Source organism: Tasmannia lanceolata, unplaced genomic scaffold, assembly GCF_043159265.1.
Source record: "Tasmannia lanceolata isolate RefF3 unplaced genomic scaffold, GAP_Taslan_0.1 ptg000015l, whole genome shotgun sequence".
Taxonomy (NCBI): domain Eukaryota; kingdom Viridiplantae; phylum Streptophyta; class Magnoliopsida; order Canellales; family Winteraceae; genus Tasmannia; species Tasmannia lanceolata.
This window is the reverse complement of record NW_027518692.1, coordinates 12390056-12448839: the sequence shown is the minus strand read 5'-3', so window position 1 is coordinate 12448839 and position 58784 is coordinate 12390056. Positions and strand designations below refer to the sequence as shown.

Below are 58784 nucleotides of genomic sequence, written 5' to 3'. Positions count from 1 at the left end.
AAGATGAGCAACCATTTGTTTTGGCCGAAAGTAAAAGATTTGAAAAATATGTTCAAAAAGCTCTAAATCTCGCTTTTAAAAAAGTGACTAGAAATATTGTACAATCATATTCGTTTAAATTATTTATTTAACATAAAGAACAATTGATTTCAAGTTTTAAGAATTTTAATGAAAAAATTATACTTACTTCTGATATTTGGATCAGTAAACAAAATATAGGCTATATTTGTGTAACAGCACATTATATTAATTCGAACTGGATCTTAGAAAAAAAATACTTAGTTTTAATGAAGTAGAATTCCCGCATAATAGTCATTCTATATCAAAATCTATATTATCTACTGTTCACTATTTTAAAATTCAAAAGAAAATTTTTTTCTATTAGCTTTGATAATGCTAGTAATAATATTGCATCAATAGGGTTATTAAAATCTCAATTAAAACCTATTTTAGATGGACAACTATTTTATATTAGATGTGCATGCCATATTTTAAATTTAACTGTACAAGATGGTTTATCGAAAATTGCACCACAGATAGAGACTATTAAAGATTGTCTTCAGTTTGTTCAGTCTTCAGGGCATAGAAGACAAGAATTTAAAGCTTTGTGTAAAATTTGGGAAACAACTACAAAAAATCCCCTTAAATATTAAAACTAGGTGGAATTCAACTGAAATACAGGTGTGACAATCCAAGAGGGGGGTGAATTGGTCAATTAGAAATTTTAGGCTTAATTAAAGGAGATTAAAAATTAATCCATTTAATTAAGCACTAATTAGTTTAACCCTTGTTCAAATAGGTATATCAATAAACTCTAGGGATTAAACTTTCTAATCATGCACATTTAGCTAACCCTTGTTCAAATAGATATTATAATGTGATTTAAGGTTTAGATATTTATCTTAAGTGCATTCACTAACCCTTGTTCAATTAAAGCATAAACATAAGTAAGGTTAGAGATTACCAATCACCACACGTGAGAGAGAGAGAGAGAGAGAGAAAAGAGCAAGCATCCACAAGGCACAAGATTTATAGTGGTTCGGTCACAACTTGACCTACTCCACTCTTCCAAGTTTACCTCCTTGGGATCTCTACTAAAATGATGAAGCTGTACACCCGACTCATTCATCTCCAAAGGGAACAAATCCTTAGTTTTCCATTCTCAAGGGCCAAAGCGAAGCCCTTCTCACGAAGCCTTGACAAGGGAGTCAAACCCATGCACATGATTCACCTTTCTTCACGGGCCGAATCGGAGATCCTTTTTTTCACCTTTCTTTATGGGCCGAAGAGGAGACCCTCACATGAAGAACAAATAAAGAGAAAAACTCTCTTGCCTCTTAATAGGCGGATTATAACATTAATAGCTCACATTCACTCCAAGAATATACAAATGTAGAGCCCTATGGAGTGCCTCTTGATAACATGTAGAAATGAAAGATCAAACAGGTTTTTGCTTTTGAAATAAAACTTGAAGCTCGAAGAGAAATGGGATTTGATCTTTCTCAAATGTTCAAAAGCTGATAGAGATAGGTTTTAATCATCTATATATAGTATATTTGAAAATATGACCGTTTGGGGTAAAACTGTAAATAAATGGCTTGAAAAAGTCAAGCAGAAAATGCCCCAACGGCTAGTTTGCTCGACCGCGGCTGTCGACCGGGCTACAACGGTTGCCTGCCCCTATTGGGCGCCCTATTCTATTTTCAAATTTCTTATCGTCGCGGTCGACGGGCCCAATGGCGGTCGCCCGGCGAGGACTAACTGTTTACTCAAAAATTTGGCTCATAAACCTATCCCGGTCGACCAACCCAAGGCGGTTGCCCACCCTAGACCAAATTGGATTGTTCTGTTTGAAACAGAAGCGCATCCGCGGTCGCCCGGCTTAACCCGGTCGACCGGTCCGATAAAATTCGAGATGGCCTGGATTTCCAGGTTCCATCCCGCGGTCACCCGGCACAGCCCGGTCGACCGGTCCTGAGTGAAATTTCATTTTAACTTTAAAATCCAGGGGTTTTTGGGCAATGGTCTTTGGGCTTAAGTCCAAGGTTTTCAAACACATTTCTAGGTGTGTTGATGGTTTTCAAGGATGTAAAATGTTAAGTATAAAAACCATTTGAAAACCTTTTGAAAGTGCATTTAAACATAAAATCAAGAGGACTCCAAATACATTCTAAAAATAAGAACCTTGAGTCTTCATGGAATGTCTTGGCTCCTTTGCACTTTCTTGGACTTCTTCGGCTTGTGAGTGAACTGCTTGACCTTGTTTGGCTCTTGTGACTTGTCCTCCGATCTTTAATGTATGTTGAGGTACATGAGGTGTCACCATGGCATATTCAACTCCAAGCTCCTTCTTGACACTTGCTTAGGAACTTGGAGGATCTTCATGTTGAACTTCTTTACTTGAGCATCTTCAGATGAGGATGACTCCAATGTCGGTGCAAGCTCTTGGTTCCTTTTATCTTTGATCCACAAGTCATGTGTTGTGAAGAGTTGTGTAATGGTGATTATGACATGAAAATCCTGTATTCAACACAACATCTCAAAGCAACATATCAGTCCATAAATGCTAATCAATTTAGTTTGCTAGCATCAAAACAAAAAGGTAAGATTAATGATTAACCCATGGGAACCCTTGGGATTACATTCTCCCCTTTTTTGATGATGGCAAACAAATTGATTAGGGAGGTAAGAGATATTAAACAAATATATGAATGAGCTTTAAATACAATAAACAATTTAAGCAATGCTCCCCCTCACTATATGCACAAGTGTAATATATGAATATAAAGCATATGGTGCATATACAATATGGACTACCTAATCAATTCTCAAAAACTCTCCTCCTTTTGGCAATAACGAAAAGGTAGGGATATGCAAGTGAAAGTACAAGTGGGGTGTCAAGATGAAGAATAACTCATAAAAGTTATTCAAAGTGTCGATAAAGCTCATAGAATGCTTATTAGAATATAAAATAAAGTAAAATGCATGATAAGCAGATTTTTTTTTGTTTCAAAAGATATGTAAGTTAAGCACAGTTATGGTGGCAATAGACTATGTGAGCATATCACAATGGTCTATATAAACATGAGTGTAACAATTTTGCTCTCCGCCTTTATTTGTCATTGGCCCTAGGTGAAACCTATGTGATAGGGCATGACCAGGCAGAATGGTTTAAAAGGTGAGTGATTTAAACACGTGGGCTTTATTATGTAGGGGATCTCTTGACAACAAGCAGACAAGTCTCTTCCTGTGCATGAACATGCTCAGACCTATAATATAACTTTTGAGTTCCAGTTGCTTGTCCTTTGAGGATTTGTATATTTGGAAGTGAAAGCTCCCCCTGACTATGTGCATCTAATTTAAATGTAATAGTTCAAGACACATAGAACCCATGATTTAATTAATCACCTTTAACCATTCGGATTGCTCTACACTTTGAATATGAATGGATGATTATTAAACCGAGGATATGAGTTTAAGAAGATGGTCTAATAAACATATGGATACAAAAATAAAATAGTGAATACCATATCCATGGCGATTAAAAGATCATGTATAAATATATGAGAACCATAAAGCTCAATATACATGATCAAAATGGAAGATTGATACCATATTTCTTTTATCACTTCAAGAAATGATAAAAGTGGTATTTGAAAATCCCTCAAAAGAAGTAAAACTGAACTTCTTTTATTCTATCCGGCACTCTTCTACTGATGAATGTTTAGAAGAGCTTAGATCAATGTTTGACCATTTCTTCCATATAAGGGAGCATCTTTAAAAGTTCTTTCCAGATTGAGAGATTGGGTACTTATTTCAATTCTTCTCTTTCATCAAAAGGTCATCCTTGAGAAAATGATCATGAAGTACACATGCCAGCCTTTAGACATAGTCTTCAATTTCTTTAGTCTCTGTTCATCCTTTACTGTGGAAGAATGTAGAGATGGACAAAGGAAAATTGAGTACATCTACCATCTTATTACATCTAGCAGGATAGAATGAGACAAGTACCATAGACAAACTGCGAAGGACATATGATCTGAGTGGGGTCCTCCGAAGCTAAAATTTTGGAAGAGATGATGGGATATGACAAACTCAAAAATATTTTTAAATCATCCCTCTTCCAAGAGATTGTCATTAGCCTTTGATAATTCTTATAATGCAAGGCCTGACAATACACAATGGCCTAGATATGAATGTAAAAGCATAGCCATTGGAACTTATCATGATAAAATATTTTCATTCAAAAGTACGTGATAAGAGATTACTTCATAGGAGATAGGATGATCATCTCAATCACTATTCTATGAAGAGGAGTTCTAGAAATTTTTCAAACTCTAGAACAAGATACTTATCATTGGCAGAGATAGAAACATATAAGTCTATCCAAGATAAGTATAATGCCTGAGAAGATATGGCATTGAGGCACAGGCAAAGGGATCCTGTCAAAAGATGAGAGATGATCTCAAATTTAAATAATATGACAAGACCCAACTACAACACACATGGAACAATGTGGCTCCACATGAGTGTACTTATCATATCTGATGCACATCACACATCATATAATAAGGTGGATGGAAAGACATTGAGCATGTATAACTCTCCCTTTGAAAGTGACTCATACAATGTATGAATCCAAAGGGTTGTCCAACCACATAGACACCAAGGGATTTAAAGGTTAATGATTTTCAAACCACCCTTGGGCCACTAAAGCATGATTGTTATAGGTAGTCATATGATACCAAAAGAGGTGACAACCTAGCAAACCATGCTCCCCCTAAATATGTGCAAATAATATATATGTATATATAACATACAAGGCATATATGGCTTATTATGGTTAAGATGCTGGCTAAAAGACAAAGTAATTAGATGTTTTAATTAAAGATGAGTGTACACTCTCCATTTTATAAGGTAAGAGGACTAAGAGTACTAATTGAGTGATTTTTAAATTTAAGTTTACCATCTTTACCATTTACCCAGTAGCATACAAGGGGAAAAACTATAGAATATATATATATATATGTATAATATCAATTAAGCACAATTCTATAGAACTTAGACATTATAAGAGGAGTCAATAGAATCCCATGTCTAAGAGAGACATCCATGGCTCATTCAATGAGAGCGTTCATGGATAGTCTACCATGTTTGGACACACGAATTATAGTCCAAACATCTATGCCTATATCCACAAACCACCATATAAAAATAGGGCATTTAAGCACAAAGTGCAAAAGGCCCATGAAAAACCAAGATGTGTAGGAAACAAGTGTTCCCAACACAATGTGTTACATGATAACCATAATAATGAGAAACTGCCCAACAATGGTACTAGATTCCTATGACATTTTTAATTTTACTCAATTGAGTTTCATACAATGAATCTAGACCCATTTTCAATTCTCTACACAGACAAAGATATCCATGCAGGACTGTAGAGAATAAACCAAGGACTTCTAGAGAATGTCAAGTGATGAACACCTTGGAGACATGCATTCCAAAAAAAACTACTATGACTAGATAATTTTATCTTAGTCATAAGAGAATATTCATTTTAAGCATTTTTGGAATACATCAATTTAACCCATCAAGATTTCTTATGCATTTAATGATCATCATTAAGCACATAAGAATGGGTTAAAAGGACAACTAGGTGCATAGTAATAAACCTACTTACTCACCTAGGGCAGATGAGATGTCTAAGAAAGAATTAGAGTGGATTTCCATAGAGATGACTTTTAACACTCAATTTTGCTAGAAATGATATTCTTCCAAAGTTGAATATATAGAGATCTGGCAAATGTCAAAATTGTCCTAGATAGAGTTCAAGAACGAAGTGAATGAACTTGAAAGATCAATTTGAACTCAAGGGCAAAAGGGATGGTTAATTTTCATGGAAGCACACATATGGTTCTCACATTTGAATTTTCTATTGTGGATTTGCTATGTGGATGCTAAGTGCACAAGTGATGTGATTTGCACCTAGATAAGCTTTTCTAAAAGATATTCAATAAGCACAAAAATAAAAAAAAGATATGATCATTTAAGCTCAAATGAATATAGATACATCGCAAGGTAAAAGCATCACACATATGAGATCTATATTCATGGATAAAAGAATATGACAATTAAGCTCAAGAAAACTGGATACAAAATGTATTCAATGAATTTAAAGTATCTAGCATGAATGTGAATTATATAACAGTTAAACATAGCATCTAAACTAACTCATTCACTAATTAGATTAGAGTGATTCTTTTGGAACCCAAATCCCTTTGGTTCCATCCAAGTTTGTTTGTGGGAGTGTACCTCTTCTTGTCCAAACAAACTTGTTAGATTTTACAATTCCAAGCTTACACTCAGAATTGTGATGCTCAACTCTACCACAATAATTATGATTAGTAGATGACGAGCAATTAGAATCATAAGACTTAGAAGTGTGTTTATCTTTTTCTTCTTGAAGTCTTTGATCCTCATTAGAGAGTTTTTCATTTAATTGTTCTTGATTTTCACAAACATGTTTATATTTTTCAACAAGTTCAATGTTTGTGATTTCAAGGCTTTTAATTTCTTTCTCAAACGCATTACATCCTTCAAATAAGTCAACATTTTTATTTATAAAAAATATACTCAATTGACTTAATTTTTCATTTCTTTTAAAACATTCATTTATTTCCAATTTCAAATTTTTAATTTGAATTTTCAAATCAGAAATTAAATGTTTGAAAGAAACTTCTTGCAAAAGATTTTTCTGAGATCTTTTTTTTTCTAGAAATTTTATCATTTGAAAATAGACAAACATTTTTCTCAAAAGTGTTTTCTAATGAAGTCAAAATATCTTTTGCATTGATGCAATTTGAAATATTGTTAAAAATGTTTGGAGTTAAACCACAACACAATAAAATCATAGCCCTTGAGTTCAAGGAAAAACAATTTCATATCACCTTCAGTGCATTTCCTTGAAAAAGAATTTTCCTCTTTAATGACATCTAAAATGTCATGATCTATGGATTTGAGATAGGCTAACATTTGTGCTTTCCAAGCTCCATAATTCTTTCCATCAAAGAATTGAGGAATTAGGGTAGATCGGCCTTTCTCAAAATCCATAGGGATTATCACAGATCTTTTCTCTTGTAGATTTTTAAGATTTAAAAATCTCTTTAAGAGCCTAAGCTCTGATACCAAATGAAATATAGGTGTGACAATCCAAGAGAGGGGGTGAATTAGTCAATTAGAAATTTTAGGCTTAATTAAAGGAGATTAAAAATTAATTCATTTAATTAAGCACTAATTAGTTTAACCCTTGTTCAAATAAGTATATCAATAAACTCTAGGGATTAAACTTTCTCATCATGCACATTTAGCTAACCGTTGTTTAAATAGATATTATAATGAGATTTAGGGTTTAGACATTTATCTTAAGTGCATTCACTAACCCTTGTACAAGTAAAGCATAAACATAAGTAAGGTTAGAAATTACCAATCACCACACGTGCGAGACAGAGAGAAAGAAGAGCAAGCATCCACAAGGCACAAGATTTATAGTGGTTCGGTCACAACTTGACCTACTCCATTCTTCCAAGTTTACCTCCTTGGGATCTCCACTAAAATGATGAAGCCGTACACCTGACTCCTTCATCTCCAAAGGGAACAAACCCTTGCTTTTCCATTCTCAAGGGCCAAGCGAAGCCCTTCGCACGAAGCCTTGACAATGGAGTCAAAATCTTGCACATGATTCACCTTTCTTCACGGGCCGAATCGGAGACCCTTTTCTTCACCTTTCTTTACGGGCCGACGAAAAGACCCTCACATGAAGAAAAAATAAAGAGAAAAACTCTCTTGCCTCTTAATAGGCGGATTACAAAATTGATAGCTCACATTCACTCTAAGAATATACAAATGTAAAGCAATATGGAGTGCCTTTTGATAACATGTAGAAATGGAAGATCAAACAGGTTTTTGTTTTTGAAATAAAACTTGAAGCTCAAAGAGAAATGGAATTTGATCTTTCTCAAATGTTCAAAAGCTGATAGAGATAGGTTTTAATCATGTATATATAGTGTATTTGAAAATATGACTGTTTGGGGTAAAATTGTAAATAAATGGCTTGAAAAGTCAAGTAGAAAATGCCCCAACGGCTCATTTGCTCGACCGCGGCGGTCGACCGGGCTACAGCGGTCGCCTGCCCATACCGGGCACCCTATTCTATTTTCAAATTTCTTACCGTCGCAGTCGACGGGCCCAATGGCGGTCACCCGGCGAGGGCTAACTGTTTGCTCAAAAATTTGGCTCATAAGCCTATCCCGGTCGACCGACCCACGGCGGTCGCCCGCCCTAGACCAAATTGGATTGTTCTGTTTGAAACAGAAGCGCATCCGCGGTCGACCGGCTTAATCCGGTCGACCGGCCCGATAAAATTCGAGATGGCCTGGATTTCCAGGTTCCATCCCGCGGTCACCCGGCACAGCCCGGTCGACCGGTCCTGAGTGAAATTCCATTTTAACTGTAAAATCCAGGGGCTTTTGGGCAATGGTCTTTGGGCTTAAGTCCAAGGTTTTCAAACACATTTTTGGGTGTGTTGATGGTTTTCAAGGATGTAAAATGTTAAGTATAAAAACCATTTGAAAACCTTTTGAAAGTGCATTTAAACATAAAATCAAGAGGACTCCAAATACATTCTAAAAATAAGAACCTTGAGTCTTCTGGGAATGTCTTGGCTCCTTTGCACTTTCTTGGACTTCTTCGGCTTGTGAGTGAAATGCTTGACCTTGTTTGGCTCTTGTGACTTGTCCTCCAATCTTCAATGTATGTTGAGGTACATGAGGTGTCATCATGGCATGTTCAACTCCAAGCTCCTTCTTGACACTTGCTTAGGAACTTGTGAGATCTTCATGTTGAGCTTCTTTACTTGAGCATCTTCAGATGAGGATGACTCTAATGTAGGTGCAAGCTCTTGGTTCATTTGATCCTTGATCCACAAGTCATGTGTTCTGAAGAGTTGTGTAATGGCGATTATGATATGAAAATCCTGTATTTAACACAACACCTCAAAGCAACACATCAGTAAATAAATGCTAATCAATTTAGTTTGCTAGCATCAAAACAAGAAGGTAAGATGAATGATTAACCCATGGGAACCCTTGGGCTTACATCAACTTATAAAATGCTAAAAGCATCATTTGAGTTCAAAACTATAATTACAACATTTTGCCAAGAACATATGCCTCCACCTTGCAATTATACTCTATCTCTAGAATATTGGAACAATTATGAAATTATTGCAGATTTAATAGAAGTATTTTTAAATGCAACTAATCTTCTTTCCGTGTTTACTATCCAACTTCACAATTAATTTTGGGTCAAATATATAAAATTACTATTTGTTTTAAAAATAATAGATTGAGATTGGGATATGGAAGTCTACTTCATAGAATGGAGGATAAATTTTAAAAATATTTTCAAGAAATTCCTCTTCTATATTATTTAAGTACAATAATGGACCACAGATTTAAGCTACAAGGTTTATTGGCCCTTTTAGATGCATGCAATGAAAACTTGGGTATTGGATCTGGGCATAATATAGATGAGATTACAAAATTATTACATTCTATGTATGCATTGTATGAGACAAAATATGGACATAGTAGACCGTGTTCTGTACAAAACTACCAACCTAAAAATAACCTGCTTTGGTCACTAATAAATCAAAAAAGACCAAAATATAGTGCTAGTACATCTTCTGATGAGTTATCATTATATTTGGGAAATGATTATTCAAGCTACCTTAATCCTGATGAATGAGAGACTTTTGATGTTTTGACATGGTAGAAAGAACATGAAAAAAGTTATCCAATACTATCCGCCATGGCACGTGATCTACTAACCCCCCCGGTGTCCACAGTAGCATTGGAGTCTGCTTTTAGTGCAGGTAATAGGGTCTTAGATAACAGACGGAGCAAAATGTCACCAAAAACATTAGAAGTATGTGTGTACCTCAATGACTGGTTGGATGCAGATGATAGAGCCCAAGACAGAAGGAAGATGACTCAACCAACTCACCTGAAGACATATGAAGATTTTGAATTTTTAAGTTGTAATTTCTAACTTGTACTTCCCATTGTAATTGTAATTAGTTTTTTCTTTTTTTCGTGTATGTTAGTGGGTTAGAGGCAAGGTTCTATGTCCTCCTCTAATAATTTTCTATATTAATAAGATTTGAAGGTGCCGCCCGGGTTCCTGGATAAATATTCCAGGCACAATTGATCTTTGTTTTTAAATTACTATTGTAAATTTAAGTGATATCTGAATGTTAGGGAATAATGCTAGGGAAGTATCCAATAGAAGCCTAATAAAATAATCCTGGGGAGGTATCCAATGCTAGGGAACCAAGCAAAAAATGACAAATTTTATTCAAAAAATGATAATTTTTTTTCCAACAGGCTCTTTCACCGAATTTTGTGGATCCTCACGGAATTTCGTGAAAGAGCCTGTTGGAAAAAAAAATTCACGGAACTCCGTGGATCTTCACGAAGTTCCGTGAATGCACTTGTTTGAAAAAAAAAACTGTTACGTGGCCGAAACGTGCCAGCACGGCACGAGTGGGCCACGGGCCGTGCTGTGTCTAAGCCCAGCCTTTGGCGTGCCGGCACGGCCCGTGGCCAAATCGTGCCGTGCCGTGCCTAGCCCGCAGGCCGTGTGGGTCGGGAATTTTCATGCCGTGCCGTGCCGTTTGCCACCTTGACCCCACCCTCTCTTTTAACGTGATTTGACATCAAAAAGCATTAAAGTTGCCCACTATTCACGTTATAAGAGAGGCAACTGCGTACTGGAGAAGGGGTGAAAATATCATCTCCCTTTTTTTAAGGATTTTTTCTATGTTCCATCCACTTTGGATTTTTGATATTCCCAAAACTCTCTCTCTCTATCTCTCTCTCTCTCTCTCTCTCTCTCTCTCTCTCTCTCTCTCTCTCTCTCTCCACAGCCACATTTTGATAATAGGCACTGAATAACTTGTTCTATATGATTTAACCAACTGCCAAAGGCTGCTAACAGCCTTTTGGGAATTGTAAGATATGGTTAAAGTATATAGGACAATGTTAGGTAGTGCGTATTATCAAAAATTGTTGTGGTGATATCATTTCCCCTTCATTTGTTATAAATGTTTGGATGGAGTGATTTTTCACGTCATAGCATCTAAAACTTGGTTGCCCTTGGACGACGAATACAAGCAATGGCAGCATCATTTGGGTGGGCCCAAGTCAAGCTTCTATCACACTTCTAACTGTCGGAGTTTCTGCAAATCTTTAGTTAGAACATGATTTTAAATTTCAGTTTCGGTTATAATTTTTGTCTTCACCAAAACCAACCAAAATTTTAGAATAATTCTATAAAACATTCAATTTCTTGAAATTTCTGAAAATTTGAAATTCCGGCCTCAATTTGGTAAAACCCGAATTTTCTGATTTCACCAAATTTCGGATTTTGGTTCCGAACTTAACCGAAATTCGGAATTTTGGTCTTCGGCCGAAATTTAAAACCATGGTTAGAAGAGAATATAATGCGTGTCTACATGTATTCGACACTTGTACAACCCCGATATGATCTCAACCAATCACTTGGCAAGCAATGAGCTAAATATCAGTATGGACAAGTGATCCTAGCAGTCCAAACGATAAACATTTGGCTATCTATGTGTAGAGACCTCCATTTGGTTACGCTTTAAAAAGCAAAAGGTTTGTTTGGTTTGTGTCAGTCATCTGCATTTAGTATTCTTGCATTTTAGGCTGAATTTCACCTCATTTTAGGAATTTTGAAGTTAATTCGCAATCCTAAAGGTCTCTAGGGGGTGCCATTGATCTCCGGAAGATGAAAATTCAAGTTTCCAATCAAATAAGAAAACCAGCTATTTTTGGGTTTCTCAGGGTTTCCCTCATTTTTGCCTTTTTTTGCACCTTGGGGGTATTTTGGTCATTTTCAGTGTGTTTCATTTGATCCCCGGGGTATGTCTAAGAAGCTATGCATTATTCCATGAATTTTGAAAAACCTGCTATTTTTAGAATTTCTCAGGGTTTTTCTTATTTTACATCGATTTTTTGCACTATAGGGGTATTTTGGTCATTTCTAATGTGTCCCATTTGACCCCCAAGTTGTGTACGAGAAATCTTGAGTGATTTCATGAATTTTGAAAAACCTGCTAAGTTTAGAATTTCTCAGGGGTTTCACTTGATTTGGAAATCTTGAGTGTCGAGGGCATTTTCAGTGAATGCCAAATGATCCTGTCTGATCTTGTCCACCAAGAGAAGCGAAATTAAAAAGTTGCTATTTTTAAGGTTTTCCTTGAAAAGTTTCTATTTTTAACTTTCCTCTTTAGGGGTAATCCAATTTGAAAATATTTTTAGTCGTCTTTAGGTGTGTCTATCAAATGGAGGCATTTTGGTCCGCAAAATTATTTTTTCTAAAAATGGTGGTCGGTCATGAGTTGAGGGGTGCACCATGAATGTCAAATGGGTTGGGTTCATTCATAAAAAGTTAGATTTAATGAGATTTTATTGAATTTTTGTTTAAAAAAAGTCGAAAAAATACTTCAAAAAGGCCTATGGACATGAGCCCATATGAGACACCCATGTGGACTCACTAATGTGGGTTGGCCCACATAGTTGGGCATCCCACATGGATGAGGTGGGATGGTGATGTCATATTTGATGTGTTTTGAAAAAAGAAGAAGAAAAGAATGAAGAGTTATAATTAGAAAGGGCTAGTATAGTCAAGTTAGTAAAACAGTCATAACTTTTTATCTACTCATCCAAAAAAATTTACAATTATACTTGTTTCGAACGACTCGAAGAGATCTACAACTTTCTAGTTTATGAAGTTTCTTGATTCTGCCCCTAAATAGGTCAAACACGAGCTCCAACGTTGGGCAGTCCTTTTTGGACGGGAATATTTCATATATATGTTATTTCTATTGTGTGAAAGCTTCTAGAAGAGTCTTAAAAGATCTACCTTATGTAAAATACTATGCCTTGCTTTGCAAGTAATCACAATTAGAATTCAAGTTGATTTGGAAATTAAAAGGAAGGAAAGATAAGGAAGAGAAATAAGAAACTAGCTAATGTGAGACTCCTCATAAAGAAAACTACCTATTCTTTGCAAACCCTAGCCTTTTCTATGAAGCAAATCAATTTAACCTTGGGAAAGAGCTGGAAAATTCATTCAACACTCTCCCCCCTTCAATAAAATTCATCCCACTTCTTTTTGGGCCACAATTCATCACTTTCAAGTGTCCTCCATTAAAGCACACTTGGATATCTTCTTCTCCTCTTCAATAAATATCGATTTGGGCTATATTCTTTAGTCTTCGAATTTTCTAAAGCATATAACGGGCTGGACAAAGCGTATATCTTGGATTACCAGCCATAGAGACAAGGATTCGCGATCAACGGTAGGTTTTCTTCCTTTTTGTTATCTAAGAATTAAAAAAGCATGTTTAGGGTTATCTTTTCTTCGTTTTCTTCATATTTTTTTGTAGAGAATCTCATGAGAAGTTATCTTGGATGATCTAATATGATTTTTGATGGGTCAATTTGCTTTATTACCTATTTTTGTGAAAGAAGAGCCATGTTATATGTGAAAATTGGGTATTTAACCAATTAAGGTTTTAACTGGCTTTTGAATCGTTTTACAAGGCAAATGTTTCGAAACTAAGGATTTTTCACAAAGTTATATTTTTTAAGTTCTAATTGGGTTAAAAGAACACAAAAAATCTAAATTTTTTAGTATAATTCATTTATTTTGATTACTCTAAAATTCGTTCAAAAAATACTCGAAAATGGGAAATATGATGAATAAAAATTCGTTCATCTATCAAAACAATTCAAAATTGGACGAAATTTTGTTCTCAGAATTATTTTAATATTTAAACATCATATAAAAGTTTTGAAAAGATTTTGAGTTTATTTATTATTTTTAAATAAAATCACTGATTTTCACATATATAAAGGAGATACCACCAAATAAACTCTTCAAAATCTGAAATTTCGTAGTAAGATGAATTGGCCCAGAAAAATCTTATTGTGAATTTATCCAGATTTTTGTCCATGTTTTAATATTTTTATTAATTTTTAATTGATTTGATCAGAACATAAATAAATCTGTTACAAATAGTAAAATTCAGAACTAATTTGTAAAATTTGTACTATGATTTTCTACTATTATGAGCATGTTCTAGTTTGGTTTGATTTGGAATTCGTTTACTATGTATTGCTTTGTAATGTCACTAATCTGTCCTAAAACTGGTAAAATCAATTAAAATCGAATTTTAATCTCTAAAATCGTGAAAATTCTAGATGAACATAATTTTACAGAACATATCATATTCCAAAGTTTCTAAAATAGATAACTTAGTTTGCTATGAGTTGCTTTGTAAAATCATCTACCTAGCCTGAAACTGGTAAAATCAATTAAAAATTGAAATTAATTTAAAGTGTCATAAAAATTTCCAGAAAACTATAATTTTTCATCATGTATTAAATCCTTAATCTACCGAAACAGAAACCTTAGGAATCATTGATCTCCTTTGTAAATTTGCCATATAAGGATAGTTTAGATGCCAAGGTGGCATTCATAATCGTATTCTAATTGCGATCAATTATTGACAATTTGAGCATTTAAATTATAGTATGTTGTTGGCTCCGAGGTTGTAGTCCACTGAAATCCTGAGAAACAAGCCAGGCAATAATATACTATAACTTATATGCTAAATTGTGCAAGGGTGGAAAGCCAGATTCCCTTCCATGGATGCAACCCAATGATGAAACTTGTCAGCCTTAGAGCCATTGGTATTCCTTAGATTTTAGGAGTTAGAAACGTTTAAGAGCTTAAAATCATTAACTTCACAATCTGGGTTAATCAAACCCATGTTTTTTGAACCGTTGGATAACGGTATCACCTCGTAGGAACCCTTAGAGCTGATTAGAAACACTTATGTCACGTCATGTTCTAGGTTTAGGGTGTTCTAGAGTTAGAAATCCAGCCTCATCACGGCTGTTTGCTATGGATACCAACCGTGCCATAGATCTAGTTACACCAGTTAACCCATCTCCCAGGACAAGCCTAGTTAACCTATGATGTAGGTTCACCTGCATTAGTTTAGAGAACGTTTTGCACTTAGATAAGACCATATAGCATCTTAGATGAAGTCCTAGAATAATAAAATCTATTCAACTTGAACTAAAAATATCTCTTATACTGTTGAAACAGTCAATTCAGTCTAGATCGGTGTCCTAGATATCTTAGGCATGTAGCTTAGTTTAGGTCACCGAACTACGTTGACTCTGATCTCAGCGAGGCTTGGGTACGTCGACAGCTTGGATGTTTGGATGACATTTTCCGCACGAGTCGGCCCCACACACAATCAGTGGGGTTTTCAGCGTAGTTTTTTATTTCTTCTCTCATTTAAAACCCTAAATTAAATTAATTAAATCACTTAGGATTTTTTTCCAAATTAGAATTTTAGGAGAACTTTCACATAGATTGAATCTCAACAAATCAACAAAATCAAGATATACATTTAGGAATTACATTGAAATTAGATTTTAGGATGCATGTCACATAGTTCGCACATCAAAAGGGTTTAAATGAGCCATTTAAAAGAAATTCAAGAGAGTTAACTTTTGGAATTGAAGACCGGATTACCGGACAAGAATGATGCATGTGGTGGTAATTCCCCATACCTTCCATTCTCGTAATCAGGTAACGAATCTAGACTTTTGGGACCGCAAATCATTGCAGTGTCACTTATCGGTCCTAGGTCCCTTACCTAGGTGGCGACTCTGGTCATGCTCTTTTGAGTAAAATTCGGATTGCTTTAGTGATCCCAAGTTCACAAAAAGATTAATTAAATCAATAATAAAAAGCACACGCAATTCGCGTGGGTACGAGAGACCAAGAGAGGGAGGCGGATCGCGCCCCCTCTCTCGCGAGATCGGGTTCCACACTATGTTGAACGTTTTCCTTTCTTTGGATTTCTAAAGATGGAGTTTCTTTTTTGGATTGGAATTCTAGAACATTGTTCTATGTTCTAGAGTTGCCAAATAAGGTTGTGACTTTGCATTCAAGCAACCTTTCATCATATATTAGCAATCCTTAAGTTTAGTAATGTTTGGAAGTGAAAATTATGACTTGTATTAGTTGCTAAATTTACACCTAAGATGCCAAACGAATTTGGTTAAGCTTAGAAAGTTCTATGGGAGCTCTCTTAGCCTATAAATATAAACTCTTGGTCCCTCTTCCTCTTACCATGAAAAGTGTTCTTCTCTTTGATGAGAAAATACATAAAGAGAGGTTTCCCATTAGGCTAATGGTAGGGATAAGGAAGCGAAGAACAAGGGGCATTTCCAGGCTATTGCCGTGCTCGAAAAAGCTATAGAGGATCGTTGGATTACACACCAAGAAGAAGCGGCCATAGCACAAGGTATTTCATACCCATCTCATTAATATTGAATTTTTCTTTTTTTTTTCAATGCCAAAGATCCGATGGGATCATTCAAGTAATGTTTTGAATAACATTTGGTATTAGAGCACTGGTTATATGCTTTGAAAATCAAGAAAATCAAGAAAATTGGGTAATTTTTTGCTAAAAGTAGGGTTACCGGAAAATTCATTGCAGCAGGAAACCGGAGAATTTTTCCGGCGACCCAATGGTACTGATGTGGCCCCATACGTCTGATGATCCTTCCCTCAAATTTTTATGTTGAATGGGCGATTAGATTAAAAGTTATAAGTACTTAAAGTTGGATGGCAATTTCTGTAATTTGTGCAAAAAGTTGCAGGTTTAAACTAAGAAGACGAGCAGAAGGGAGGTGATTTATGCCGAGACGAGCACATCTCGTAGAAGGGGGTGATTTATTCCGAGACGAGCGTGTCTCGTTCACAGCAGAAGAGGGTGATTTATCCCGAGACGAGCACGTCTCGTTCACAGCAGAAGGGGGGTGATTTATCCTGAGACAAGCACGTCTCTCAAAAGAGTGGTGATTTATCCCGAGACGAGCTCTTCTCGTTCACACCAGCAGGGGGTGAATATATCCTAAACCAGTTTTCTAAAAACTTTTCAAGTGGCCAGCTCAACCTTCTTCCGTCAAACTCTTAGTGAACCGAAACTTGTTCCGGGACCCTCTAGGTCCCCTCTATCTTTTGGTAAAAGTTTCAGAGGTCCAACCTCTCTGCTGGTATGAAATCTGAACTTCTTGGCATATCTGGGTTCCCCTACTATAAGTTTTTTGGACCCAGTTTTCAAAAAAAAAATTACAAGATAGGATTGTTTCCTAAGGTTTTCCGGTGTTCCGGATCCATTGGAGTAGGTTTCGAAGCCATCCAAGGAACAAATCTTATAGCTCATGTGTAAATGTGCTTGTGGGCCTCCCTTTGTGAGCTGTTTTTGGACCCTTTAAAGTTCTAGTTTTCGTTTTCTCACAACTGATACTTGTTTTGTACTGTTTAGATGCATTAATTACACAAATAGTTTTTGTGGTATGCATGTTTAGTTTACTTTTAATGCACCCAAACACATATTGTGGATTCTTTGTATGCCTCTACTTGATCTTTCAACCCTTATAATTCCTTGTTCTTGAGATTATGAGGTATATTATTAATTGGGTACATGCTAGTTTTATCATTGGGCATGAATCTAATTTGAAGATGTGCTTGTAGGCTCCTTTTAATATCCCACTATATTTTATGTGTACTTTTGCCTTTAGATTTAGTTGGAATTACTTAAGAAATATTTGTGCATGATTCGCCTAGGACCTTTGGATCATGCAACAAAGTTTTCAAAGGATTCCTACTGTTTTTGAAGCACAAATTAAGAGCCTAATATATGTTAACATACACTAAGGGAATGAAATCTTATGAGTTGCATTAATTGCCGTGGTTGAACACCATTATTGCACTTGTATCTATTTGGTTTCCCTTGTACACCTAACTACGTTTTCTACATGCTCATTATTCACATAAAGTTTGTGTGCCTATGTATAAAGGTTTCTTTGGATTCATGCAACAAAGTTTCCAAAAGGATCCTTGTTGGTCGTGAGGCACAAATTGAGAAACTTACATATGTATGCACACTGTGAGAGTTTGCAATCTTGGAAATTGCGTAAGGACTTTGATCGGCCCAACGAAAGGTCATTGCTCCCACGTAATTTTGTGTATGTGATTGCAAAATTTTCTAATTGTAGCCAATATGCATGTGATTGAGATGTTGTATTTTTTAAGATAAATACTTTGTTGGATCTTATCTTTTATGGCCAACTTTAATGATGTAATCTCCTTATATTATTATCTGAGTGCATATTACAATCTGTTTTATGAGATCATGTTCAATTGGCTATCATCCAAGCGTGAAAAGGATTAACCCAACCAAGAATGCTCCTTCGGGTTGTTTGGGTAGTATGAGGATGTTGAAAATGAATAATCGGGCTTGGAATTCTATTATGCACAACGGTGATGGAATTCCGAGTGCTAGGCTGTTCATTTTCACTTGTCTCGTAGTGAAAATCCACTATGTGTCGTGGTTCGGCCCAACAGAAGGGCCACGATGACACGACGGGTGTCTCGTCAGGATCATATAAGGATATTTTGGGTGATCTAACAAATCATGAGTAACATGATAATTATAAACTCTAAATAATGTGTTGAAAGTTGTGAGCTTGTTTGAAAATTTTAGGTCCATGACATTGAACCTTAAAGGTGTCTGCTTTGGATACCTGATTGTATTAAAGTACCTTGGTAGGATGAAACTTTAGTGAGTGATATAACGGATCGATAAAGTTGTAAGCTACATGGATAGACTACACGTTACTGAAAGACAAGCCCACTGAATTCACATATGAAGAAAACTTGTGAATAGTGGGAGTGCACTAATTGTATTAATCTAAGAACTCCATCTTGACTGCAATCCGAGATATTTATTCTGACTCGGAATGCAAAGGAGGTTGTGAATATAGCCAATGGACTTTTTAAATAGTTGTTCAATACACTCATGAGTACCCTTAAGATAAGATTGGATAACCCTAAAGTAAGTTGACCAAAGAGGTCTCTACGAGCATAGTTTTGAAGTCTTGGAGTTTACACTCCCGATAATTCTCACTCTGAGGTCATTTCAAATGCAACATATCGAGTCCGACAAATATAGTAACCCAACATGGTCAATTGGTTAGAGATTAAGACTCGGTATTTAGTGTCGCCCTTGTGGTAGAGGGATGACACATCAAGTAATAATACCTTAAGTTTGTAATGGCTGGAAAGATGTAATAGGACCCTATTTTTCCTAAGTACTCTTAGAAACAAATTGATAAATAGATTCAGATTTCACTATCGATATTTAAGTTTCATATGAGGACTCTTATGAGTAGATTCTAAGTAAAGAAAAATTGGATCAATACATTTGGGAATGATAATAAAGTACGGATTGTGGCCATTATTATTTTTTGTTAATTTCTAATATGAGTTTCATTAGTTTCAGAAACTTTATTTCAGGAAACTTGATTCTTTCAGTTTTGAATCATAGTTCGGAAGCATGTCAGGTTTTTTCTAACTCTTCATTCACATTCACTATGTAAGTGGTTCTTTTTCAAAAGCAATCCATAAAGATTCGGATTGGTTTCTTCGGATTGGTATCTTCTTATGATCAGAGAATAAGATCAGTAGTAGCTATTTAAGTGGTTATCGTAAGATATTGAAGGGTTTTTCTGTTTTCTTTTCCTACATATAGTACATGTATCTTAGAGACTAGATGCGCCGAGATTGGAATAATGGTGACCTTAGTGGGAGTGTCATGATCACATCTCTTCCCATCCAGTCATAATGGGTGATCAGTTGGCTTAGTGGCTTGACGCCATGAAGGAAGAGCTGCCCTCAATAGAAATGAACCAAATTTGGAAACTCCGTGAGTTGCCAAATGGAGTCATGCTAGTTGGCTATAGGTGGATCTTGTAAGATCATTTTTTTACTTCAAGGATGACATTGAGATGCATAACGTAAGACTGATTTCAAAAGACCGCACTCAAAAGGGTGGATACAATATATAGAGAGACTTTCTCTCCAGTTTCAAAGAAAGACACTTTATGTATAATCATGGCTTTTGTGGCTATTTTTATTCTAGAGTAGCACCATATGTCTCGCTAGTAATACTTAAAGTTTCACATATTAATAATAGGATTTTGGTTCAATAAAGATGTCATGGATAGATGAATATATCTTAGGAAAGTGGGAGCAATACCATCGTTTCGGTGTTTGTGAGTTGATGGTGTACTACTCTCTAGTAGTATTACCATCATCACACTCATCTTGTTTCCAAGATGCTTCATAATCGTCTAAGGTAGGCAAAATCATGGCTCAGCCCTTAGGTATGTCTATGAAAAAAGAAGAGTTGGATGATGACGACGTTCATGAGAGAAAAACTTCTCTCCAGGGCCCCCATCATCATCCAACTCATCTTCCTTCACAGGTGGTTAGAGATGGGGGTTTGTGGTGAGGAGAACCCACGAATTTAGAGAGATAGAGGAGGAGAGAACAATAATAACCTCTGGCTTGTGAGAGTGATCTTTTGTTTCTCCTCCCAATCCTTCTCCCTGCTACTCTTTACTGACCTTCTTCTATTTTTGAAAAATAACTCCTAAGACGAGAGGGACTGATCATGTATTGGACTCGAAGTTACTCAACTATCATTAGAAAGGGAGAGAAATAAAAAACTGTGACCGTCATTATTTCCTTCTAAGGAAATTTTTTTTGATCAATCCGAACTAGACCTTAAGGATAAAATAAAAAACTAATATTCAAGATGTGTGACCCCTTAATTCACTACATTGAAGTTTTCTACAAATGGGTTTATATTTTTTACAAAGGGATGTGATTTAGATCAATGGTCACATAATTCAAATCACGTGATCTTTTACCCTTCCATCTTTGGTGGGGCTAGGCTCAACATGCAACTGTTGCCTACAATCCAAACAAGGCCTAAATGAGATGTGAAATCCTCAAAATCACTCGATGCAAGGCATTATCATTGATGTAAGATCAACCTTGATAATCGGGTAAGTTTGCTAACTTCGTGACCATGGGGAGGTTATTGGATAGTATAATCTAATGATTATATGATCCATTGTGGGTATAACTTATTGAACAGAATGTGAAGTTGGTTGATGAGAAAGGTATAAAGCCCATGCAAGCCAACTGGGAGACTGTTGGACATTTTCCTTTCTTTGGATTTCAAAGATGGAGTTTCCTTTTTGGATTGGAATTCTAAAACATTGTTTTATATATGTTCCAGAGTTGCCAAATAAGGTTCTGGCTTTGCATTCAAGCATCCTTTCATCATACCTTAAGTTTAGTAATGTTTGGAAGTGGAAATTGTGACTTGTATTAGTTGCTAAATTTACACCTAAGATGTAAGGTTTTTAGTGGACTTGCATGGTGTTTTGGCTTTGAGAAAACCATATTGTAAAGAATGTTTGATTAGTAAAGAGTAGTCCGGATCGGCTCATAGACAGTTAGTGATCAATAAGGTTTGAGCCGGGAACACCTTAGCCACGTGTGTTAACGTTTTGAAATGGTTGGTAATGGGTTAACATTATGTGTGGGCCCGATGTAAGCCCAATAAGGTTCGTGGGCTTATTTGAGGAACAAGAGTCGATAATGGGCGGACTCAATTGTTTCTCTTTACTTAATATAAATATGGAGTTGGTCTCTACTCTCACACATACAAGGTGTTATTTTCTTCCCATTGGAATACACATAAGGAAACATGGAGAGCGTAGAACACCACCATCAATTGTTCTTCATTTTGCAGATGCTTAGAGACATCAAAGGATCAAGCACCGTTAATTGCAAAAGCACCAAGAGGTATTTATATTTGATCATTTTTCATGTTCCAGTTCATCTAGATCGCATGCTTATGGTTTGAACACGCAATTCAGTTTTTGTAACATGTGGTATCAGAGCAAACGTGTTCGAATCATATGATGTAATAATTTTCTAGAATTTTTTGTGATAGAAGATTAATGTTTTCCTTCAAGTTTATATTTTCGGGTCGTGTTCTTTGATCTCATTTTCTATATGTTCTGGTTGTCATCGAGAGTTTCACCAAACTTGACAACTAGATTAATGTTTTCCAAAGACATTGAACCCATCATCCCTTTTCACCGTCACTGGTTTTGGGCTTGAAGTTTCTCGTTGCCCGGTCTCGGACCTCTTACATCACCATCCAATTGAAGTCGTGTGGGTCATGGCTTCTTGTTTCTTTTTATTTTTTGTTTTCTTTTGATCTTGATTTTCCGCAGAGTTGTCCCTGCAACGTGATCCTTTATTTTGGGAAAGTAAGTCTCAAAGGGTTAAAGAAGAGCAAACATATCTTATAAAATCTAAACAAAAGATTATTTTAGAAAGCTCTGTTGTCATAGGAAAACTACAACCAAAAGGAGTTTTCGGGAAACATGCCTTTTCACATGAAAAAATCACAACCAGATTCTTATTTGATTTAAAATAAATTATATTTCCTTTGCAATAAATGCCTTCCAATTAAAATAATACATGCTCTTTTGGTTTTTCGGCAAAGAAGTCATGCAAATGTTTTGACAACAGAATATTTGTTTAAATAGAAGGTATTGCCTTTTACAATAAATGAATTTCATCTAAATATAAAGAATGGTCTTTTGCAATAAATTCCTTTCCTTTTCATTTAAATAGAAAGTATTGCCTATTAAAATTAATGATGTTGAATCTAATAATGGTATTCAATTCAAAAGATGTCTTTTTATGTAAGATTTTGACCGGTCAAATCTTTTCCTCCTTGATATAAAAAGAAATTAAATGATAGAATGTTGCCTTTGCAATAAATGCATTTAAATTTAATGGTAATATTCAATCCAAAACTCAACAGTAATGATCAAAGATGTTTTTAAGTTTTAGATTTGTAAGGTTCTGTATGGGTCCCTGTGGGACCCGATCCCGCGAGAGGGGCGTGGGGCGCGAGCCGCCGCGCTCTCTTCTCTTGGTCTCTCGTACCCACGCGATTGGCGTGTGCCTTTCATTATTGATTTTAATTCGTCTTTTATGTGAACTTGGGATCACTAAGACAATCCGAATTCCACACAAAAGAGACTGACAGAGTCGCCACCTAGATGTGGGATCTAGGACCCATAATTAACCAGAAATCTAGACTCGCTACCTGGTTACAAGAATGGAAGGTATGGGGATTTATCCACCATATGCACCATTCCTGCCCGATAATCGGTCTTCAATTCTAAAAGTTAACTCTTTTAAATTTATTTTAAATGGCTCATTCAACCCTATGTTAATGTGCGAACTAAGTGACATGCATCCTAAAATCTAATTTCAATGGGAATCCTAAATGTGTATCTTGATTTATTAATTTGTCTGGGTTCAATCTAAGTGAAAGTTCTCCTAGAATTCTAATTTCATGGAAAGCCCTAAATGATTTGATTAAGCATTTATAAGAAAATTAATATCCAAAACACCACAATTTGTTGTGGTGCCGACTCGCGGGTGGTATGCCGTCAGACATCCAAGCTGCCTACGTACCCAAGCCTCACTGGGATCAGAGTCGACGTAGTTCGGTGCACCTAAGCTAAGCTACTTATGCCTAACTCAACTAGGACACCGACCTAGACAGAACTGACTGTTTCAACAGTTTTGAGAGAAGTTATTTAATTCAAGTTGAGGATTTTATTATCTTAGGATTTCATCTGAGATGCTATATGATTCTTATCTAAATGCAAGTTGTTCCTTAGACTAATGTAAGTTAACCTACACCATAGTTTACTAGGCTCGTCTTAAGGAAAGATTGGGCAACTAGTGTAACGAGACCTATGGCACGGTTGCTATACATAACAAACGTCCGTGATGAGGCTGGACTCCTAACTCTAGGACTCCCTAAAACCTAGGACACGACCTGACACCAGGGTTCCTAAATTGGGCTCTAATGTTTCTTAGATCGGAAACCATGATCCAATGGTTCCGAAAGATACAAGCTGAATCGATTTAAGTTCTTGAGGTTAACGAATTTCAGATTTTAAGGATTTTCAGTTTTTGGGCACTTAAGGAATACCAATGGTTCTAGGGTTCACCAATTTCGGCCCAGAATGGCATCCAAGGGAGGGAATCGTGCGCTCTTTCCTTGTGCAATTTAATACTTAGGTTATAGCATCTTATTGCCTGGCAGATCTCAGGATTTTCGTGGACAGTAACCTCGGAGCCAACAACATGCTATAGCTTAAATATTCAAATTGTCAAAGATCAAGTTGCAATTGGGATACGATTATGGATGCACTGGCCATTTTTCCAGGAAAATCTAAAGATCCTAAAATTTCCGTTTCAATGGATTAAGGAGTGAACATGTGACAGAATTTTAAAGTTCTTTAGGAATTTTTATATGATTTTCAATTAATTTCGAATTTTCCATGGATTTTATCAATTTTAAGCATATGAGTGGTTTTACAAGTGAAATTGTTGCAAACAAATTCGAAATGAGTTGAAATTTTTACAGCAGCAATATGGGAATGTATGTAGCTTACTGTATGAGTTTTGCAGATTTTTACATTAATTTCACATTTAATCTGGATTAAACAATTAAATGACCAGATTGCACAATTAACACAGAAACTAGTAGAAATATAAATCTAAATTCTATGAAATTTCTACAGAAATAAAATATGAATATAAATAGCATGCAGTGAGATTTTCATGAATTTTAGAAATTATTTACTACTGACTTCGGATTTTTTCAATTTTCAGCCCAGATTATGAATTAACACTACACCACACATGAAACAAGATCCAAATCACTTGAAACTTTTACAACAGAAAGAAATGTGAAATATAAGACTTATGTAAAAATGTTATGAATTTTAATGATGATCTGATGTTAGTAAAAATTCTCCCAAAATCTGATAATTTTCAAAGAAAGCATAAAATAATAACCAAACAAAGTCCAAAATTTATGAAAAACTCATGGTAGAATGTATTAGTACCATATTAGTTTTCCATGAAGTTTCATTAATTTTGGAATCCGTTTAATATATATTTTATTTTTCTTGGTCAAAAAGATATTTTTGAAGAGTTTTCTATTTTTAAAACACGCTTTTTGAGAAAATTATGATTTCGGAAAACATCCTCCAACCTTGTTCCGATGTGATGAACACAAGAAAAATTTAAAATTCCAAAAAATAGATCATCCTGAGATGACTATTTTTTCGAATTTCATAATTTCTCAGCCCATATTTTAAATAAAATACCACTCTTCACTCAAACTCGAAAGAACTGTTGATCCAATGCCCGATCTGATCCGATAGTTATGGTACTCTATTTAGATCAAACATTGTATTAACTTTCGGGATGAAACGGATTTGGAAAGCTTACGCAGATCATGACTTTAAGCACACGCAATTAATATTCAATTAAATTCAATTAAATGCTTAAAAATCATGCAAAATACATAAAAAATACCAAACGATCCTGAAAAATCCGAGAACAGTGTACTTACCTCTGATGGAGTCTTCGCCGAATCCGAAAGCCGCGGAGTCCGAAAAACCTCGCCGTTGTACGATTCGCCTTGCTTTCTTCTTCTTCTCTTTTTCTTTGCTTTTTATTAGATGAGCCACACTCCTTTTTTCTCCTCCTTGTTTTTGAGAATACAAGCCATATTTATAGCTGCATATAGGAACACTATTTGAGATAAAAAGACATTTTTAATAGCCATCATAAATGACTAAATTTTAAACATGTGTGGTATTGGTAGCCACCATGGGTGACCATGACCAACCACCATAGATGACCATGACTAGCCATCATTGATGACCAAGGAAAGAAGGGAGAGAGAGAGAGAGGGGCCTCCAAAAAAGATTAAATTTTTTTCTTTTGTTGACTTTGGTGTGGGAACATGAGGTGTGGGAACATGAATGGCAACTTTGGAAACAATATAGTTTCTTCCCTGGTGGGTCCCACTTATATTGCATGTGTATGGTTGTAATAATTAGAAATTACTATTTTCCATATGAGAACACATGGGCTGCTGTTGTGTAGAGAACAAGCTTGCACGTAAATGCAAATCCAAGTGGGTCCCATTTTTCTCAAGCTTGCACGAATTGGTCAAGGCACTCCTCCAAAAATTCCACTTGTCCAATTGATATGTGTAGCCAAATCATTTCCTCAATATAATCCGGATCTTCCAATTAATGGGCCACAATGATAATTGACCATGCTTTCTAATTTATTCCATAATTTGATCCAAACCGTTCATTTAATGGGTAAGGGGGAAAGAGAAAGAAACGACCAAGGGAATCCAACAAGGGAAGTGAACTAACCAAATATGGGGGTGGTTTTACCAAAAATAAATTTCGATTTCCTCCCTCTTGCTTTGTTGATTTCAATCTCAACCATTGAATTTAGGAATTTCACTCTTCTTTGTTCTTTATCTAACCTTTGAAATGCTTGAAACTTTCAAAGAAAAATAACGGTGTGACGTTTTCAACTTGGACCCAAAAAGAATTCTTAAATATTTGGCCTACTAAGATATCTTGAAAATTTTGGATTTTCTTCTTTGATCTTGACCATCCAAATTGGAACCCACACACAATTTTCTACTTAGATTGTTCCACAATTGCAATTTTTCGTAAAATTTCATCCTTTTAGCATATTTTCCTCGGAATTCCCTCAATATAAACCTGAAATACCAGAAACAAAGAAAATACCTTAGTAGTACGGCTTTAAATGAGAAAAATAAATGCGCTCATCAACATGTTCATGGTGGGCCCACTTAGTGGGTACAAACTCTCTCTCGCCTGGCTAATATAACCATTCTCAACACTTGGCGAAAAGAAAATGCGGAACATTGCAGAATAGATCGGAACGATTGAGAAAGCATAAGGGACGAACACGGGAATGAAAAACACTAGACTCCGACAACATCACACTAACTTCTTTGTTGATTAAAACGAATCAAAATGGGGTGTCTACAATAGCGAACTTGGGTCCGATCAAAATGGGGTGTCTACAGATGCCCCTCTTTGGCAGAGCGTGTGTAACACGCGAATGGCAAAGCTGAACAGACGACACATTTTGACTGACCCAAAAGCAAAGCAAATTTTTGGGTTCTCGGGTTCTAAGGGTGGTATTCACAAGGGCACACAACAAAGTAACATTAAGAGAGTCTTAAACAACAAGCAAATGGGAGATAACCTCTCACCGACCCGTAACTCGGCAATCACGACATCTCAATGAGATGGCTTCTCTCTAATACTCACAACTCAACTATTTAAATCAATACGCAAAGACTCTATTAAAGCAAACACAAACATACTCTGTTAAAATAAAGCTTTTAAGAAAACGAACCCAATGAAATTACCTCAAAGAAAGCAGACCACTATCGATGCAGACGTAAATCAACCCTTCAAAGAATATCAAATCAAATTACTCAAAGAGTATGTAACACTCATAGAGTCTCAAATCAAACACTCAGAGAGCTTCAAACACATAGAAATCTTTATACTCAAAGAGCCTCAACTACCCGAAGAGTCTGTAACACTCAAAGGGCCTTAACTACTCAAAGAGTCTCAAATTAACGCAAAACATTTATACTCAAAAAGTCTCAACTACCCGAAGAGTCTGTAACACTCAAAGGGCCTTAACTACTCAAAGAGTCTCAAATTAACAAAGATCATTTATACTCAAAAAGTCTCAACTACCCGAAGAGTCTATAACACTCAAAGGATCTCAACTACTCAAAGAGTCTCAAATACATCACAAAAACATTTATACTCAAAGAGTCTCAACTAACACTCAAAGGATCTCAACTACTCAAAGAGTCTCAAATCAACAAAGATCATTTATACTCAAAAAGTCTCAACTACCCGAAGAGTCTGTAACACTCGAAGGGTCTCAACTACTCAAGGAGTCTCAAATCATGGCGAGACATTTATACTCAAAGAGTCTCAACTACCCGAAGAGTCTGTAACACTCAAAGGGTCTCAACTACTCAAAGAGTCTCAAATCAACACAAAAAACATTTATACTCAAAGAGCCTCAACTACCCGAAGAGTCTGTAACACTCAAAGGGTCTCAACTACTCAAAGAGTCTCAAATCAACACAAAAAAACATTTATACTCAAAGAGCCTCAACTACCCGAAGAGTCTGTAACACTCGAAGGGTCTCAACTACTCAAAGAGTCTCAAAACATTTATACTCAAAGAGTCTCAACTACCCGAAGAGTCTGTAACACTCGAAGGGTCTCAACTACTCAAAGAGTCTCAAATCAACACAAAACATTTATACTCAAAGAGTCTCAACTACCCGAAGAGTCTGTAACACTCGAAGGGTCTCAACTACTCAAAGAGTCTCACATCAACAAAGGAATTGCTAAATTATCTCATAAGACCCCAGATTTATATGCCCGTGGTGTAACACGGTTCCATATAAATCCAGATTTGTATGCCCGTCATGCAACACGGATCCATACAAACCCCCTCGCAGGTATGCCTGACTCCCAACTTGTTAGGTAGGGACACACTGCGGACACTTAAAAAGTCCCAAATGCCACGCTCAAAGAGTCATTCTTCTTATTATTATTATTATTATTATTTTATTTTTTTTAGAGATTGAAGCTTTACCAAAGCAACACGAACCAAATACTCGACAGGAGAGCTTGAACCAAAAGAGCATGTTCAAACTCTCTAGTCTCTTTTTGAGGAGAATGTCCATTTCAAATATCAATGTGTATTTGACATCTTTTATGACGTGAGTCATAAAAGATGCCCCTAGTATGATTACTTCCATAACAAAATTCATTTGGAGAGCAACACAAGAAAAATGGGCCAAAGGCTTTCATTAATGTACACTTGGGGTTACAAACTTTTCTGATGAACACTTGGGCTTATAAGGCTCTTAAAAATACAAGAACATGGTTCTGCTCAAAATCCTGCTTCATCACTGCCATCTGCTAACGTTGGAACTGGGCTAAAAGCCTATCAATCTTCCGAACTCTGCTCTGCTTTGTACTTGTTCATAAGAGCCACAAATTCTCTGCTTCTCCTGAGAGTTCTGCTTTACCCTTTATTTTTCTTGCCACCCCGGCTTGGGGAGGGATTTTAACTAAACAGGATTCTGACAACTGACCTCGACTCAACAAGGAAACACTTTGACAAACCACGAACGAGACAACTGACGAACACACGACTCGAACATTAAGAGAGACTGAAATCTGCTTCTTAGTCTGATAAGATTTTATTTTTATTTTTATTTTTTTTAAAATGGTAAAAGTCAACCACTCTTGGAATCTTTTGAATACCGCGTTTAAAGGTACTTCAACCCCCTTTTTGGTATTTTCGTCCTGGCTATTATCCCTTTAGATTGCTCGGTTTCAACCTCTCTAACTCAAAGAGTATCAGAAGAAGTCTTGATGGCGCCTACTTAGACTTTGAGAAGGTGCCAAAGAAGCTGAAAGTTAAGCTGGCTTTTAAAGCTCTGCCATCTCCTCATGAAGTCACTGCCATGACCAAATCGCCTTTTCAGGTTTTCGATTCGGCGGACCGCATGCCTTAATTTTTGCCTGGACTGTCTGCCCTTGCAGATTTTCCATCCAGCAGGCTCAGTACCCTGATTTTTGCCTAAGCCGCCCTTTCGGGTTTTCAGCTTAGCGGGTGAATGATCCTAACTTTTGCCTAGACCGCCCTTGTGGGTTTTCAGTCTAGCGGGTCTAAGACTCCATCATTTTTCTTTATTTCTGTTTCTCTACAAACCTGGGCCTGAGTACACTAGAAGGACTTTCGGGTAGGCTTAGGTTCAAACCGGTTAGAATTTGGTATGTTTGCATGTATTTTGATCGAATCTGGATCCTCCAGACTGCCTACGTATCCCCAAAGAAATTGGGAATCAGGTCACGTGTAGTTCGGACGTAAAATCTTTTATGACGAAAGTCATAAAAGATGCCCCTGGTTTAAGTTTAACAAATAAATTTTGACTTTCTTTCGGCTCAAAGGTTCTTTTAGCAAAAGGGGGTTTCATCATTCATTCTTTTCTAGGCCCAAAGGGTTTGCAAATAGTTTAAAATATTTGGGTATGGCTTGAAGCTTAAATCGTCCAAGGATGGCCTCCTAGTGTATTTAAGCATAATATTTCTTTAATTGATCCAGGTTTGTAGGTTCATTTAATTTTTCTCCATTTTCATTGAGGAGTCTTACGGCTTTTCCAGGCAGGACTTCATCAACAATGTAAGGACCAGACCAGTTTGGCCTGAATTTTCCTCTTGGGTCAAATACCGGTGCCCTGTAGGACTTCAATACAAGATCTCCAGGCTTCAAATCTCGGACACGAACCTTCTTATTGAAAGCTCTCTCAATCCGTCTCTGATATCCCTGGATATGATACAAGGCTCTCAGCCTCTTCTCATCTATCATCTGTAGCTCATTGTGTCTGGCCTTTGCCCATTCTGACTCTGGTAGATCGGCCTCCACCATCACTCTCAAAGAGGGGATTCTTAACTCAACAGGGAGAACAGCCTCCATTCCGTACACCAAAGAATACGGAGTCACGCCTGTTGAAGACCTGATCGATGTTCTATAAGCCCATAAGGCATAAGGAAGTTTGTTCGACCAGTCCTTATATGTCTCAGTCATCTTACTGATAATGACTTTGATGTTCTTATTTGCTGCTTCAACGGCCCCATTCGTCTGCGGCCTGTAAGGAGACGACTTGTGATGCCTTATCTTGAACTCTTCACACAGGTGTAACACCTCTTTCTTGAAATGTGATCCATTATCTGAAATCAACTCGTGAGGTACTCCGTATCTGCAAATTATATTGGTACGGATGAACTTCGCAACTGTGTTCGAAGTGATGGAAGCATAAGATGCAGCCTCTATCCACTTTGTGAAATAATCAATAGCCACCAGAATGTACTCATGTCCGCTCGAGGATCTCGGATAAATCTTCCCAATGATGTCTATTCCCCATACCGAAAACGGCCACGGCGAAGTCAGGGAGTGCAACTCCGAAGGAGGAACATGAATAAGATTCGCATAGACTTGACACTTATGGCATTTTTTTACAAATGCGAAGCAGTCTGTTTCCATTGTAGGCCAATAGAATCCAAGTCTAAGGATCTTTCTAGATAGCATCTTCCCGTTCATATGAGGTCCACAAACACCCTCATGAGTCTGCTCAATAAGCTCCGCAGCTTTATCTTCATCAACACAAAGGAGTTGTATGCCATCAAATGACCTTCTATACAGCTCTTCACCGCAAATGATGAAATTCGCAGATAACTTCTGGAGAGTTTTCCTTTCCTTGCTTGAAGCTTCCGGAGGATGACCCTTGCCTGAAATGAGGTTTCTGATATCTGTGTACCAAGGCTTCCCATCTGGACATCTAGCTGAAATCTCTATAGCATTTACGTGCGCAGGTGCCCATTGCAGTCTGATGGCTAACGGTTGAACTTCCATTGTAGCGGAGATATCTAACATCGAGGCCAAAGTGGCCAAAGCATCAGCAAAATGATTTCTGGTCCTTGATAAGTGAGTAAATGTGACGCTCTTGAATTTCTGGACTAGAGATTCCAAATACATATTATAAGGGATCAATCTATCTTCTCGAGTTTTCCATTGCCCATTAATCTGGTAAATGATCAGGATGGAATCCCCGAACACATCAATATCTTGAATCTGCAAAGCTAAGGCTGCTTCAAGTCCGGCAATACAGGCTTCGTACTCTGCCATGTTGTTGGTGCACTCGAACTGCAACTTGATGGAGATAGGAATGTATTCTTTCTTCGGGGAGACCAAGACTGCACCTACTCCTTGCCCACGACTGTTTACGGCTCCATCAAAGTATATTAACCACTTGGTGCTGAGAACCTCTTCTTCTTCGATATCCATAATTTCTTCATCAGGGAATTCGGCTTTTAGAACAGCATTCTCCTCAACTGGAGCATCGGCCAATTGTTCAGCTATAACCCGCCCCTTAACTGATTTCTGAGCGACATAAGTGATGTCGAACTCAGACAATAACAATAACCACCTTGCAGTCCTTCCTGTAAGGGCAGGTTTCTCAAACAAGTACTTTAGAGGGTCCATTCGTGAAAGCAGAAGAACCTTGTTTGAAAGCAAATAATGTCTAAGCCTCTGGGTTGCCCAAACTAATGCGAGACAAGTCTTCTCCAAAACAGTGTATTTTAATTCATACTCTAGCATCTTCTTGCTGATGTAGTAAATGGGTCTTTCTTTCTTAGACTCAAGATCCTGCTGAGCAAGCATGCAACCCATCGCTGTATCCGTGATAGATAAGTACAACAGCAACGGTTGGCCTGGAATAACTGGCGAAAGAACAGGGGGCAATGATAGGCATTGCTTAACCTTTTCAAAAGCCTCCTGGCACTCTTCATTCCACTTGTTCGAGGAATTCTTCTTCAGAAGCTTGAAAATGGGTTCACACGTCATCGTCAGATGTGCTATGAACCGTCTCAGATACTGAACTTTGCCAAGGAAACCTCGGATCTGCCTTTCTGTCGTCGGCGGCTGCATTTCTTGAATCGCCTTGATCTTTTGCGGGTCCACTTCGATCCCTCTTTCGCTGACCATAAACCCCAAGAGTTTTCCTGACGTAACGCCAAATACACATTTACTCGGGTTCAGACGAAGCTGATACTTCCTGATCCGCTCAAAAAACTTTCTCAGGGCAACAGTGTGCTCAGGCCGAGTCTTCCCCTTTACGATCATGTCATCAACGTAAACTTCAACCTCTTTGTGAATCATATCATGAAGAAGAGTCGTGGCAGCTCTTTGATATGTAGCACCAGCATTTTTCAAGCCAAACGGCATCACTCTATAGCAATATGTACCCCACTGAGTGATGAACGCTGTCTTCAACATGTCTTCAGGTGCCATTTTAATCTGATTGTACCCTGAGAATCCGTCCATAAAGGATAAAAGAGCATGTCCAGCAGTGTTATCCACCAGGAGATCAATGCTTGGAAGAGGAAAGTCATCTTTAGGACTTGCTTTGTTTAAATCTCTAAAATCAACACACATTCTGACTTTCCCGTCCTTTTTGGGCACCGGTACTATGTTAGCGAGCCATTCAGGATATTCCACCACCTGGATGAATTTTACTTCTAACAATTTCTTCACTTCTTCATAGACTTTCAACTCCCATTCTGTTTTGAGCTTTCGGAGTTTTTGCTTCTTTGGCTTAGCACCAAGGATTAAGGGTAATCTGTGCTGGACGATTTCCTCACTTAATCCTGGCATATCATCGTAAGACCAAGCAAAAACTTCTTTGAACTCTTTAAGCAGGGTGATCAATTCCTCACGTTCTTCAGGAGATAAAGTTTTGCCGATCTTTATTTCCTGAATTGAGGTTTCATCACCAATGTTCACAGTTTCAACTTCCTCATCAAGTGGTTTTGCTCGGCGACTCTCCTCCTGTTGGATCATATGTCTGATTTCAGGGGGAGTTTCGTCGGCATCCTCATCAGAGGGGGAGTCTTGATTGTTATTTTTAAGATTATCAGATTTTAGAGCAGATTCAGCAGATGAAATAGAGACAGGAATGTACTCAAAAGAAGAATCCTTCATTTCATTGGAATTTGAATCATATACATCAACAGACGAATTACCCTCATCGGGGGGTACAATGAACTTTGGACTCATTTTTACAGACTCGATGGAAATGTTGACACCTGCGTCAACTGACTCAGGACTATAAAAGGAAACAGCAACAGATGCTTTATTATGAACAGACTCCAACTCAATCTCGCTTGAAAAGGAAGAAACGTCGCCGATCTCAGGTGAATGGTCATCTATGGTAACTGCATCAAAAGACTCATTAGAAAATATAGACTCTGAATCAAACCCGGAGACTGACACGTATTTATGGACGACTGACTTTTCTGAAGGGATTCGTTTGTACTGGAAAATAACCTGGGGTAGGACTTGAGAAGTCCAGTTAGTCAGAGGTTCCTCAGCCGGGGTGATAAGACGAGTTGGGTCCAGTATCAGCGGGCTCCTGCCAATCACGGCCACAGTCTGTGACCCTTCTTGAAAAAGTGAATTCAGAAGACTCGGCTCTATGTGCTCTGTCCAATCAGCCTCAGACTCTGTCTCTACAATCTGCATACCCACTGGCTCATCTTCTAGCTCAAGATCGAAGAAAATCTCAAACCCCGGAAGCATTTGCCCTGTGCTCTCATCCAACCAAAACTCTGCAAAGCCACAGAAAGGAAAGGCTGCGCCTTCTTTTCGGAATCGGCCGTTCATTTTCAAATCAATGGGTGCCATTGGTAACCCCAAGCCCCGACGACGGTTTTCTGCCCATTTCAGCATCAACTGCTTCATCTCTACAATTTCCTTCTTTGTAGGCTTGTAACCCAGTCCGAACAAACCATTGAATGTTTTGAACACAGGAAACTCGGTCAAACCCTGATGATATTTGCCTAACCCGGCGCCTGGCATATAGCCCTGTCGGCGAATCATTCTGATGACATTCGAATTCGTACTGGTCAGGAAACAAATTTCCTCATTCAAAGCCTCTTTGAAAGTGATCGTAGTCACCTCTAGTGAAAACCCCGTCAAATTGATATCTTCGGATCTTTCCCCAGTTATGTCCGGAGTGATCTGCCCTATCTCGAGATCAGGATCCCCCTTTACCGTTATCACTCTGTTCCTGCGAATGAACTTCAGTTTTTGGTGGAGAGTAGACGGAACAACCCCGACCTTGTGCATCCAAGGACGGCCAAGCAACAGTAAGAATGAAGCTTTAATATCTAAGACTTGAAATTCTACCTCAAAGTCTTCTCCGCCAATCTGTATCTCAGTGACCAAAGTCCCGATTACATCTCGGCGAGTGCCATCATATGCTAGAATACCCTGCTCGGATGGAATAAAATTCTCAGGACTGAACCCCAGGGTTGCTGCGGTGCTTAATGGGCAAACATTCAGTGCAGAGCCGTTATCAACCAACACCTCTGGCACCTTCTTCTTGTTACAGAAGACTGTGATTTTAAGAGGCTTAGTATGGTCTCGGCCCTCAGGAGGTAAATCGTCATCAGCGAATGACAATGTTTTCGCAGCTCTGGCCATGGCTACGAGACTGACAAGCTCGTCAGGTGAGGTATTAACAGAAACTTGTGCTGCATTAAGCTCTTGAAGGACTAGCTTTCTGTGCTTCGATGAGGCCATTAGTAAACCCCATACCGAGATATTAGCCTGAGTCTTTTTCAGCTGCTTTAACAGGCTCTCATCTTCTTCGTCTGCGCTCACTTTATTCTGCCTCTGATTTTCTGAGTTTCTTGCAACCCCTGCCGGGTTTTCTACACTCAATTCTGGTGGTTTGAACACTCGCCCACCTCGGGTCATGTGACGCATCTCGTTACACTGATCATCCAGCAACAGCAGTTCGTCTTCGTCCGTTCTGAAAACATAAGGTGCATTACTGACATCCTCTTCAAAGTCCTCCATCCTTAGAACATAGGTGGCTTCCTTTGCTTCTTCCAGACCAACATTCTGAAGCGCATATGACTGGGCTGAAGATGACTCAGTGAGTTCAGCATCGTCAAACGACAGCACATAAGGTTCTTTTTCTCTGAATTCTCTGAGCTCTTCATCGTCAAACTTCAAAACATATGTTTTATCAGATGTAATAGCGCAAATGAGAGTAGAGGGATCAAGGATGGGCTCATCTACAAAGATAGCGTTTGTAGTGGGAGGAGCAACAGCACGGTGGTTGGGGAGAGGATTCTGAGTGATATTCGGCCTTTCAACTGCAAGCTCATCTTTATCGATCATGTTCTGAATCGCGTGCTTCAAGGCCAAACAGTTCTCAGTCATGTGTCCCGGGCCCCTGTGATATTCACAGTATTGATCCCTTCTCCAGTTTCCGGGCAGCGGATTAGGTACAGGTTTGACATCCGGAAGTCTGATCTTCTTGTCTCTGATCAACTTCTTAAGTATCATGGGCAGTGGAAATGGTAATGGGTCAAACTGCCTGAACTGCTTCGTCACCATTGGTCTAACAACTTCATCAACAGGCTTGGCCACTGGTCTGGTATAACTGACTGCTTGTACTTCCTTCGGTTGGATCATAGGCCTCTTCCCCTCTCGGACATCAGATAGCGTTTTGGCTCGGAGGCCCTTAGCAATAGCATCCTCGATCTGGGTGCCGGTCTTAATCAAATGATCGAAATTCTGATAGTGCTGCGGCGCCATGAAGTGAAAGTACTGCGGGGACAAGCTCTTGAGGACCAACTTTATCTGGTCTTCCTCTGACATTCTATGGCTCAGTTGGGCAGACTTGCGCCTCCAGCGCCTAATGAAAGATGTGAATGTCTCCTGAGGATTCTGCTTCAACAGCTTCAGATCTCTTTTAGTGACCTCGATCCCTTCCTCCATGGAGAATTGTTCTACGAATCGGTTAGAGATTTCTTCTAATGTCCTAATCTCTTCTGGTTTCAACCTCAAAAACCATCTTTTGGCTACCCCTATAAGAGACATAGGAAACAAATGAGCCATCTGCTCTCGACTTAAGCCATGCTGCTGGGAAAGAGTGATGAACCATCTGACGTGGTTTCTCGGACACCCAGTTCCATCATATTTGTCATAGTCTGGTGCCTTGAACTTAGGCGGGAATATGGCATTAGGGGACACCAGAAATTCAGAAATATCGAATCCCTTGGACGCTTGAACCTTCATGCTCTCAATGTCACGAGCCATCTTCTCATACTTATCGAACAACTCATTCTCCTTGTTAACCGGAGGGACAAAGTATTCCCCAGCATATTGCTCATCTTCTAGATCGATCTCTACGGGAGAGATGACTGGTCTGGTGAGGTTAGGAGATGTGGCCGGAGGAGGCTGAATGGTGGGATCTTTAGAAGTAGAGACCTTTTGAGTACTCTGGTCTTTTAGATGAGTCACCTCATCTTTCAACCCTGCTATATCTCGACACATATTTCTCAACATTTCCTGTATAGTTATCATGGGGTCCACTGGATCATTAGCCATTTGGTTGACTTCAAAAGAACCTGACAACTCTGGTGAAGATGGTAAAGGTGCTGTTGGTGACACAGTGGGATCAAAATGACGAACAAGTCTAGACACTGAGGTAGGTCTAGACCAGGTAGGTTTAGCTTGGGTGCCCTTTTTTGAAGCGATGGTTGCTATCTTTCAGAATCCTGATTGGAAGTTAACATACTAGATCAATAATCATGAGATAAAGATTCTGAACAAATAGAGAAAAGAGTAATCTTGAAATACATCAACGGGTATGTTAATTTGGAAAGAATCCTCAATCTATTCCTTAAGGTGTTCTTTGGGTATAACCGTTCTTCTTTTGGGAATGAAAGAGTCAGGAACGATAAACATCCTTAATCAAAATAAGTTTCGATCTCAACAACGATCATGCACTCAAAGAATACAGGTGAGATCAAACTTTTTCATCAATGATTTCGATATGATCCAGGGGTAAAAGATATATGATAAACATTGGATCAATCAATGGCTCAGATAATAGACCATGGCCATAAGAATGACAAAAGTAGGGTCAAGGACCAGATCTAAAATCTGAATGATGGATATCAACAACAAGATGAGATCAAGATGAGATGAGATAGCATAAGATTGCTTTCAACAGATGGATCATGAATGAGTAATCCTATGAGATCTTTGGAAATGAATGGGATTTACATCCTAACCCCAAAGGAAAAGTTTTTTAATCTTCGCACATTTTATCAGTGTTACCTGAAGGCATCAATCCTAACCCTAATCTAGCGGAGTGGAGAGAGGATCTCGACTCATGACTTTGTTTGTGTACCTAGGACCGATCGTAGCCATTGAAAGATGGACTACGGCCTAATCTAGACACAAATGGGTAGGATATCCTAAACTAGGCTCACACACACAATTGGGTAAGATATCCTAAACTAGGCTCACACACGTGATGCACATGTGTTCGTATACTACATGCATGTGTGGGTTAATCTAGGGGTAAGGCCAAGAGTTCCCTTAGCGCGAATCCATGTTCGATATACTGTACCAGTGTCCGGCGTATCAGTACGTGAACAAGAGATCCGTTTACGTACCATAAAGGTACTAGGCTAAGGGTGGAATGCTTCTCTAGCACAGAGGCACCAGGTGATGAAATCCCAGTCAACCATGCTAGATAACACTCCGGGTTCCTAAAATAGGACGTGTGTGCATGTGAGATGCAGGGGTTTAGATGAAAGTGATGTAAGTGTGTGCAATAAGTTCGCGCAATCTATGATGCCTTCAGGTTTTGTTAGATTAAGTTTGAGTAAATGTGATGAGAAAATAAAGCATACAAACTAATCTAACAAGCATAAAAGAGATAGAGTTTTCATGAGCCAGTTGAAATAGATTCAAATGAGTTATCCTTTGGAATTGTAATGAAGTTAGGTTGTCCCCAGCAGAGTCGCCAGTCTGTGGGACCCGATCCCGCGAGAGGGGCGTGGGGCGCGAGCCGCCGCGCTCTCTTCTCTTGGTCTCTCGTACCCACGCGATTGGCGTGTGCCTTTCATTATTGATTTTAATTCGTCTTTTATGTGAACTTGGGATCACTAAGACAATCCGAATTCCACACAAAAGAGACTGACAGAGTCGCCACCTAGATGTGGGATCTAGGACCCATAATTAACCAGAAATCTAGACTCGCTACCTGGTTACAAGAATGGAAGGTATGGGGATTTATCCACCATATGCACCATTCCTGCCCGATAATCGGTCTTCAATTCTAAAAGTTAACTCTTTTAAATTTATTTTAAATGGCTCATTCAACCCTATGTTAATGTGCGAACTAAGTGACATGCATCCTAAAATCTAATTTCAATGGGAATCCTAAATGTGTATCTTGATTTATTAATTTGTCTGGGTTCAATCTAAGTGAAAGTTCTCCTAGAATTCTAATTTCATGGAAAGCCCTAAATGATTTGATTAAGCATTTATAAGAAAATTAATATCCAAAACACCACAATTTGTTGTGGTGCCGACTCGCGGGTGGTATGCCGTCAGACATCCAAGCTGCCTACGTACCCAAGCCTCACTGGGATCAGAGTCGACGTAGTTCGGTGCACCTAAGCTAAGCTACTTATGCCTAACTCAACTAGGACACCGACCTAGACAGAACTGACTGTTTCAACAGTTTTGAGAGAAGTTATTTAATTCAAGTTGAGGATTTTATTATCTTAGGATTTCATCTGAGATGCTATATGATTCTTATCTAAATGCAAGTTGTTCCTTAGACTAATGTAAGTTAACCTACACCATAGTTTACTAGGCTCGTCTTAAGGAAAGATTGGGCAACTAGTGTAACGAGACCTATGGCACGGTTGCTATACATAACAAACGTCCGTGATGAGGCTGGACTCCTAACTCTAGGACTCCCTAAAACCTAGGACACGACCTGACACCAGGGTTCCTAAATTGGGCTCTAATGTTTCTTAGATCGGAAACCATGATCCAATGGTTCCGAAAGATACAAGCTGAATCGATTTAAGTTCTTGAGGTTAACGAATTTCAGATTTTAAGGATTTTCAGTTTTTGGGCACTTAAGGAATACCAATGGTTCTAGGGTTCACCAATTTCGGCCCAGAATGGCATCCAAGGGAGGGAATCGTGCGCTCTTTCCTTGTGCAATTTAATACTTAGGTTATAGCATCTTATTGCCTGGCAGATCTCAGGATTTTCGTGGACAGTAACCTCGGAGCCAACAACATGCTATAGCTTAAATATTCAAATTGTCAAAGATCAAGTTGCAATTGGGATACGATTATGGATGCACTGGCCATTTTTCCAGGAAAATCTAAAGATCCTAAAATTTCCGTTTCAATGGATTAAGGAGTGAACATGTGACAGAATTTTAAAGTTCTTTAGGAATTTTTATATGATTTTCAATTAATTTCGAATTTTCCATGGATTTTATCAATTTTAAGCATATGAGTGGTTTTACAAGTGAAATTGTTGCAAACAAATTCGAAATGAGTTGAAATTTTTACAGCAGCAATATGGGAATGTATGTAGCTTACTGTATGAGTTTTGCAGATTTTTACATTAATTTCACATTTAATCTGGATTAAACAATTAAATGACCAGATTGCACAATTAACACAGAAACTAGTAGAAATATAAATCTAAATTCTATGAAATTTCTACAGAAATAAAATATGAATATAAATAGCATGCAGTGAGATTTTCATGAATTTTAGAAATTATTTACTACTGACTTCGGATTTTTTCAATTTTCAGCCCAGATTATGAATTAACACTACACCACACATGAAACAAGATCCAAATCACTTGAAACTTTTACAACAGAAAGAAATGTGAAATATAAGACTTATGTAAAAATGTTATGAATTTTAATGATGATCTGATGTTAGTAAAAATTCTCCCAAAATCTGATAATTTTCAAAGAAAGCATAAAATAATAACCAAACAAAGTCCAAAATTTATGAAAAACTCATGGTAGAATGTATTAGTACCATATTAGTTTTCCATGAAGTTTCATTAATTTTGGAATCCGTTTAATATATATTTTATTTTTCTTGGTCAAAAAGATATTTTTGAAGAGTTTTCTATTTTTAAAACACGCTTTTTGAGAAAATTATGATTTCGGAAAACATCCTCCAACCTTGTTCCGATGTGATGAACACAAGAAAAATTTAAAATTCCAAAAAATAGATCATCCTGAGATGACTATTTTTTCGAATTTCATAATTTCTCAGCCCATATTTTAAATAAAATACCACTCTTCACTCAAACTCGAAAGAACTGTTGATCCAATGCCCGATCTGATCCGATAGTTATGGTACTCTATTTAGATCAAACATTGTATTAACTTTCGGGATGAAACGGATTTGGAAAGCTTACGCAGATCATGACTTTAAGCACACGCAATTAATATTCAATTAAATTCAATTAAATGCTTAAAAATCATGCAAAATACATAAAAAATACCAAACGATCCTGAAAAATCCGAGAACAGTGTACTTACCTCTGATGGAGTCTTCGCCGAATCCGAAAGCCGCGGAGTCCGAAAAACCTCGCCGTTGTACGATTCGCCTTGCTTTCTTCTTCTTCTCTTTTTCTTTGCTTTTTATTAGATGAGCCACACTCCTTTTTTCTCCTCCTTGTTTTTGAGAATACAAGCCATATTTATAGCTGCATATAGGAACACTATTTGAGATAAAAAGACATTTTTAATAGCCATCATAAATGACTAAATTTTAAACATGTGTGGTATTGGTAGCCACCATGGGTGACCATGACCAACCACCATAGATGACCATGACTAGCCATCATTGATGACCAAGGAAAGAAGGGAGAGAGAGAGAGAGGGGCCTCCAAAAAAGATTAAATTTTTTTCTTTTGTTGACTTTGGTGTGGGAACATGAGGTGTGGGAACATGAATGGCAACTTTGGAAACAATATAGTTTCTTCCCTGGTGGGTCCCACTTATATTGCATGTGTATGGTTGTAATAATTAGAAATTACTATTTTCCATATGAGAACACATGGGCTGCTGTTGTGTAGAGAACAAGCTTGCACGTAAATGCAAATCCAAGTGGGTCCCATTTTTCTCAAGCTTGCACGAATTGGTCAAGGCACTCCTCCAAAAATTCCACTTGTCCAATTGATATGTGTAGCCAAATCATTTCCTCAATATAATCCGGATCTTCCAATTAATGGGCCACAATGATAATTGACCATGCTTTCTAATTTATTCCATAATTTGATCCAAACCGTTCATTTAATGGGTAAGGGGGAAAGAGAAAGAAACGACCAAGGGAATCCAACAAGGGAAGTGAACTAACCAAATATGGGGGTGGTTTTACCAAAAATAAATTTCGATTTCCTCCCTCTTGCTTTGTTGATTTCAATCTCAACCATTGAATTTAGGAATTTCACTCTTCTTTGTTCTTTATCTAACCTTTGAAATGCTTGAAACTTTCAAAGAAAAATAACGGTGTGACGTTTTCAACTTGGACCCAAAAAGAATTCTTAAATATTTGGCCTACTAAGATATCTTGAAAATTTTGGATTTTCTTCTTTGATCTTGACCATCCAAATTGGAACCCACACACAATTTTCTACTTAGATTGTTCCACAATTGCAATTTTTCGTAAAATTTCATCCTTTTAGCATATTTTCCTCGGAATTCCCTCAATATAAACCTGAAATACCAGAAACAAAGAAAATACCTTAGTAGTACGGCTTTAAATGAGAAAAATAAATGCGCTCATCAACATGTTCATGGTGGGCCCACTTAGTGGGTACAAACTCTCTCTCGCCTGGCTAATATAACCATTCTCAACACTTGGCGAAAAGAAAATGCGGAACATTGCAGAATAGATCGGAACGATTGAGAAAGCATAAGGGACGAACACGGGAATGAAAAACACTAGACTCCGACAACATCACACTAACTTCTTTGTTGATTAAAACGAATCAAAATGGGGTGTCTACAATAGCGAACTTGGGTCCGATCAAAATGGGGTGTCTACAGTCCCTTGCTCTGTATGGTTGCCAGGTTTTTTTTGTTCCCGGGAGTTATGTGGGAGAAAAAAATACCCTGGGAGATAGGTGGGAAAACAAAAGTCCTGGAAGTATCCTGGTAAAATAAAAATCCCATGTTTGGTTGTGGGAGAAAAAAATACCCTGGGAGATATGGTGGAAAAAAAAAACCTTTGTTTGGTTGCTTGAAATGTTGGGTAGAAAAAAATTATTCTCAAGCTTATTTTTGGTTCCTGAGTTTATTTTTGTTCCTGGGGTTATCTTGGGATGGGATGAAAAGGCAATCATTACAAAAGTGGGATTAAAAAATTCACCCCACAAGTAATCATTACAAGAGTGGGATTAAAATAAACCTAGTGCTAAAAGGCAACCAAACATGGGATGGGACCAAAATTTAACTTACTCTCCCACAAAACTCCCAGGAACAAAAAAAACCTGGCAACCAAACAGAGCATTAAGATTTTAAGCACATGGCAACAGCGCTTGGACTCACTAATTATGTAGCATTTGTTCTGAAATATTGGGCATAATTGTAGACACCCCATTTTGATCGGGCCCTAATGTCTCCAAAGTAGAGTCGAGGTTTTGGAGTTGAATAAATTCCTGAAGAAGTGAGCCCAAATGCGAAGAAAGTTTGAGTTTTCATCGAGTTATGGTGGTACAAAACTCCCAAAAGATTGTTATTGATCCAAGGAATGTGTTCGCAAAATTTCGCGTAAATTGGACGAAAATGGCAGAAAAGACAATCCAAGTTAGTGCAACCATTAAAGCATGGTGTGAGGGGTCATTTTCCTAGTCAAGGCAACAGGGGAGTGAATTGTCCATTCAGGGAGGTGCCCATATCAATTCAGAAAAGTGAAGAAAATTGCTAAAATCTATTATTTTCATCACCCTCGATTCCTACTTGAGCCACCCTCCCTATAGTGCAAAAGAATAGTCATAATACATTAGGTAGGGCTGTCCCTTGAAACAAAGGGGGTTCGAATATATCATTTCCAATTTTAAGCCCAAATCGACTAGGGTTTTGGAGATCCCCATTCTCGTGGAGATACAGAGAGAGAGAGAGAGAGAGAGAAGAAGAAGAAGAAGAAGATAAGGAAGAGGGAGGAGTTCCCCTTTGCCACCGCCATTAGCCGCCCTTACCCCATCACCACCACCATCATCCTCGCCACCATCAGCTACCATCTTATATCCCGATATCCATCTTCTCACAGCCACCATCAAACCCTTATCACCATTGCTCCGGTCACATCCTCCGGCAAACCCCTTCAAAATCTGACCAGCCAAACCTATCTTAGCCTCCATCTTCTCTACTAGCCATCGCCACCACAACTCCCATCAAATCCGGCAAACCTACCTCCTTTTTCCATCTCTGCAAACCCATTTTATCAGTCTCTACCCCCATCTTTTATATTCTCTATAGAATCACCACCATCTTCTTTGCCACAACCACACCCTCATCTTCAAAACCCACATAGATTTTGAAACCCACTTCAAAACCCATATCAAAATCACCTAGATCTAAACCCTATTCCACCAAACCCATCTCAGCCACCATCCCCAACCTCTTAAACCCACCTTCATTTTCTATCACCACCGTTCTCTACCTCTCTTTTTCTCTCTGATCTTTGGTATTTGTAGGGCTGCAATAGAGCTGAAGGGATTTAGGGTTTGATCCATAGAGAAGAAGGGATTTTGGGTTTTAAAGTTCCAGAGGAGGAAGAATTAGTTTGATTTTTTTTTGGAGCTGATCTATCATTGTTGGAGCTGGTTTGAAAGAGGGAAAGAAGAAGAATTCCCAATGACCTTCGCCTGATCTCTAATCCAGTGAAACCCCTATGCGTCCGGCGATCATCAATGTCAATCATTTCTCTGGTTTTGTGATTTGGCAAAGGGGGAGTTCTACTAGAGTTTTAAAATATTGATTAGAGGAAGAAGAGAAGAGGGTTCCTAGAGTTCCATCTCTATTTCTTCTTGGATTTTAGTGTCTGGAGCAGAGAAGGGAAGTGAGAGATTGAGAAAGGGGATCCTACCATTTTTCGTTGCCATCTTCTCGCCGGTGGTGCCGACTCCTCTACCTGCAAATCCTCGACACCATTTCCGCCCCATATCTCTGTCGAAGCTCGGGTAACTTCCTTCATTTCATTTCAATTCAAGCATGGTGTGGTATGGGTTTATTAGAGTAAATTGTGTCTATGACTTCTACCTTGTTGTGGATTTCTGCCAATTTCATTTAAAAGTCCCTTTTGCAAAGTTTTAAGAACACTTTTACAGGGTCAAGGAGTTTGTGTTTCAAAATATTACTTCACTTTTGCAATGGCCTGTCATCATTTGTTGGTATGAGAGTAGCTTGTATCCTCCTTGTTTTGAATTCCTTATTCAGTTGTCTGTGATTTCCCTTGTTAAGGTAGCACTATTGAAGCAAGTACGAAGCTAATAATACAAATGCTAAGCATGATAATATGGATGAGTAGTAAGTTGGGTATCAACCCAATTGAGGGAAGATCTTTAATTTGAGGTGCAATCTAACTCATCTGAACTGCTCCCCTTACTCGGAGAGGCCTTGTGATGTTAATTCGATGTATGGCTTAGGTTCTCTTAGGCAGTATGTCTGTCCAAATGTTAAAGTTGTGACATATTGCTTTCCTTTTTGTCCTTTTCATTTAATCACCTGATGTGTCAATCTGAGAAGTAGTAGGTGATCTTCCTCTTTAACTTCGTGATCAAGAGGGTTTAGAACCCTATTAAGGTCCTTCATTTTATGTCATGAGAAATGCAAATGTTTCCATATAGTTGTGTGTCTGTATAAGGTTGATAGATTTTTGGTGGGTCTGATCTTGTTTTCTTTCAGATTGATCTACGTGCATGCGGGGTATAAGCTATAGAGTCACTTGATTTTTCAGGTAATTGTACCATTAAGATGGTTGTTTCAGCATCTGTCTTCATTATTGAGTCTGATTGCAATTTACTTCATTATTGAGCCTGATTGCAATTTTGTAGTCATCTGATGACGTGATATGGAGTGGTTTTGGCATGACTATGATAATAAAGTAAAGATTGGGTTTAATATCTTGACTCGTGATGACTTTTTGCAATGGAAGCCTTCAATATTGCTTATAAATTTAGCAGGTTCTAATAGTCTATTAATTTGTAAAAAGGGGTAGAATTTATTTCATTTGTATTTTCCCCTATGCTTCCAAGAGGTCAATTTTTATTCCGTGACAATCATGAACTCCCTTCAAGGCCCGTTTTGCTTTACACCTTGCAGTTGTTGGATTTAGTTTTCGAAGTTTTCATTTAGGTCTTGGGTTCAGGCTATGATGGAATGCTTCTTGAGCCAACCCCTTCCCTCCCTGTATTAGAGCTTTCACAGGTTGTGGGATCCCTTCCTCTTTAGGGAGAGTTAGGAGAATGTCCTACCATCATAGAGTCATAGGAGTCTGTCATACCGTCATAGAGTCATAGGAGTCTGTCCTACCGTCATAGAGTCATAGGAGTCTGTCCTACTGTCATAGAGAGTTGGGAGTCTGTCCTACCGTCATAGAGAGTTAGGAGTCTGTCCTACCGTCATAGAGAGTTGGGATTTTGTCCTACCGTCATATAGAATTGGGAGTCTATCCTACCGTCATAGAGTCATAGGAGTATGTCCTACAATCATAGTCATAGGAGTCTGTCCTACCGTCATAGAGAGTTAGGAGTCTGTCCTACCGTCATAGAGAGTTGGGATTATGCCCTACCGTCATAGAGAATTGGGAGTCTGTCCTGCTGTTATAGAATTTAGGAGTCTGTCCTACCCTTATAGAATTTAGGAGTCTATCCTACCCTTCATAGAGTTAGGAGTCTGTCCTATCTCCATAGAGTTTAGGAGTTTGTCCACCTTCATAGAGTTATAGGATTCTGTCCCTACATCAATAGAGTCATAGGAGTTCGTCCTACCGTCGTAGAGTCATAGGAGTCTGTCCTACCTGCATAATATCATAGGATTCTGTCCATTGGTCTAGGAAGTGGTCCATTAGTTTAGAGTTTCAGGATTCTGTCCATTAATCTAGGAGTATATCATCTTGAGTCAAAAACTCCCTTTAAAAAAAAACATCAAAAATGTTCTTCGAAAAGCTGTTTTGAACTACGTTGGCTTGATCCCTTTCCACATGGTACATAGGCAGCTTGGGATCCTCATCCCAAGTCCAGTCAAACTTTGTAAATAAATATTTTCAAATCTTTTAAATAAAACCGTTTCAAATCTTTTAAAGCAAAAAAACTAAAAAATTCAAAAAACTAAAAATGGGCAAGGATGGTGATTGCCAAGTTACTCGGAGCCCTCTTTTCATTCCATTTCCGATTTTGATCGTTGTTTTTCGGTTTTATCAGTTTTCTGACGTTTTCTCGGGTTTTGGGACGGGCGATAACGTAGCGCGGCCCCTTCACAGGGATGGTCCTCGCTGAGCCCAACGATCGTGAGACTTGTCCGGTCTTTAGCGGATCAGGATCAATGGGTTTGATTCATTATAATCGCTCCCTGAGCCTATCATATGTCCTCTTTTTCTTTTCCCTTGCATTGTTTGGTCCTCGCATATCGTTGATTTTTCAATTTCTTTCTTTCCTTTCATTGTGTGTTTATCTTTGGTTTCTTGTGTGTTACTTTTAGGTTGCTTACTTTTCTAGCGTATGATTGATTACTATTTTCACATGCTTAGCTGTGGCATTTATTTATTCATTTTATTTTGATTATCTGCTTAGCTGTAACTATTTACTGCTTTCCTACTTATCTCATCATATTTGCTATATCTTGCTTAGCTGTAGCTGTGTATGCGTTTGTTATCTCTTTCCTAGATGTGATGAGTTAGGATCAGATGAGATGAGTTAGGACTTAGATGTTCATTTCTTTTGCTTATCCCTGAGTCATGCATGCTTAGGTAGACATTTTCTCAGAGATATTTTGTTCCCATTTCACATTATTTTCACCCAAAATTCTTCGAAGTTAATGAGAATGGCATAAGAGACCGAGTGCTTGCACTCGGACGGGTGAGGGTGCTCTTCGGACCTTCCTCATTCGTAACCAGGCACAGACCCAATTATCTCTGGTTTATCCATTGCACAGAGTAAATTTTTGGTTCCATGGCCGTATTTCATGGATGGCGACTCTAAGTTATTTTAGGTACGTCTTGGTTTTGAGACTTTTGTCTTCGGATCAAGAGGTATCTCATCTATATCGCCACTCATGCTATGAGGGCACCATTTTTAGAGTTCTTTGGTAGAGCTCTCCTTCACATGTGGAGATCTTAGAGGATCGACGGGGATCTCGTATCCTCACCGCCGTCCTCGGAATCGGGGTCCACAGGTTGGCGACTCTGCTGGGGATGATTTCAATTGAGGAATTTGGCTCAAAGTAATGTACTCAAGCCTCCCCTGTCTCTATCTGCTGAGAATAGCTATCCCAGTTATCATTGCGTGCTTAGTATCTTTTATGACCTGATAGGTCATAAAAGATGGCCCTAGTATGATGTACTTCCATGACAAAAGTCTCAAGAAAGCAAAACCAGGATAAGTAGAAAAAATTTGTGTTTACATGGGTTCTTTCTTTGGTATATGGGTAAGACAATCTCCACAATGGCTGAGTCTGAGAATTCCCTCTTTTACTGCTCACTGATTGAGGCTTTAATGTCTCTGGTAGGTCTAAACGATATGTCTCTCGCCCTTCTGTGATTCCTAAGCCAGGATTTACTCTGGATCTTTCTTTTCATTTCGGAAGGTATATACCCGTTCTTTCCAGTGCCAGACAACTTTCGTCCTTGAAAGAAAACGAATATGAATGAGGAACAAACTTCCAAGGACTCGATCAAAGAGGATTCAGATTTTTCAATAAACATAACTCACTTTCAAGAGACTCAACCTATATTTCAAAAAAAAAAACTTGACTAACTTTTGATGCACTCTCAGATCTGATGTTTTATTATTTTTATGGTAAGGCCAGCCGCTCTCAGAGTAATCTCGAAGACTATGTCAAGAAGCTCTAATTTCCTTCATCAGGATTTTCGGCATGGTTATTACCCCCTTTGGATTGCTCGATTTCGATTCCCCTTACCATGAAAGTATAAAATACACTAGGGGCATCTTTTATGACTTAGCTAGCCATGCCAAGTCATAAAAGTTGTCAGGCACACAAAGGCAATCAGTGCCAATGTCTTCAGCATGTTGAGATAAGAAGGGTACGAGCACATCTCGAGCCAAACCTCTAAACTACTCAGTTGAATCCACTCTTCAGAAGTGTCAATTCTCCAAGAAAATTCGTTTCTCCAGCGGAGTCTAGAATTTGCTCCCGCAACCTCTAATCCCCAGCAAAATTCAGTTCTCTAAAAAAAGGAGGGGTCAGTACTCAAAACCTCAACAAGTTACTTGTGTCAGGTCCTTGGCAGAGATCGCACACTTCCAAAATTCTCGGCAAGAGACAATCAATCCTGCAATGGAATCAATCAAATTTCTGGCATCCAAAGGCAAAGATGTTCCTTCTTTAGTTTCATGTTCTTAACCATTCTATTAAGAGTCTGTCTCACCATTCCATTCAGATTCTGTCTCACCATTTTATTGAGAGTCTGTCTCACCATTCCACTGAGATTCTGTCTCCCCATTCTGTTGAGAGTCTCACCATTTTATTGAGAGTCTGTCTCACCATCCATTGAGAGTCTGTATCACTATCCATTGAGAGTCTGTCTCAACATTCCATTGAGAGTCTGTCTCACCATTCATTGAGAGTCCGTCTCACCATTTCATTGAGAGTCCGTCTCACCATTCCATTGAGAGTTTGTCTCACCATTTCATTGAGAGTCTGTCTCACCATTCCATTGAGAGTCTGTCTCATCATTTCCATTGAGAGTCTATCTCACTATTCCATTGAGAGTCTATCTCATCATACATTGAGAGACTGTCTCACTAGTCCATTGAGAGTCTATTTCACCATATCATTGAGAGTCTGTCTCGCCATCTCATTGCGAGTCTGTCTCACTATTTCATCACCATCTCAGTTTTCGTTACGAAAATCTGTCTCGTCAATTCATCTTATCATTCCTTTCTTGATTAATCCGATGAGAATCTGTCTCGTCAATTCATCTTGTTATCCTCTTACGTTCCTTTTGTTTACAATCTTAGGCCAGTCAAAATGTGTTGTCTGTTCAGCTTTGGCATTCGTGCGACTAGCACACTATGCCAAAGAGGGGCATCTGTAGACACCCCATTTTAACTGGGACCTAAAGTCCCTAAAGTAGAGTCGAAGTCTTAAAGTTGAGGAAATTCCCGAAGAGTTAGACCTGAATGCGAAGGAAATCCAAAATTTTGTCATCTTGATGTACTTATTGACAAGTGTAAAATTCCCAAGGTATGGCTAATGTTCCAAGGAAGTTACCTGCAAAATTTCAGGCAAAATTGATAAAAATTGGCAAATAAGGCAAGTTGAATGAGTACGGATATCATTTTCATAAAGAAAAGGGGAGTGAATTACCCAAAAGAAGATTGCCCAAGGGAGAAATGGGAGCAAGAATATCATTTTCTATTTATCCGCCCTTGTAGTTACCCTAGATCACCACCCGAAAGTGCAGAGGAGTAGTGATGAATACATTTAGAGGGGCTGTACAGGAGAAATAGGGGGTACAAATTTGTCATTTCCCTCAAAAAAGAGATCGGATGAGGGTTTAGGGCATCTCATTTTTGGTTAAAAGAAGGGGAAGAATAGCAGAGAAAGGAGAAAATTTCCAGGGTTAGCAGAGGAGAAGGGGAGCTCGAAATCCATCATCATCGCCATCTCTTTCCACCATCACCTCCAATTGTCGTCACCTCCACGACCTTAACCACCATCTTTACCTTCCAAATCCATCTTCTCCACTCTCGACCTCCATCGCAGCCACTACCTTCACCTCAAACCCAATTTGATTCCCCTTCTTTTGCAGCCATCACAAGCCATCTCCGCCATCAATGGTCCGCCATCAATTCCACCATTTTCAGCCACCCAACCCTTTTTAAAATCCACCGTCTCCTCTAACCATACATCCTATACCAAACCCTAGAAGTAGAATATCTTCGCCCGGATCTACCCGTTACCAACCCAGGTCCAAGCATTGTGGATGTGAATTCCAATCATCTTCTTCACATTTCCATCTTCTTCGATTTAAAGAGTAGTGAAATTTCTAGCATTTGAAAAAAAAAATCAGAGTATGTAAAGTTCTCAGAGCTGAACAATTCTCTTATTCAGGTAAAATACTTACATTATTTTCAAGTTCTCTCACAGAAATAAGAGACCTAATGTTTTGTGCTATGATGATGTGACCATGAAATTTGACTTTCCATTTGCTCGTTCTTATGAGTTGTGCCATGATTCCTCAAGATTAAGGTATGCAAATAAAGATTGCACATTGCTAAAAAAAATATACAAATCAGTTCGATTAGCAACCAAGATGATATATTGGTTCTTATTTTCTTGCATATGTAATGGTATCTAGATTAGTTAGTTGTTGTTAATGTGATTCTCTTTGAAATGTCCTGGACTTTTTTTGTTTCTATAGAAATTTCATAAGCAATGCTCTTCATATTTGGCTGTTTTTATGGATGTTCCCAAATAATGCTTCAGATCCGTTTGTTTTCATAAATTCCTATAAGTCCAGCTCTATATTTGTTTGTTGTATTGGAGAGTAATGCTTTAAATCTGTCGGTTTTATGGAGATTCAAAGAGATGCTATATATAAAATAGTGGAAAATCATTACAGTAGCTTGAGTGTGATGCTCTTGAGATTATCTGTCTCTAAGTATTACCTTTTTCGAGCTTGCATCAGTTTTATGTTTACCCATAGCGTCTTGATGCTAACTGTTTGTCCATCTCTTCCCACTTGATTGCTAGTGTCAGGCTTCATTGTTCAACAGGTTGCTTGACAACCTTATGAATTTAGAGAGTTGGCTGAGTCGTGGGTTTGGAGTAATCAGAAAATTCTCTCCTCTTCATGGGCCTACTATCTATATAACCGTGTGTTGACAATTGGATACAAATTGCTTGTGTCTCTCTGTTTGAATTGATTTCCCAATAATCTTTCTAAGTATGGTGATTTTGATGATGGTAGTGCAACTACCAAAACAGAGCATGGCCTGCGTTATTGTTCCTAGCTGATGGTGTAGACATTTACCTTTTAATAGCTACAGAAAACCCTTCATGTCCTGTTTTAATTGGCATTTTTAAATCTTATTTTCTGAGTGAACGTTACAGATAAAGTCATTTTATTCATTTGTAGCAGAAATCCTCACTACAAGTTTGGTCTAATGCATGTTACTTGTGATGATTTGATGTCATGGAGGGTCATAACACTTTCTTATATTCGAGTCTTTTGGGGGCCTCGGGTATGACTATGACTCACTCTCTAAGCATTGATCATTATTATTATAAGCATTCAGGCCCATTCCAAGGTCACTCGAGTAGCTCTTGTATACAAGGATATTTTGGCTACATATTATTATCACTACTTTATTTGTGACATTCATTCTAATTCAATAAATGTGTTCACAAATTGTTCAACTAGAAAACCATCTTTCCCAAGGGGACTTCTTCTTCTTTCATATTTGTACACATGTGAAACGGCATTGTAAGCATTCGATTCGTAACCATGTTCTCATGCCCATGTTTTAACTTAGGAAAGAAGTTTCATTCTTTGATATTTTGTTGGTGGTTTGAGCTTGCATCATTTCTAGGTTTGGTGAATTTAGCGCTTTGGTACAGTTACTCAACTTAGTAGATTTTGGAAGTATTAAATATGTTTCTTCTTGGTTCTATATATATATATATATATATATATATATATGTGAGAAAACGGTTCCTACACATATGTGTAGAGAGTTCTCTACACACTAGCTTAAAATACAGTGGGGGCCCACATTGTTTGGGTGATCCAAGCCATCCATTTTAAAGGCCCTCACATAGATAGGGTGTCTACAAAAAATCAGATCCATATATATAGAAAACGGTTCCTACACATATGTGTAGATAAGTAATCTACACACTAGCTTAAAATACAGTGGGGGCCACATTATTTGAGTGATACAAACCATTCATTTTTAAGGCCCTCACATAGATAGGGTGTCCACAAAAAATCAGATCCATAGGATCATCCTAACCATTCGAATTGTGGAGGCAAAAAATAGACTAATTTGTGAAGGTTTAAAGACATCCATTTTACCTCCACAAATCGTAGGGTTGGGATGATCCTATGGATCTGATTTTTTGTAGACACCCTATCTATGTGAGGGCCTTTAAAATGGATGGCCTGGATCACCCAAACAATGTGGGCCCCCACTGTATTTTAAGCTAGTGTGTAGAGAGTTGTAGAGAACTCTCTACACATATGTGTAGGAACTGTTTTCTCATATATATATATATATATATATATATGTTTGTGTTGATTTGTTAGATTGAGGATTTGTGTTTAAATCTTGCTAGACACAAGTGAAGCTTAAGCATAAAGGTAATCTAGTCCTCTGTTAGTCCCTTCTCTTGGAATTCCCATTAAAAGGGGGGGGGGGGGGATCTCATTTTTATTTGATCGTTGTGCAGCCGGTTATCTCCATGAAAACCATCATAAGAATGCTTGAGTGAGAAGTAATAATCTCAAACTCTGTCTCATGGTGAATGGTTTAATAGTTGTGCTTGATTTCAAAATCAACCTGGTATTTGATCTTTGGAATTGTATAGCATGTGTTTTGGTGTGCTGATTGTTGTTTCAATATCAATAATTACCTCTTGAGTGTTGTGTTTTGATCAAAAGAAGTTACATTTGACCTGCTCTATGGGTTCCTGATGTTATATAGGTGGCTTAATAATAATAAAAAAATGATAACAAAATGTAAAAAAAAAAAATAGTACCAGTGTCTGAATCATGTTGATCTTGCCTCATCTATCATGGTATTCTAGTTGTGAAATCTAGCATATTTGGCAAATTAAAGAAGAGGAGACAAATTTTGACCTCAAAACACAGTTGTTATTGCCATTATCCCAAATGACGGGCCTTGGTCTCTATACTGGATTGTTATTAGGTTTCCAATTTACATGTCAGTCAAGAGAGATAGACGGTGGTGATGAGGTTTCATGAAGCTTCTCTCTGTTGTCTTCCCTCCTTTTACTTCTTTAATTCCCCAACTATGTTTAAGCTTCATTTCGTAGCTTTCTTAGAACTCACTCTTGTCCTTGGAGTCTTTCATTGGAATTCGAGTTTATGCTCAATCTTTGATCTCATCATTAGTTTCATACTTCCTCTCGGGTTACGCTATGACGGAATGCTTCTTGAGCCAACCCCATCCCTTCCTGCCTTAAAGGTTTCTCAGGATAAAGGATCTCTTCCTTTCTTAGGGTCTTTCATAGTCATAGGAGCCTGTCCTATCGTCATAGATACATAGATTCGTAGGATTTTGTCCTACTGTCATAGAGTCATGGGAGTCTGTCCTACCCTTACAAGTCATAGGATTTTGTCCTACCGTCATAGAGTCATAGGAGTCTGTCCTACCCTTACAAAGTCATAGGATTCTGTCCTGCCGTCATAGAGTCATAAGAATCTGTCCTACCCTTACAGAGTCATAGGAGTCTGTCCTATTGTCATAGAGTCATATGAGTCTGTCCTACCGCCATAGAGCTATAGGATTATGTCATCCCGTTATAGAGTTTCGGATTCAGTCCATTAGTTTAGGAGTCTGTCCTCAAGTCAAAAACTCTCTTTTAAATAACAACAAAAAACACAAAATGTTTTTCGAAAGGCTGTTTTCGAACTATGTTGGCTTGATCCCCTCCCACGGGGTACGTAGGCAGCTTTGGACAGACATCCCAAGTCCAGTCAAAGTTTTCTAAAAAATCTTTCTAACTTTTCAAAATAAACATGTTCAAATCATTTAAAAACACAAAAATTCTTCAAATAAATCTTTTACACCCGGTTTTTGAAAATATCTTCCCTTAGAGTTAGGAGTTTGTCCTAGATGTTTTGGGTGTCTTAGAGTTAGGAGTCTGTCCTGGTTATGTTGATGCTTTGCGTGTTTCGTGTGAGTGTCCCTAGAGTTAGGAGGCATCGAGTCGTGGTCGGTTAGACACTTAGTCGAGCCGATGGCTAGATTAGAATGCACTTAGTTAGCCCATTATTTTTCTTAGGACATACAGCCTAGTTACACATAGGATGTATAGCCCACATGCATTAGACTAGGTTGATTTGCATTAATTTAGGATCATATAAGCGTGTCTAAAATACTTAGACAACTTAAACATGAGTCGAGTCGTGTCGTGTCGAGTCTAGTGAGGTCTAGGCACATTTAGGTATCGTAGCTTAGAATAGGCCACCGAACTACGTTGACTCTGATTCTTCCCAACGCCAGGATACGTAAAGCAGCCGGGATGGCCATTCTGGTCAGAGTCAAATTTTACATTAGAGTCTAGGGTTTGTCATATTGTATCATATGTGGTTGTGGGACCCGATCCCGCGAGAGAGTCGCGAGCGCGCGAGGCGCTACACTCTCTCTTGGTCTCTCGTACCCACACGAATGGCGTGTGCTTTTTATTATTGATTTTAATTACTCAACCAAGCAGGCAGCAACCAAGCCATAGGGTGCAAACAAACGTGCAACCCAGTACCCATAAGGGCAGGGGTAAGCCGCCGAGCCTACCAAGGTGTGATTTAATTCATCTTTTCCGTGAACTTGGGATCACTAAGGCAATCCGAATTCCACGCAAAAGAGAGTGACAAAGTCGCCACCTAGATGAGGGATCTAGGACCCATAATTGACCAGAAATCTAGACTCGTTACCTGGTTACGAGAATGAAAGGTATGGGGAGTTACCTCCACATGCACCATTCATGCCCGATAATCGATCTTCAATTCCAAAAGTTAACTCTTTTGAATTTCTTTTAAATAGCTCATTTAACTCTATATTAATGTGCAAACTACATGACATGCATCCTAAGATCTAATTTCAGTGTAATTCCTAAATGTGTATCTTGATTTTCTTAATTTGTTTGAATTCAATATAAGTGAAAGTTCTTCTAAAATTCTAATTTCATGAAAAGTTCTAAGTGATTTAATTACTTTTAATTTAAGGATTAATGTACAAAACCCCACCACTTATGTGTGGAGCCGACTCGGGCTTGGTATGTCACTCAAGTATCCAAGTTGCCTACGTATCCCAGCCTCACTGGAATCAGAGTCGATCGTAGTTCGGTGCACCTGAACTAAGCTACTTATGCCTAACTCATCTAGGACACCGATCTAGACTGGATTTACTGGTTTAACAGTTTAAGAGAAATTATTTAGTTCAAGTTGAAGATTTTATTATCCTAGGACTTCATCTAAGATGTTATATGGTCCTATCTAAGTACAAGACATCCCTTTGACTAATGCAGGTTTGACTAATGCAGGTGAACCTACATCCTAGGTAACTAGGCTTGTCCTATGGGAAAAGGGGTGACAAGTATAACTAGATCTATTAGCACGGTTGCTAACCATAGCAAACGACCGTGATAAGGCTAGACTCCTAACTCTAGGACTACCTAAAACCTAGGACACAACGAGACGTAAGTGTTCCTAAGGGGCCCTAAAGGTTCATACGATAGGAGAACGTAATCCAACGGCTCCTAAGACGCGGATCAAGTTAATTCGATTTGTTAAACTTAATGATTTTCGATTTTTGAGGATTTTCGATTCCTAACCATCTAAGGAATATCAAAGGTTCTATGGTTCGCAAGTTTCGGCCTCGAATCGCAATCATGGAAGAGAATCGTGCTCTCAACACTTATATAATTTAGCAGGTAAATTATAGTATCTTATTGCCTGGCATATTTCTCAGGATTTTTGTGGACAGTGGACATCGGAGCCAATATCATACTATAATTTATGCGCTCCAATTATGCAGGATTAATCGCAATTAGTATACGATTACGGTTGCGATCTCGGCAGTTAGACTATCGCGGTATAGCGAATTTACAATGGAGATCTATGAACCCTAAGGTTTCAATTTCAAACAAGTTAGGGATTAAATTCATTATGTAAATTTAAGATTTGTTTGAGGTTTTTACTGACTTTTGTGTTGATTTGCTATTAAATTATGATTTATTAACATTAAGACCAGATTGCTAGGATTACACAGAAACCCTAAGCAATCAAACCCCAAATCAGCTGAAACTTTTCCAGTAACAAGATATATATGATTGTGGCTTACTGGAAAATTTTCATGAATTATCATTAAGATTTGATATCAATTTCTGATTTTCCAAAATTTAAATCAGATTATAGATTAACATAGTAACTTATAGCATATCAATTTTAAATTAATCCAAACTTTCACAGAATAGAGATCTAGATTATTATAGCTTATTGGAAAACTTATATGAATTTTTATTAAGATTTAATATCCATTTCCAATTTCTCAAAATTCAAATCAGTTCATAGATTAACACAGTAACTTATAGCATATCAATTTCAAATTAATCCAAGCTTTCACAGAATAAAGATAATCATGAGATTAGACTACGGTATGTATTTCATGGACTATTATTACGATTTGATGTCAATTGAAATTCACACAAAAATCGGATGAAACCAAAGAATTACTTAAAAAGCAAACCTAATAGTATCCTAAAATCAAATAAAAAATTCCAGTAGATATATAATAGATTATAAAATTTTCTATCAAAATTTCAAAACTTAAAAATTAAATCTCCTCCACAAAATCGATTTTTAAATAGAAAATGGGAATTTGTTTCCTATGAATTGAAACCCATTTATTAAAATAAATTACAAAACCATATTAAAACTTTGCAAAACCAATTTAAAATTTTTATCTAACATTCCAGTAACCAAATTTACTGGTTTGTAAAGAAAAATTTAAAAATTTTACTAATTTAATACGAAAACGAATTACGGCACGTAAAACGAAGAAGCGATTAGAAAACAAATAAAAAAAAATTTGAAAAAAAAATTTCATGAGAAATTCAATTTATTATTGAACATTAATTCTGGAGAGTTTCATCAATTTGTAAAACATTCTGATATTTATTAAAAATGGTCGAAATTTAAAATAATTTAAAACCGGATTAAACAAATTCAAAAAAATCTGAAAGTTTTTGGGTGTTCTGGAAATCAAAACATTGGTTTAGAAACAAGATTTCACAAATTTTGGACATGGTTTGATATACTTTTGGATTCGTTCATCAAGAAATAACCCATTTTCAGGGTTATTGTTTGAAAAATAAAATGAAAATTAAAACGGCTAAACCGCGATTGGAAATTAAGTTTCCAGGCATATTTTATTTTATATAAATCCCAAAAAATATCAGTTTTTAAAGAAACCCACATTTTCTAACACTTGCTTTGATAATCCGATTTAAATCCATATTGAATAAAAAATGAAAGAAAATCATTATTAAATTGAGGAAATTTAATTTTTTGGTGAAATTTTGAATTTTGAAAACTTATAATCTATATTATAACATACTGGAATTTCAAGAAAAAATTCATTGATTTGATCTATCAAAAGTAAAACCCTAGCATGTTTTTCTACTTTTGATATTACAAAGATAAAGATCCCTACCGTTGATGGCGCTCCTTGTCTCTAGGGTGCGTAGATCCGAGGTATACGCTTTGTCGCACCCTTTTATATGATGAAGAAGACCCAAAAAACACCGCAAAGATCCTTGATGTGTGATTTGTTGAAGAAGAAAATGGATTTTAAGAATCCCTTTTGTAAAGAACCCTTGAGAGATATGAACACACTTCAAGAGAGAAGAGGTTTTTTTTTTCTTGGGAGGAGAGAGAAAAAGGACGAATTTGGATTTTTTTCCATCTTTTCTAGGATTGTTTGCTTTGATTTTTATACAAAAAAAGCTAGGGTTAAGAGAGAAATAGTAATTTCCAATATGAGAGCTCCCTTTTTGGCTTGTTTCCAATTTTTCCCTCTTGCTTTCTTTCTTTCTTGTTTCCAAATTGGATTTGATTCAAATTTTAATTTTTTGTCAATCAAGACATGCTATTCTCATTCAACATTGCTTCTTTGGAAGAAAACCTTTTAAGCAATCATTTCTCTTTTCCTTCTTTCCTTTTTTTCATTTTTTATTCTTTTTATTTTTCTTTTAACAAATATGATGTCACCATTATGACATCATCAAGGTTGGGTGCTCAACTCATGTGGGTCAACGATGTGGGCCG

General features: G+C 37.7%; 1 protein-coding gene and 1 long non-coding RNA gene across 2 annotated transcripts; one reads left to right on the top strand and one right to left on the bottom strand.

Moving 5' to 3' along the window:
* Nucleotides 1-26702: 26702 nt before the first annotated feature.
* Nucleotides 26703-41260, bottom strand: LOC143891726 (uncharacterized). Its single transcript, XM_077396262.1, has 3 exons — nt 41066-41260; nt 33610-37232; nt 26703-26738 (listed from the first exon to the last, which is right to left on the bottom strand). The coding sequence occupies exons 2-3, from the start codon at nt 37060-37062 to the stop codon at nt 26703-26705; spliced, it is 3489 nt and encodes a 1162-aa protein (XP_077252377.1). The 5' UTR covers nt 37063-37232; nt 41066-41260.
* Nucleotides 41261-43634: 2374 nt separating this feature from the next.
* LOC143846461 (uncharacterized) lies at nt 43635-52071 on the top strand. Its single transcript, XR_013234769.1, has 3 exons — nt 43635-44712; nt 45437-45488; nt 51467-52071. It is a non-coding gene; the product is annotated as an uncharacterized LOC143846461 (long non-coding RNA).
* The last annotated feature ends 6713 nt before the right edge of the window (nt 52072-58784 follow it).

Bases quoted from the DNA above. Each gene is read 5' to 3' on its own strand.
- LOC143891726 (XM_077396262.1), bottom strand. From the start codon at position 37,062: ATGGCTAATGATCCAGTGGACCCCATGATAACTATACAGGAAATGTTG. The intron at 26,739-33,609 runs GTCTCTATTTCA...CTGGTATTTCAG, and splicing joins CTTCTTTTGAGTACATTCCT to GTTTATATTGAGGGAATTCC.